General features: G+C 28.4%; 2 protein-coding genes and 1 long non-coding RNA gene across 16 annotated transcripts in view; 2 read left to right on the top strand and 1 right to left on the bottom strand.

The window, feature by feature from the left end:
* Window positions 1–12342, top strand: part of LOC130669160 (histone deacetylase 4) — a 135391-nt gene extending 123049 nt beyond the window's left edge. For 9 of the 11 annotated variants that reach the window (XM_057471910.1, XM_057471909.1, XM_057471912.1 and 6 more), the window contains 8 exons: window positions 851–994; window positions 1058–1334; window positions 1567–2013; window positions 2178–2447; window positions 2523–2869; window positions 2982–3536; window positions 6741–6880; window positions 11739–12342. In XM_057471910.1, the coding sequence (XP_057327893.1) occupies window positions 851–994; window positions 1058–1334; window positions 1567–2013; window positions 2178–2447; window positions 2523–2869; window positions 2982–3536; window positions 6741–6880; window positions 11739–11802 (2244 nt within the window). In that variant the 3' untranslated portion in view covers window positions 11803–12342. The remainder of the gene's footprint in view (window positions 1–850; window positions 995–1057; window positions 1335–1566; window positions 2014–2177; window positions 2448–2522; window positions 2870–2981; window positions 3537–6740; window positions 6881–11738) is intronic. The other 2 variants (XM_057471915.1, XM_057471906.1) reach the window with 1 other exon arrangement.
* An 11097-nt stretch (window positions 12343–23439) lies between these two features.
* Window positions 23440–66752, top strand: LOC130668320 (uncharacterized). Of its 4 annotated transcripts, none has more exons than XM_057470551.1 (5): window positions 23440–23652; window positions 43401–43502; window positions 44806–44940; window positions 46412–46602; window positions 61680–66752. In XM_057470551.1, the coding sequence occupies exons 3-5, from the start codon at window positions 44889–44891 to the stop codon at window positions 62532–62534; spliced, it is 1098 nt and encodes a 365-aa protein (XP_057326534.1). In that variant the 5' UTR covers window positions 23440–23652; window positions 43401–43502; window positions 44806–44888; the 3' UTR covers window positions 62535–66752. The 4 variants fall into 4 exon arrangements, with proteins under 4 accessions (XP_057326534.1, XP_057326537.1, XP_057326536.1 ...); XM_057470553.1 differs by lacking the exon at window positions 23440–23652 and adding an exon at window positions 33908–33986; XM_057470552.1 differs by lacking the exon at window positions 23440–23652 and adding an exon at window positions 39149–39326.
* LOC130668321 (uncharacterized) lies at window positions 31454–33954 on the bottom strand. The gene is made up of 4 exons (XR_008989982.1): window positions 33794–33954; window positions 32548–32700; window positions 32390–32471; window positions 31454–31729 (listed from the first exon to the last, which is right to left on the bottom strand). It is a non-coding gene; the product is annotated as an uncharacterized LOC130668321 (long non-coding RNA).
* Window positions 66753–72089: the final 5337 nt, after the last annotated feature.

Below are 72089 nucleotides of genomic sequence, written 5' to 3'. Positions count from 1 at the left end.
TAATTTTATTAATTATTATCGATATATACCCACATGAAAAAAAAAGATAATACAAATATATCATAGAAAATATATTGAATTACATGTAATATTATATCGTGGTAAAATTTTTGATGGCACTATATATATTTTTGACATATTCAAATATATGTTCATTGATTTATATATGTAATTTTATATTATTTCATACACAACTGATGTATTGATAGTTTAATTTTTTAAACTTTTCTTACAATCTCAAATATTTTCTCAAGTCCAATAAAGTTTTGAAGTATGAAATATATAAATTATTTTTAATATAATTAAAAAAATAGTATATTACACACCAAGGGAGGAAAATAGAGCATTCCAACCCGCGTAATTGCCTACCTGAGCCGAAGGCAGTAGTGACTAATACGCCGATTAGGATGCCCTACTTTCCTTCATGGTGTGCATAAGATTTTTCATCAGATCTGCAACTGAAAGTTTAAATTCCTGTCCTGTTTAGAGGGAAGAAAGTCGTTAATTTCTTTTATGATAAAAATTAGCGCATGCGCCATTCTTCTCACAAACAGAGGCAGAAATTTAAACTTTCAGATACAAATCTGGTGAAAAATAGTATACACATTACGGAGGAAAGTAAGATGTCCCAATTCGCGTGTTTGTAAGATGTCCCAATTATACACGTGGGTTGAAATGTCGTATTTTCCTTCCTTGGTATGTAATATACTATATCAACGCGAGATATCTACTTTTTAATAGAGTTATTTTTTTTTCACCGTGTACTTAATAAATAATACTATTATAATTTTTATAATGATAGATAATAATATAAATAATTAATAATAATTACTTGTTGATATTAAACCAGGAAAATGAAAATATACAGTACGGAGGACCTCTAACAAGTAGTAGTCAACAAGGAAGTCTTTCAGATCTATCATTATTTAGTTCACCATCAATGCCGAATATATCATTAGGCAGACCTCATGTACCATCATCTAGTTCTTCTTCCGTAAGTACCAAATAAATAAACCTTAAAAATAGCAAATAAAAAATAAATAATTTAACACTTCAGAGTGGATCAAAACTAGCGCCAGTATCAGAAGCCGAAGTCCGTGCAGCATTTACAGCACGACTAGGTATGCCATTAACAGGAGAAATGTTACCTGGAACCCTGCCATTTTATCCATCACTAACTGTCATTGAGGGCGAGCCGTCATATATTCATAAACAAATGCAAAATTTGGAACAACAAGGAAGTCGACAGCATACAGTCTATCATAATTCCCCTATAACGGATACTCAAGTAGCTCACGCAAGACTTCATAAGGCTGGTCACCGGCCTTTAGGTAGTATGTTCACTCTTCATTATCACCTTCGTACGTGTCAACTCTTGGAAGACAGACAACTAAGACTGAGACAGCAACAACAACAACAACAACAACAACAACAACAATAATAATAATAAATTAGAAAAAATTTTTTTTAAAAACATTTACAAATCTTCCAAGACCCTACACCCGCGTTAATTAATATGCACATCAATTTATAACAATTAATTCAAATAATTTATTTGTCCAACAGGTAGAACACAGTCAGCACCTCTACCTCTAGGCCATCCGATGCTCCAAGGCGGTATAATAGCACCTCCGACGACTCACTACGAAGAGTATCTCGCTGAAAAGCAATTACACGATCAACAGCAGGCTCACAATTATTTGAAACAACAGATACGTCAAACAGTACTGACCCGAGTGGTATCACGCAGTGGCGGGCAAGCCAATCAGCTGGACGAGGCGCCAGAAACCGAGGAGTCTGAGGTGATAGATCTCACGGGGAAGAAGGAAATCCAGGAGGAGAGTGAAATATCTAAACAACAACGTGATCGCGAACAATTTCTTCAGCAGCAACGGGATCTTATGATGCGTCATACGCTACAAGTTAACGAAAGTCCGGCCTATGTTGGCACTAGAAATTCACAATCTGCTCGGCCACTGTCCAGGGCGCTGTCGAGTCCGCTTGTTCACTTAGGTATGCAATTTTTAATGTCATGAGGGTATTAAGTTTATTCATGTGTGTTGTAATGAAGGATGAAAATGGAAATATGTTGTAGCATATTTAAATTTTTTAGTATAAATATAAATTTTATTGATTAATGTTTGACAAGTTAATGAATAATTAATCGTGTGTAACAGGACCTCAGGGTACTGGCGGAGATGTGTTTGCTCGTGGTTCACCTCATCGACCTACCACGGGGCTGGCCTACGATCCATTGATGCTTAAACACGCGTGTGTGTGCGGCGAAACAGTCAGAGGTCATCCAGAACATGGAGGACGACTGCAGAGTGTATGGGCTAGACTATCTGAGACCGGATTACTGCAACGTTGCGATCGCATTCGTTCGCGTAAAGCCACATTAGAAGAAATTCAAACCTGCCATAGTGAAGCTCACACCCTTTTATTTGGTACGACAGTTAAATTTTTCACAAAAATATATTTTTAAATATCAATTATTAATTATTATCATTGACATAATACAGGTACAAATCCACTAAATCGACAAAAATTAGATCTATCAAAGTTATCACCGCTGCCAATTAAAAATTTTGTCCGATTACCGTGCGGTGGTGTGGGCGTTGACTCAGATACTACGTGGAATGACCTTCATACTGCACCCGCGGCTCGAATGGCTGTCGGTTGTGTTGTTGACTTGGCCTTCAAAGCGGCAATGGGTGACATAAAAAATGGGTTCGCAGTTGTCAGGCCGCCAGGTCATCATGCCGAGCCAAATCAGGCCATGGGCTTTTGTTTTTTTAATTCGGTTGCTATAGCCGCTAAACTTTTGCAACAAAAATTAAATACTAGGAAAATTCTTATTTTAGACTGGGTAAATATTTATTTATTGTTTCATTATTTATGTTACTTATAAACCTGACTGTTTTTACAATTTAAGGTGAAAATGGTTAAGTTTTATCAACAACATATATTTATATTTGTAGGACGTACATCATGGTAATGGAACGCAACAAATGTTTTACGATGACCCGCGCGTACTTTATTTGTCAATCCATCGTCATGACGATGGAAATTTCTTTCCCGGAACTGGTGGATCAACAGAGTGTGGTGTTGGTGATGGACTTGGTTACAATGTCAATATATCATGGTCTGGTGTACTAAATCCGCCAATGGGTGATGCTGAATATTTAGCGGCATTTCGTACAGTCGTTATGCCAATAGCCAAGGAATTTAATCCAGATGTTGTCATTGTATCTGCGGGTTTTGATGCTGCGACTGGACATCCACCGCCATTGGGTGGATACAACGTCAGTCCAGCGTGTTTTGGAAGAATGACACAGTATTTATTAGAGCTTGCTGATGGCAAAGTTATACTTGCATTAGAGGGTGGTTATGATCTTGCTGCTATTTGTGATTCTGCACAGGAATGTGTCAGGGCACTGTTAGGTGATGAACCAACGCCGATACGTGATGAAGAACTTACGAGGGTACCATGTCAAAATGCCATTGATACTTTACAAAAAACTATTGCTATTCAGGTAATTTTTAAAATAATTATTATATTGTTTTAGTAATATGAAAAAATAGGATTTGATAAGTTCAATAAAATATTTTATGAGAAATTTTTGATAAAAAAAAAATTTACGGAGAAAAAAATATAGCTCTCAGAAGTATACTGTATAGTTACAGTAACAATACGCATTACTTATCTACTAGATTGTTACTGCAACGATCTACTGTATCATTCTGACAACAATACAGCAAATAGCATATTTGATTACAAAAAACACTTGTCAATAAATGCATCAACATAATTATGGAGATTCCACTCTGTTAATTTATTAACTACCCGTGGGTCCATATTTCAACATCATAATTATTTTTCACACTTTTTTTTATTAAACATCTGCTAGCAACAATTACTCAATTCACAAAATAGTTGGCGCAAAAATGGATGTTTAAACAGATTAGACAGTAGCGTGTGAGGTGACGACTACGAAAAGTCGTATAGGGCTCACAGCTATCTAATAGATAATTACAAGAACGATACGTTACCATAAGTGTACGTATTGTTGGGGTAACGATCTATGAGTAGCTATACTTTAGATCGTTCGAGGAGCTATACTTTTTTTTTCCGTGTGCTGACTTCTTCAGGGCTCTACAATGAGAACCAAATTTACAAATTATTACAGATGTTAGTATAAAATTTAGTATATAAATTCCAATATAGTCACCTAGATAACAATTAGATATATACTAGTATTGATAATATGCAAGTATGTACAATCAAAAATACAAATCATCAAAATTAGACGTTTTAGATATTCGTCGAAGTCAAATATATGAAATTGAAAACTAACGGTCAAAATAATTGCTTTAGCCGCTTCCACATAATCATAATAATATTTTTGTCCATATTTCCCATAAAATCACGAATATTAAATATAATGAACTCAAACATGAATAAGTAAATTGAATTTTATAGATTTTAACTCCAAATTAAGTTATATTAATTCAAACAATATTTACAATAAAAAAGTTAACGGAGTAAACGCGGAATGGATGCGAAGTGAATGCAGAGCGGATGACTGTTCATTTATTTAATCCTAGTGAAATTTACTCCTAAAAAGAGTTCATTTTAATATTAGAACTCTGAATCGGAGTGAATGCGAACTTAAATAAAATCCAAATCACTTCGTTGAAAAAATAAACTTCCTATTTACTTCGTACGCGGAGTAATTTTTTTTGACTCCGGAACTCCGAGTCACGGAGTGTATTCGGATTTAAATGAAATCCTTAATCGCTCTGAATTCACTCCCGATTTTTTACAATATATGTTTTTTTAAATAATAAATTTTATAAGTTTATTGCTTGAATTATATTTTAACATCCAATTATACTAATTAAAAAAAAAATGTCCAGAGTATCTCATATCCAAGTTATCATTAAAGGTGAACTATAGATATTTAATAGGGATTTATTAATAAAAAAAATATGATAGTAAGAAAGTATTGAAATATTAATATATGAATGTAGATAAACCTTAATAATATATGATTACATCAATAATTGAAGAATAAACTATATAAAATATTAAGGATTGTATTATAATAAAAATAGAAATAAATCAATAGATTATTAATTTTAATTGAGTTCATGAGACATTAGCTGATTAAATAATTATCGTCGAAACTCGGGGTCGTTTTGTATGCAGTAATAGCAAGTGGTAGAATTCCATCATAAAATTAAAAAAAAAAAATGACATTTTATTTTTCAATAAAATCTATTTTTATTTTTTACTTATTTCACGATTCAAAATAACAAATCTGTCATAAACTTTTTTTTATTTTTTTTTACATTTATCTAAATTCTTCACAGAATAAAAGGACAATTATTATGAGATAAAAATTTAAAATATATAAAATAGCAAAAAAAAAAAAAAATATATAAATAGGGTAAACGCACCAATAGATGGACAGTTAAGCAGACTCTCATGTTTTTTAATCGAAATGAAGCAATAAAATATAAATAAGTTATAATAAAATGAATTATACTTAAGCAAAAATGTTTAATTAACTAGAAAAAAATAATTAAAACTTTGTATAACGTAGTGATTGATTACAAAAAAGGAAAATTTAAGAAAAAGTCCGAATTCCTAGTAGATGGACGAAATCTCCAATAGATGGACAGCCAATACCAGTAGATGGACGCTTCTTGCAAATGATATTTTCGTCTTCTTATACATATAAAAAATTATTAAATTTTTCATAATACCAGTATGTCTTTAATACAATTAATTAAAAAAACAAATGTTAGAAAATAATTTTCAAAATATATGTAGTATTTTTATTATCTTAAAAAATTTCTTACTCTTACATATTAGGTAAAGCAAAATATATGATAATATATTACGTAATATTAATTAACAATTTATAAATTATTAATTATTTTGCTTACATTTTATTTATATTAAAAAAATAATAAATAAATAAAAATGAGTTTATGTTAACAAACAATTTTATTCAAATGTTATGAAAAAAAAAAAAAAATAGAAAATTTACCCGATAAATCCAATTTCCATCTATTGGGTTAAGGTCAGAAATTTATCTCCAATAGATGGACGGCAAATTTTATTAATTTTTTTCAATTTTATTAGTTAATTATTAAATTAATAAATTTGTTAATGAACTACGAACACAATCACATGATACATATCTTAGTTTTTTATTTATTTATATTAGTTATCACAAATATAGTTTACCGGTTGTCTGTCACATGCTTAGTAATGGTGGCGCTTTTGAAGCAAAATGTCGTCACGTCAAAATAAAAATAATTTTTTTTATGATTATAACATATATTAAATTGAAAAAAAATTATTTTCTAACATCAGAAATATATATAATTTAAAATAAAAATTTTTATGTTACATTTTCATTCCTAAATTTTATTTAATCGGTTATTAAAATAATATTCGTCCATCTATTGGGGGGTGTCCATCTATTGGTGTATTTACCCTATAAAACTGTTTTAATTATTTATCTTAAAATTATTTTATTAATAAAATCTGTAAGGGGAACAATTAGACTCTGGTTAGAGGGGGGGGGGCTTTTAATCGGATTCTTTATCTAACTAAATATTTTATTTGCATACTCGCAATCAGTACTTTTATTTAATTAATTAAAAAAAAAATATTACTATCATTTATCGTAATTAAATAAATAAATTTATTTGTATTGTTACAGATGTTACATTGGCCATGTGTTAAACTTGCCGCACATACAGCAGCAATGAGTGCTGTACAAGCAAGTCAAAAAGAACATGATGAAACAGATACTGTATCTGCGATGGCTTCTTTGTCAATGCAACAGCCAACAAATTTAACGTAATTATTATAATTATAAATATATCCCGTTTCTAATTTCAAAAGGGTATATTTTTACACCCCCCTCTGATTTTAGAGAGCTTCCCAAAACTAAAGGAGTATATAATTATTTTATATAATACATGTTCAAAATAAACACCGTTAAATACCTAACCTCGGCGTCATAAACTTTTTCATTTAACACTCATCATTTCTGATTGGTCAAATGCAGTGTTTAAACTTTCTGAAAGCATTTGTGCATCCCTTCTACCGCAAAATTTGATGAAAATAGGCGTGATATATCCTTTCTCTATAATCTAAGTTATCAAAATGTTCAAGTTCAAGATAGGTTACCGGGATGAACTTTACCTAAAGCTGCATCACTCGCAAAAAAAAAATTCTCTAGATTAAACATCCGCATGAAATTGATCGGCTAACGATTGTGGATCGTCATTTACTAATAAATTTGTGTCACCTTAAATTTATAACCTGAACTGTAATTTTATCAAAAAGTGATTATAAGTAAAAATAAATACTTTATTTTAATAAAATAGAATCAAAGGAGGATATTAATTAACCTAAAATTTTAATACCTGTTGGTTTTATGTTTAGAAAAAAACTTGTTAAAGTTTTTATATTAAATAATACATGTATCAGACTGTTTATTAGGTTAGTTTTCATGTTTGTTGTTCAATAAAACAATAAAATAAACATTTTAGTGATTTCCCTATCCAAAAATTCCCATAGAATCCACTCAACTGCGACAAAAACTGCATAGAAACCAATACAGCCTATAGGATTCTATGCGGTTTTTGTCGCAGTTAAGTGGATTCTATAGGAATTTTTGAATAGGGTTTTTATAAATAAATAAACTGAACAAAAAAAAAAAAACATTGATTTCTATAAAGACAAATTATTAAAATGATCGCGACCGTATGACGCCAACGTTAAGCATTTAACGACGTTTTAATTTTGAGCATTTATGAAATAAAATATCGTAGACAACTAGTGACATCAAGTATAATACTCGATGGCACTAGTTATCTAATGTACTATTTTCATTGCCAATCGTTCTGTAGATTTTTCTTATACCCATAAAACAATTTTTTTCAATTCTTGAGCAAGTCTGCTCTCAAGAGCGATGGGTGCTAGTGTCTTTTTCTACGTATGTGTCTTGCTGCAGATACTTGTGACCAGATTTAAATTACAAGCCTAGTGCAAGCTTTACACAAGAACCCTATCCAAAAATTTCCATAGAATCCACTCAAATGCGACAAAAACCGCATAGAAACCAAAACAGTCTATAGGATTCTATGCGGTTTTTGTCGCATTTGAGTGAATTCTATGGGCATTTTTGGATAGGGAAATTCGTGCTAGATTATAACTCAATTCTGGAGGAAGATTATAGTTGAAAATAGTTGCGCATGGCTTGCTCAAGATCTGCTCAAGGCTAAAAATTGACCTTGATCCTTGGGCAGATCTTGTGCAAGCCACGGGTAAGTACTTACTGTAAGTTATACTGGTGCAAGAAATGCGTTTGACACTTTTTCATTGCACTGTGTTCAAGATATCTTAAATATTCTTGTGTACGATACCATGAGCAAGACATACACAAATCTTGACATAGGTTTCTTGATACACGATATTGCGAAGGACACATACGTAGAAAAAGACTCTAGCAGCTAGAGGTCTTGCTCAATATACTTACTCCAGAATCTTGCTCAAACATGTGTTACTAGGGTAGCTGGAAATTAAAAGAAAAATTTTGAAAGCCAAAAGGGCATATAGCTTGAATTATATATGGGGCATTCCATGCCAAATCACCGAGGTTTCGGCCCGACCCCCTTCGATTTCGCTGAAAATTTTTTATCATTTTCTACCCTACCAAAGACATTTTCCTGAATTTTTTCAGATTTTTTTACCCAACCCAAAAAAAGTTACGAATTTTTGAAAAAAAACGTTCTTTTTTTTCAAATTGCTGTAACTTTGACACAAATTGACCTTTTGGCACTTTTTTTTTTTGAAAAATTTTGTTTTTAATTGTAGTTTTCAGAAAAAAATACAAAAAATTTTTCGGAAGTCACGATATATAAAATATTTCAGTTTTTTCAATAAAACCGTAATTTTTTCGAAGTCGGAAACCTTCGATTCTCAATTTTTTGTCTCAAAAAACACTTCAACCAAGACAGTATTTAACCCCGCTATTCCCATTTTGTGCCGACTTTCCTTTATATTTTTTTTTTTTCGATTAAAAATAAAAAAATTTCTTAATTAGGCTTGTTTTTTATGACTTTGCGCTGAAATTTTTTTGGATTGTTTTTAAAAGCTCAGAAGTTGAATAAAATTGGACAAAAAGAACCGTAAAGTGTATTAGGGACAAGGATTGATTTTTTAGGAAGAAAATTCCCAATTTTTAAATATAGTGAAACCTAAACTTACAACTAACCTTCTCAATAAGACAATTTATAGATAAACTGAGAAAAATATCGATAGCCCTAACTGAGAATCAAACCTAGACCATGTCGGTATCGTGCCGAGTACTATACCAGTTGAGATATCGCGTGCTTAAAGGTAAAAGGGCTTATAGCTAAGGGTTAATAGGGATTTGTGGTGAAAGGGCGTATAAAAAATTTTTTTTTGCCATTCGGTTTGAAATTGTCTGAAACGTAAAAATTTGTGAAAAAAAAAAAATTGGTATCCTAAAGGTGAAAGGGCGTATCTCAAGACATACGCCCTTTCACCTTTAAGAAAAGTACTACTTAAAGGTAAAAGGGCGCGTAAAAAAAAATCGTATTTTTTATACCAAATGTTAAATAACGCGTTACTAAAACCAAAAGAGCGTATAAAAAAAAATTTTTTCGATCCAATCAATGTAAAAATGTAGAAAACATTAAAATCTATGGAAAAAACAAAAAAAAAATTTTTTTGTTATACGCCCTTTTGGTTTTAAGAAAAAATTTTTTTAAAGTCATAAGGGCGTATCCTGTTTTTTCAGTTGTTATCAATTATAGGTCAGAGTAAGAGAAAAAATTACAAGGGTAATAAAAATTATCACTCCATTACTTAATTGATCTGAACAAATATTTATTTAAGTAAAAAACCGAATTTCTTTATTTAATTTTGATCGAATCTTAAGTTTGTTATATTTTTTTTAATTCAACAATTGATGTAAAAAATATGTATAATTCGAGAATGAAAAAAATGCATTTAAAAAATTTTAAATTCTATGAGTGCAGTGAAAATTGATTTAACCAAATTAATAAAATGTACTTTTAGATTTTTTAATTTTTCAAAGGTGCATTTTTTCATTTTTCAATCAAGGTTTCATTTTCTATTTTCTGTTTTTTTTTTTTTTTTTTTTTTTCATCGGTATTATCAAAGTCCAATTTTCAGCGATGATAATAGTTTATAAATTTTTTTTATTATTATCAAGTTATGTTCTAAAAAAAAAAATAAAAAATCTTTTTTTTTATAATCTTATAGGTACAGATGATCCTGACGATGGCGATGGCATAGGACCAATACCCTGATGAATTTAATTTTCCTTCATTTTTCATTCGTTTTTCCACTTGAATAAATATTTGTTCTTATAAATTAAATTGTGGAGTGGTAATTTTGATTGGAGTGACATTTTTTTTTCTTACTCTGACCTATAACTGATACTAAATCGAAAAAACAGGATAGGCCCTTTTACCTTTAGATCACCAAAATTTCGAATTCTTAAAAGTAAAAGGGCGTATAATTAAAGACATACGCCCTTTTACCTTTCAATTTTTTTTTTTCAATTTTAAGCGTAGAATGTGTCTACTACTCGATTGGCAATAAAAAAAAAAGTATGCGCCCTTTTACCTTTGCAAAGGGCGCATAAATTGTTATAAGCCCTTTTACCTTTAAGCACGCGATATACGGTACTACACTATATTCCGTTCAATTTGATCTAAAATTGTCTATACGGCTATCGATATTTTTCTCAGTTTATCTATAAATTGTCTTATTGAGAAGGTTAGTTGTAAGTTTAGGTTTCACTATATTTAAAAATTGGGAATTTTCTTCCTAAAAAATCAATCCTTGTCCCTAATACACTTTACGGTTCTTTTTGTCCAATTTTATTCAACTTCTGAGCTTTTAAAAACAATCCAAAAAAATTTCAGCGCAAAGTCATAAAAAACAAGCCTAATTAAGAAATTTTTTTATTTTTAATCGAAAAAAAAAAAATATAAAGGAAAGTCGGCACAAAATGGGAATAGCGGGGTTAAATACTGTCTTGGTTGAAGTGTTTTTTGAGACAAAAAATTGAGAATCGAAGGTTTCCGACTTCGAAAAAATTACGGTTTTATTGAAAAAACTGAAATATTTTATATATCGTGACTTCCGAAAAATTTTTTGTATTTTTTTCTGAAAACTACAATTAAAAACAAAATTTTTCAAAAAAAAAAAGTGCCAAAAGGTCAATTTGTGTCAAAGTTACAGCAATTTGAAAAAAAAGAACGTTTTTTTTCAAAAATTCGTAACTTTTTTTGGGTTGGGTAAAAAAATCTGAAAAAATTCAGGAAAATGTCTTTGGTAGGGTAGAAAATGATAAAAAATTTTCAGCGAAATCGAAGGGGGTCGGGCCGAAACCTCGGTGATTTGGCATGGAATGCCCCATATACACCCTTTTGGCTTTCAAAATATTGTTTTTTCAATGTTCAGCTTAAGAATAAGTCTACAATATGACTAGCAATTAAAAAAAAAATTATGCACCCTTTTGGTTTTAAATTTAGTGACTAAAGCCAAAATGCGTATAAAAATATGTCCTTTTGGAATAATGACGCGGCATAGTTGTCATTTTATTATATTTATTAATTTATTTATAATTTATAAATTTATAAAATTGCAGAAAAACGCCAGAACATTCCCGTGAAGTTTCCGAAGAACCAATGGAACAGGATGAGACAAAATAAAATAATTTAATAATTAAACAAATAATTGCACTTATTGTCCGTAACTATAAATTTAAATTGTTGATAGCTAAATAAAAAATGGATCTTCGTATGAATTTAATTAGTGTTCTCTCCCTATTTTCGAGAACAATTAATAAAAAAAAAAAAATAAATAAATATATAGTTAAAAATACCTGCCGTATTTTAACGTCAAATTGACGGGATAATATTTACATAATTAAATAAATGAATTTTCTCATACCGAAGCCCTCCACATTTAAAATATGAACCTTATCAACGGAGATTGATAAGTAAATTTTAGTTGTCACGGCTGGGCCGTAATTTTTATTAAATTGTTTAAGATAAATAAAAATAATAGTAAATCTTATTTTTATCTTAAACAATATTTAAATAATTATATTGTCTAACAATAAATATAAAAATTATTTGTAAATATATATATATGTATAATATATATATATTTTATATTATATCTCAATGATATAAATTATAAATATGACAAGGTTCTGACAACCAAATATCATTAATATGTAAATAATTATATTTTTTCTTTCGTTTTATTTTAATTATTATTTAAGTGTTTTAATTATTAAAATAATATATAATTTAATTTCAAATAGTTTACAATTATATTTGTTTATTGTGAATATTATTTTAATTATATAAGTGTCTTAAGTAGACAACGAATGATTTATGTAAATTATATTATATATATTTTACTATTACACTAATAAATTATAAATAAATAAAAACAAATTAACAATTACATAAGTTACATACTTTATGTAAATGGTTCAACGAAAGTTTATAAATATCACGCCCATGATTTAATAAGTCACTGTAATTATTATTAAAAAAATGCTAATGCATGAAATTTATAGATAGTTAAATTCATGAACAAAACAATTAAATGTTACACTTATGTATACATATGTAACAATAATAATTATAATGAGATATAGATAAAGAAATAAAAAGACAATAGAATAGAAATATAAATAATGTATTCTCCATTTATGGTGAATTTTGTGAGTATGTGTAATTGCTGGTCAATAACACGTTTACTATTTCTTTATTTGTGGTAATGCGCATTGAAATTATTATACATATATAATCAAACATATTTACTTATTTATATTAAATAATTCATTATTGATGTTGATGATCGATATTTTTTGTTATTGGAAATTTTTTATTTTTATTTGCATTCTTATTATGATACTGAAATTTACATGATACTGAAGTTAGCAGACAATTGAAAATTTTCGAATTTGTTTTTTTAACAAATCGATAAAAAAAAAAAAAAACTAAAAAATGCACATGTAGAAAATTATAAAATCTATAAGTGCAATTTTTTTAAATATATATATTTTTTTTTATAATTTATCGTTTTGAAAAAAATGGAAAAATTAATAGACGGCGGCTAACTTCAGAATCATAAAATTGACAGGAAATCAAAAATTGAAAAAACTATAGGTGCAATTTTTTAAAATATGTTTTTTAAAAATACTTATCGTTTTGAAAAAGAAAGGAAAATTTTTAGGCGTCGGCTAATTTCAGTATCATATTTTTATTGTGATTATAAAGATATATTATTATTATTCCTATGGTCAATGGACATTAGATATTTGTTAGAATAAAAATTGTATATTGTAATTTGTAAAAAAAAAAATTAAATAAGAAAGTTGGCACTTTAATTTTAATAGAAAATTTTTCTTTACGAAACAAATAAATTTTGCTGTCAAAAATTTTATTTTTTATAAACTATTAATTATTTAGAGAATCTAATGAAAATTTTCATTTAATTATTTTAGTAAATTTTTATTTTTAAAACGTCAACTTTCTATTGATAAAAAATTGTTACTATATTGATTTTTAAAAAATATTTTAAATAAATATACTGTACAATTTATATATTTGATAACTAATGAAAAAGTAATTGCTATAAAAAATTCAAATATATTTTACACAAAAAAATATTGATTTAAAAATTGCCATTGAGAAAAATTCTAAACTGCAAATGTTGTTGCACAAAAAAAAAATTTACAACTGGAAAATATTTTGCTACAGCTAATTAAGCTTCCGGTTCTTATATATGAAATATACAAATAATAATATACATTTTTAAATACTCAATATTATCTTAACGAATATATTTGAAAAAAAAAATATATATATATATATATATATATATAAATATGTAATTGGAAAAAGATGTACAGGGTACTGTAAAAAAAGAAAAAAAAGCACTAAAAATACTTGGCGTTAAAAGTGTGCAATTAAATGAAATAATAAAAATTGCGCGTTTCCCATTAAAAGTAAAGATTATTGTAAGTGTTAATATGTAAATACAATTGATATTATTATTATAGTATAAATAATAATTATTTTGATCCCTATTAATATAGAAATTATCAGTTAACATAAAATCAATATTATTATTAAATTACAATCATAATTATTATAAAAAACAATTAATTATAATAAATAGATATTATTATTATTTCATTTGTTATTTTTCTGGTGAACAAAGGCTGGTGCGATTTTTGTGATACATTGTAAAAAGTCAAGAAAATATAATCGTTGTAGACGATCGTAAATGGGGGCGACAACTATATTTAACAAAAAGAAAAAAGTATATATATATATATATATATATATATATATATATATATATATATATATATATATATATATATATATATATATATATATATATATATATATATAATTATATTATCAAAATACAAGCATTTATTTTTGTGTCATGCATTTTAAAAAAAGCACAGATGATGTATATTAGAAAAAACAGAGTAAAATATAATAAAAAATTGAATTAAAATAATAAATATATATATGCATGAATAAAACATTATATATATATGTATATAAATTATTTGACACATTAAAATGCATATGTAATCTATTTAAAATAATGTCTATATATATATATATATATTTACTAGAGGTGTGTGTATAATTCTAACTTACGAATTATTCGCATCGAATTAAATCGAATTATTCGATTCGAACTTTGAACCGAATAATCTGAAATTACTGAATTATTCGTAAATTTTATTTTGAATGACTTAAAATTGTAAAATTTTTTCCAATAATTCAAATTATTTTTGGTTACTTTAAACACTACAAGGAGATAATGTTTTGATAAAATTTACCATACAATTGAGAGTAAATTCTGGCCAAAAACAAAATAAATACGGAAAGAATAAAAACTGATTCTGTTTATTTTACTTTTGACTCTTTTTTATTCAAAAGTTACTCAAAATTTAGATTTTATACCCCATAATTAAGTTGACGAATAATTAGAAAATTTTCGAATTAATCGATTCGACTTATTTCGAACCCGATACGCACACCCCTAATATATATATATATATGCGTACATGAATGTAATCTTTTCAGATATAATTTCAGACATAGCACGAGAATCTCAAATAATAAATAATTGTTGTATGTTGCCCTTATTATTAAATGTATCTAAAGAAAAAAAAAAATACGTAACATATAAAAGTAAACGAGAATGTTGGTTATATATAATTATAAATAAATGTAAGCCCAGTTATGCGAGTATATATATATATAATAAAGATAAATATTATAATTATTTACACAAGTAAGCGCATCTTCAAATGATGTAACATTATTAATTATTATTATCAAATATAAATTATTTTATCGCTATGTTGTTAAGGTACGATCGATAAATAAATTTTTTAATAAGTCTAATAAATTATTTATTATAATTATTATAAATACGATAAGTTAAAGTAATTTTTGGTATAAATTCGGATTATTTCAAGTCATGATTATAATGTTATTCAGTCACAAGTTTTGACGTAGATAAATTTTGAAATTTAATTATTCGAGGTAATAGATATTAGCTTGAAAAACAAAAAAATATATTCAATTAATACTATATATGACTGTGTGTTCTGAATAATATGTCCTAAATAGCTGGGCCTAAATTTTTTGCTGTTTATAATAATAATAGTCACGTATTTTTATTATTTTCATATGAATTTGTTGTTATGTTTTACATGTATTGTTATATTATTATAATTATTATCTTTAAATGATTAATATCCCTATGGAAATTTAGGGTTTGAGCGTCAGATACTTATGACATTCCGGTATCATTTATTGTTTAAGTAATATTACTATTATTATTATTATATTATAATTAATATTATTATTATTATTATTATTACTATTACCATAATTATTGTAATAAAAAAAAGAAATGAATAATATTGACACGTTTAAAAATATAATATATATTAATAAGTTATATTATTGTATTGATTAATGAAATTAATCGATTGATGCAAGTCCATGTTAAGACTTAAGCACGAAAATAATATAATGTCTATGTTTTATTGAGCATAGCTTTATTGTAATTGTAATAGTAAAAAAAACAACACATTTTTTATGTATATAAATATCTTTAAAATTAATTTTCAATAAAAATATAGTCATTGTGTTTAAATTAATATGTTGATATATTCATTTTACATTTTTAACTATTTGTTTGCAAAATCTCAAAGATTGTTTGAGTCTGTGACTATTGATCTTACGCCGGTTTATTAACAATGACAAGGGATAACGAGAAACATTTTTCTTCTAAACAAGAAAAAAATTTAAAGGTGTTAAAAGTCTGAGTCTGAAACTAATGATCTCGCGTTAGGTCCTTCTTAAAATTGAAAATAAAATCGGTGTTTTTATTTTCCATTGTAAGATAAAAGACCCCATTATTGACAGGGCCCCTACTATTGACTTATTTTTTAAATTTATTCATTCTTTAACTAACTGTATGAATAATCACAATGCTCAATACTTCTTATCAATTTTTTGATATTTTTACATTGAAAATTAGCTCAATTTTATTTCTGGGTATGAACTATTCGCTCCAAAAAAAATTTATTTTCCCCAGTAGACCACCATCGCTAGAATGTTTGAAATTTCTTAACAATTTCGTTTAGAGAGATCGTATTTTCAGAAATGGATTTCCTTCTACAGTTCTAATGTAAGTGTATTCAAAATTATTTCAGGTTATTTATAGTCTTATAACCTCAAAATCATTGATTTAGACTGATAAATCTTAATTATCATTTTAAAATAGCGGGTATTAATAGCCCTATCCAAAAATTTTCATAGAATCCACTCAAATGCGACAAAAGCCGCATAGAAACCAATACAGTCTATAGGATCCTATGCGGTTTTTGTCGCATTTGAGTGGATTCTATGGGAATTTTTAGATAGGGAGTCAGCACATAAAAATTTACGTGTGTCAACTAGCGACAGGCCACAAACTAAAGTTACTTAACCTCCTTAACATACATACCGATGATATCGATATATTTTTGTTAACATGCTGTCTAGTAATTTCATAATAAATAAAACATTAATCAAAAAATTGTTGAAGCAAGAATAGTGTCGTTGAGTATATAAAAAAATAAAACTGTGTCCTAGATGAATTTTTAATTGTAATTATCGTATTTTGTCGTTTTTAATTAAAATATATATGATTGATTTGAACCTAATTGACGGTGGTCTTTACTTACTTTATAAACTGGTCAGATGCGCATTAGACCTGTCAATAATGGGGTCTATGGTATGTCAATAGTTGGTTCTGATACTATTTTACCCTGTGAATAATACCTACACTCGACTTGTTGGTTTTAAATTAATATATTTTTTATTTGATTTATCGCTATTTAAGTAAATGAATTAAAATATACAAGTAGAGACATCAATTAAAGCGTCCAATACAAAAAAAGTTGATTACATTAATTTTAAATACGATAAAAAAATTAAAACACATATATTCTTACAGTGTCAATAATGGGGGCTTTTGCCTTACAGGTGAAGACTGAATATTTCTTCTTTAAACGATGAAAAAACTTGAAAAATGTAATACTTGCCATGCTTATGTTAAAATAAGTAAAGAACTATTTTTTTTACAATAAGTGATTTTGAATTCTTCGTCGGAGGAAAGAGTAATATACTATTTCACCATACTACCGGTACCGAAAGTTTAAATCCTACCCTATTTAGAGGGAAAAAAGTCGTTCTTTCCTTTTATGAAGAAACAAATGATAAAAAGCCTCCGGTTCGAGTAGGGAATTATACACGCGGGTTGGAATCCCCTCCTTTTCGCCCTTGGCGTGTAATAAACTAATTCTTTGAGATTATATAAATAAACAAAAAAAAAAACATAACCGACGTACCTCTAAAAAAACGATGAATTATAAAAATAGGAGTATCCCAAGTGATAGAAACAGTATATTATACACCTAGAGAGGAAACCAAGGAAACCTAGTAGGACTTCCAAGCCGTGTAAATAATTGCCTACCCGAGCCGAAGACGAGAGTGGCAAACACGCGGATTGACATCCTACCTTCCTCCGTGGCGTGGATACAATTTTTTACCATACCTGCACCGAAATTTTAAATTTTTGCCCTGTTTAAAGGAAAGAAAGATTAAATGGAACAAAAAAATATAACAACAACCGCTAGCCAATTGGTTGTATTTGTATATTTTATATTTTAAAATACAGTGATGTTACTTCGGTTGATTAAAAAGTTATCTTGACAAAAATTACCGTCATCCTATGAATAAGCCACGACTCATATGATAACGATAATTCTTGTCAAGGCAGTGCGACTTTTTTATTAACCGAAGTTACATGTCTTATGTATTAATTAATCCCTGATAGCCAAGCTGACGGCAAGCAAACGACAACCTACTGCTGAAACGTGACGCCAAGCTGAGTGCAAAAATTGGCATTTTCATAATAAGTTGACGATAACTAGACGTCAACTTGCGGAGAAAGTTGGTGGCAAAAGTCGAGATTCCATTACTTGACGGAAAGATGCCTTTAATTTTCCCAGAAAGTCGACGACAGGTTGCGGCAGTAGATTGTCGCCAAGTTTCTGGGAAAGTTGATAACAACTTGAGGTCAACAGTTACAAAGGCTGAAGTTGTCGTCAACTTGATCGAAACTAATTGACGCTGACTTTCTGACCAGAAAGTCTTGCTATCAGGGTAAATAGCAATACTTTTGCTATCTGCCCTGTTAGCCAACGGGGGTTCTGTTATTTATCATTTTGGCTAGTACACACAGAAATTTTTTTTTTTTTTAATCAAACGTAAGATACCTTAGGACTTTTCGTTAATTTACGGTCAGGAAATAATTTATTATCCCAACAACGGTTTTATTGTGACAAAAAAACATTCGATAAATTAAATAATACGATGTAAGAGTCACAAAACTATTTTATTACGGTAATACAATTAATCAATACAGTTCTCCTGAACTTAATTTGTCGCTTAGAAACACCATAGAACTAAATCTGTAGATTAAATTTGGTCATTTATATTTATAAGCTGCTCTTACCAACTTTTCAAAAGACCCAGCTGTGGCACTTCTCTAGCCATCATTTCACCAATAAGGCTTCCCAGTACTCAACTTTACACTTTTATCGGTATTAACATTTTTGAATCATGATTCATGTGACCGATATTTTAAATACGACAACATAATCAACTGTAATTTAACGCATTATTTTTTGCTTAAAAATTCAAACTTTTATAATTAAATACAACATTTAACATTAAAAGGGGTTCGCAAATAATTTTGTCCAAGTTTATCTCTCAAATGAAAGCTGTGATGACAAGATACATAATAAGGCTCGATGCACAGCTCCATAATCTAGCGATTTTTGGTCTAATTTATTCAAAGTTTCCAATTGGTGTAAGAAAAATTTGGACAAAGCCTCTATTTAATGTACAAATATATATTAAAAATAGTTCCGTTCATCTACTCGAGCGTGAAAGAGAAAAACTGCAAGTTCCCTTGAAATCAATAATGTTTGTTCTAATAGTAAATCTAATCGAAAAAATAATAGTTCCATATATAGTAATGTGGCGCTTCACAAAAAACTGGTGACATTTGACAAAATTCTGTAAAAATTACATTTTCAAATAATAACAATGTTATTGAATATATAATTTTCAGTAATGTTTTACAATTTAAGATGTCCTTTTAGTTAATTATTATAGTTGTAACTATAATTTATTCAGTTTTTCGTTATAAACACCGTGTTCATATGTGAAAATGTAATTTTTACTTTATATTTTTTCGTGCAATAATAACACAGCGCCATTTGTTATTATACCCAATAAACTCGTTGCTCCAAGTAAATATATTTTATTACGATAACGAAATTGTTCGTCGTCCCCTCATTCGTTATAATAACAAAGGTCTTCTTCTCCATGTGGGAGTTGTTTTTTGGGATTTTATCTAGTGGCGTTCAATAAAAGTAATACCATCATGTGAAAAAAAAGTTGATTAAAATAAAATAATAATTCACTAAAATATTTCCGGGGTATAATGACTTAACAGTTAAAATTTTTTAATTACCCCACAAAAAAATGTTAAAAATTGAATTGTAAATATTTCATTGTTTGTTTGTTGGAGAATTAAAATCGATATCAAAAAGCGATTTTCATGTTATTACATTTTTTTAGAAATATTTAATCAGAAGTAAAAAGATTTTGAAATCAAGTTACTACCTCACGTCGTTTGTCACTCAATTACACGGTCAAGAAGTGGAAAAAGTTTTTAGGCCGTAAATATTTTCTGACTTGCTCTCTAAAGAATCGAGCCAACGTTTCGAAGTGGCAATTTTTATTGTGCTCGGTTTTTCTACAAATATATTATCAGAACTAGAAGTCTTTTGAGATCAAGCCATTATTTAACAATTTTAGTTATTCTCTTCCACAAGGAAATTATTTTACTGTAGGGGAAGGGAGGAGGGCAAAATGGGCCCCTTAAGAAAAAATGGCTTATATCCTCAGCTGTTCTCACTTGTTTTACTTCTTTTTAGCCCCTTACTATGTTATTGGTCTTAATATGCCGCTTCTGTTGAAAATTAAAAATCTTTAAGTTTAGGGCAAAATGGGCCCTCTAAGAAATCTACTAATATTCGGGTATTATTTTATCTCATCTTAATAGTATGTTACACATCAAGGGAGGAAAGAAAGCCATTCCAAACCGAGTGTATTATAGCCTACCAGAGCCAATGGCAAGGGTGGCAAACACTCAGATTGGGATTTCTTACACTCAGAAAATTAAGTAATTGTGTTTATTATGCTAAATTTTTAATTCCAATCATCCAGAATGATTGAAACGTTTTTCAATCCAATGAGAGTTAGTGTTATAATTTTTTTAATAGAATTAATAATTATTGGATGATAACTTCTGCAATAAATTTCGTAACCGTTACTATCAGGATGGTAATATTTACTATCAGGGTGATAATATTTACTTCTGCAATAAATTTCGTAACAGTTACTATCAGGGTGGTAACAATTATAATTTCTGATGGTAAGTGTTACCATCTGGATTATAAATATAACTATTTAGAATAATAATAATAATTAACTATAGTTAACATACAGGATTTTAACAATTATTATAAATATGGTGAATATTACAATCTAGATAATTTATACAATCATCTAGATAATATTTACTACTATCGGATTGATGCTAGAAATTTTACCATAACTAGATAGTAATTCCTATTACTTAATTTTCTAAATGTACTTTCTTCCGTGGTTTGTATACGATTTTTCACTAGATCTGCACCTGAAAGTTTAAATTTCTGCCTCTGTTTTGTGGAAAGAATGGCGTAATCATAATTTTTTATCATTTATTTTCTCATAAAAGAAAAGAACGACTTTCTTCCCTTTAAACAGGGCAGGAATTTTAACTTTCGGTGTAGGTATGGTAAAATAGCTAATTAATAAACTTAATTACACTGATAGAAGGATTTCTTAGCATTTAAAAAAGATTTCTTAGTATTTAAGAAATCATTTCTTAAACATCATTTTTTTGTATTTAAAAAGCTCACGGACTGTGCTCACTGCCATTTAAAAACTACATTATCGATTTATTTCAAACTTGGTACACACTTTCTATTAGAAAATGAAAAAATGAAAAAAAAAATAATCAGGGAACGTTGGGGGAGGTTTGAATAATGCTTTGACTAAATTTCAATGGTTTTTTATTTCAGATAATTTCCAGCTGAGGTACACTGCTCACCGCAAATCATCTTTTTTTAAAGACGTTCTGGAAAAAGCTCCGTCACCGGCTTGTTTGCGGATACTTTTACATAAAAAAATTACCTAATGTTGTTGAATATGTACTTAATAATGTTCAAAAGGTTTTAATAAATTCGCTCAATCAATACGCCTAAAAAAAATTCATATAAAAAGCGTTTTTTTCACGATTTAGCCTGTACTTCCTCCCCTTAACAAATATTTTTTACTATTTAAGAAATGATTTCTTAACTATTAAAAAATAATTTCTTAAATAGTAAGAAATATTTGTTAAATACAAAAAAATGATGTTTAAGAAATGGTTTCTTAAATACTAAGAAATCATTCTATCAGTGTATTTTAATGTTTTGTATACAGATACATTGAACGGACTACGACATGATCTCAGTTCAACTTCCAGATTATTTTCAAGCTTTAAAAAAAAAAAAATTAATTTCAATCTTAAGTTCAGAAAATTTTTTTATTTAGACGCGTAGACGAGTTAAAAGTAAACCAGAACCCCGCACACTTTGCAAGGGTTCCTTATTCTTGAATCATTTAAATTGAACAAATATTTTAGGGGGCCCATTTTGCCCCCTGTCCCCTAAATATTTTTCAATTTGTTTCTTGTAAAAAATTAGAAATCAATTCGGAGTGAATATGGATTTTATTTCATTCCAAATGTATACAGTCACTCAGAATTCCGAAGTTTAAAAACAAATCACTCCGCACACGGAGTAAATAGGGAGTTTTCATTTTAAGCAGAGTGATTTTGAAGTAATGTGGATTTTATTGCAATCCACATTCACTCCAATCCAGAATTTAAATGTCAAAGTAAACTCCCTTTTGCAGTAAATTTCACTCTGAGGGGATTAAAATGTGATTAAAAATAATTATATCATCGTATAGTATTACGCGCTGTTGTGATAAGTGAAGGATATACTTGTTGAATAAGTCCAAACACTAAGTTTTCTTAATTAACCAATTAGTCATCAAAGAATTAGTACGAAAACATAATAATAAAAAACAAATTTAGTTTCCGTTTAAATTAATGAATACAAAATAATCTTATTCCGCTTTAATAAGTAAATTATCATACCTTTATTCTCTACACTTCTGATGGTTATAAGTCCTCAACAAAATCACCTCTGGAAGTGGCAGTGTGACATACTATGTTCATGTTTTTGATAGTTGAGAATTCTCAGCTCTTGTTTCTCATTTTAAACAGACACTACTTAAATACTCAAGAGGAATTTCAATCGACTCTTGATATTTCTATTCAAGTTTTACCATCCCTCACATTATTCATCATTTATAATATAACTTAACCAACTAATATATGAAAATAAAAAATAAAAAATAATAATAAATATAAATACTACCCGGTAGTTACCCTCACCTTATTTCTTCATCAACCAACCGCTCAACAATACGACCTGCGCAATGTTACCAATTCACTTACCCATAGTTCTTCTGATGGATACGCGTATATCCTCAGTCACGTGGAGAAACTTTCCGCGTACGGATCATTGTCAAATACCATATACCCTCGTGTTATTATTATTTTATTTTATTATTTCATTTTTTTTTATTTAAAAGTTTATAAATATCGTGAAAATGTATTTATCTGAAAAATAATTTTTTTTTTTTGCTTTTACTTTCTTTGCTGCTAAGTATAAAAAACGGGTTTATCATACTAAGCTGATAAGGAGTTTTTTTAAATTGGTAAGTCGTTTATTTTCCATTATCATTTTTTTACCACTGCCTATAAATCATGATTTTATTTAATAAATCACTAACGTCTTTAGATATTTTTAAACTCGTAAAAATAAATGAACTAATAGTCGCTCCGAAACGAAATTTATTCAAATGTTAATAATCTTTTTATTAATTCAGATACTTATTGTTGAAAGTATTTGATTAATTGTTCACCATTTATTATTATTTATTGTCATTTAATTATTCTGTTACTGACATTTCGTAATGACAAGCTTATTATATCTACTAATCGTCATAGTATTGATTATCAATCAGTTCAATTAGATTATTCTCTTTTCATTTTATTGTTATATTTTTTTTTCTTTCAATATTTCAATATCAATTATATGACATTTCTACAAAAGTATTAAAATGACAATATTTCAATAATGTAATTGACATTGAAGACTTGAGATAATAGTGTAAATTTTCTCTTATATCCTTATTATATATATATATAACCATTTGTGACATAAATTATTAATGACACTACGTTCATTTAATCTTATTAAAAAAGCTTTTCACGTTATTTCTTCGTCGGTCTGAATAAAATTTCACTGAAAAATTATAAAAAAATTTAAGTCTTTTTTTTAAATTTTTTATTGCCATTGTCTCAAGCCCGTTTTACCTAGTTTAATGGTCTTCCTCACAACTTGACGGGTTTTTTTTTTAACCTTTTTTTTTTTCTTAGCTTCCTACTTTACTAATGTACGCTCGCATAATACCGGATTGCGGTCATCTTTAATGCTTAATGTTTTTATTCGCGGTATAAAATAATAAATAACGCGTTATATATTTTAGAATATTGTTTTTACGTTAAATAACAAAAACTTAAATATTATTAAAAATTGTTTTTTGCTATTTCTATACAGAAGAAACAATTGAAATAAAAAATATAACTGTGGCATACAGATAAAAATAAATACAGAGATAAGATAAAAAATATTGGATGGTTTATTCCTTGATCTATAGAAAAAACTTTGTTCCGGTCTATGTTCTTTTATCTTTTTTTCTTTTTATGTTTTTTTTTATTTATTTTTTTTTTTTTTTTGACAACCTGGCAAAGCTTCTTACTTGGCTGAACTTCACTTCAGTTCCGGACCATCGTTATTCATACCTACTATTTGTCTTTCACTGCAGTGCTTTCAATACCACACATGTTCATAGATTTTATGTTCGTTCATACATTATAATCCATAAAGAAAAAATATTTTTCAATAAGTCAATAATTTTATTATGAAAATAGAAACTAAGAAATTTTATCAAATTTATATCTTACCTTTGTTATTTGAACTTTTTATATAATATCCATATATGTAATAAAATATTGTACAAAGTTAACTGAAAAAAAAGAAAAAATTAAAGTAATGTTTAATTTATTTTATTTAATATAAAATAATTTACAAATTAATTGATTCAAAATTATTGGCGTTTTTAAAAAATAATTCAACCCTTAGCTCATTTAAAATCATGTTCTTTAAAACAAACTTATTATTGATTCTAAAATAATTGAATTTTATTTGAATGCTTATAATTATTAGTAAAATATCGTATTCAAAAACATAATAAATCTATTTAATTAGTAAAAAAATAAATAACCATGTTTTAAAATTATGTTTTATTAAAATATATAAAATAATTCAATACCCGAGTCAAAAAACAAATTCGGATTTGTCTAAAAGTTCTCAATGAGGTTTTTGAGGATAAATTTAGAATGTGAAGATTGACAGCAGTATAGAAATTCATCCTAGTTTAGTCCTTAAGGTAGTAGTTACAATCCATTTTACCACTTTGAGGACTAAACTGGAATAACATAATCTGGATTAGAGCCTCAAAATACTCATAACGTACAAGAATAATTTTATCCACATTTGAACCTCAAAAGTCTCATTCGACGTATTCTCTCCCCTTCCTTTTCAATCTAAATTTTTCAAAGTCCGAAGTATAACTTTTCAGTCGTTGAGGATTTTGAGGTCTTATAATTTAAAACCGATAAATTATTCGCATTTAGACCGCATAGTTCTCATTGAGGATTTTGAGTACTAAAGTAGAGTTACTTTCTGGACACCAAATAAAACACATCAAAGGAATCGAGGCTTTTGAAGACTAAACTAAAATTTATGTTTTGACTCGGATACTGATACACAGAGAAAAAAATTTAGTAATTTTTTCTTTCTTGATATGATAATTTTTCCTAATTCCCGGGTTAAAAATAAAACTTGATTCAGGCTCGCTTCACCTTATTTTCTTTTGAAGTTGTCGATTTGCTGATGATTTTCCGATATGATCTCGACTTTTTCGAATTAAATTAAAATTTTGTCAACTTTTAGAACTTTTTCCGTCTTAGTTTGAACTTATTCGTCTTCACTTCGAGCACGACAATCATTCACCTCACTTTTGACTTACTCAACCAAGTCAAAAGTAAGCAGTATTTTTTAGAGTAAAATTTTTTATCATGTTTGACCTTAGTTTTGACTTTTTCACCTTATAATATAAGTGGAATAAGTCTAAACTAAGTCAATTTCGACTTTTTCGACTTAAATCGTGACTAGTAAGCCAGTTAAGTCTAAACCAAGGTGAAAACTCAATGTATTTCATATTTCCGTAGAAAAAGTCGAGTTTGTCTTTTGGAAAACGGCTCTAAATTTCGACTTGGTAAACCATATCGAAATCAAGTTTCATTTCTGACCCGGGTTAACATAGTGACTTTTACAAGCATGTTCACGGTAAAAAATTTGTGGAGTACACGCGAATTAAATTTGGGGTAATTTTAGAGTAAATGTGGAGTGGATAATTTTTTCATTGACTCAATCTCTTACGGAATGAAATTTACTCCGGAGCAGGTTTATTTTAATCTTAAATCTCAAAATCGAAGTGGATGTGGATTTAAATAAAAACCATCTCACTCTGAAATCGTTCCACTGAAAAAATAACTATTTACACAGAGTGATTTTTTTTTAAGCTGTGGAACTCCGAGTGACAGAATAAATTCGGATTAAAATAAAATTGATATTCACTCCAGATTGTGTTCCGATTTGTTTACAGTTTGAGAAAAGTTCCTTTCCCAATACAATCAATTCGCCTAAGTCGCATGTTAACATAGAAATAATTACTATACAATATTGGCTGTATGCACGAAAATACTAATACTATTAAATCATCAGTGTGAAACGTATTCTGAGAAATTATTCTTGTTTAAAATAATAAAGTGTCATAGTAAAGCAGGATTATGTTGGCCATGTACCGAAACTTGAAATAGGTCTGTATTAAAAATTACTATGGCCATATTAAAATTCACAATGGTTACAGTAATAGTTTGTAATACAATCATTGTCTATTTTTCTATGGCCACAGTAATTCTTGGTAGAAGCTTATTTAACTTTTCAGTAAGTAGCCAACATAGTCCGGCTTTGCAATATCACCATAGCATTTCAAATGGAACTATTTCCCCACCTAGTCATGCATAACAACAGCGCCACAATACCCATTTATTATTTTTAAAGTAGTATAGGTATGCGCACACAGAGCCAATAGGGGAAAATTCTATTTTTTTTTCTTAATGCAGGGGACTAATAGTCGGAAACTTTACTCTTTGATAAATAAAGTAAACTTTGACAGTCGTACATAAAGTATGTAAAATATATTCAAATACATATTTATAGATAAAGATATATATTATACAGAACAGAGCGATATGAAGGATAACCCATTATACGATGTAAGCATTAGAAGTATAGTGTATGTATGGCTGTCCGATGCACGATTCTTCAACGTATGTGGGATATAGATAGATATTCCCAGACATACATTTACTCTCTACTCGTCCTCTCGTAGCTTGAAAGCTCCTCTACTCGACACTCTCATACTGTACTCATCAAGATGATAGACGACTCCCGTACACCGGATGTATGGCAGAGTGCACTTCCTTCTACCCTCAAAGTTCAAGTTTTACGCTTCAATATTTCTTGCTATTCAAAGTAACTCATTTTATACCCGTTGGTCAACTAATAATTGTTAGACAAAATATCTAATTATTAATGATAAATTTAATTTCATTAAAATAATGCAGCCATTTAAATTAATATAGTAGTGGTGACATATAATCATCGTCAAAGGTTAACAAAAGGTTAAACAATGTTAATTTATAAATAATCATCATAAATATTAATTTGAGATAGTCTATAAGCCAAACCTCATAAACTTTATATTGTAATTTTGTATGAATTTAAAAATTTATAGTTTTTGGGTATGAAAAAAATTGGAATTTTTTTAGTTTGTTATTCGAAGAGATATTAGAGTTTAGTTATGCAACAAATACATAATGTCTTATGGAGGTAGTTTTACAGTTTTACCAGAAATTGGTAATTTGTAAAATCTTTGCATACTTTTCATTAACAAAAAGTTGCGAGTACACAATATAATATCTGAGGAATGAGTCGGTAAATTTTCTAAGATGATTTAACACACGGTTTTTTAAAGTTATATATATTGTAAGTTATCTGGCATCTGTTTTTGCCTTTAGGGAGACGTTTTTCGTTTACATTAAATATTATAACGTAGTTTTAGTCAAAAATATGTTTCATAAGTATAATTTATAACTTTTTTATACTAGTAGCTTTACTTATACACAGAAAAAAATAAACTTTGAAAATTGGTGTTTGAAATTATAACCCGGAACCTGGTTGTCAATATAGGGAATTTTAACATTCCAAATAATAAATTTTATATTACGTGTCACAAATTTTTTAAGTTTAAGTTACAATTTTGAAAGTTTAACTATTAATTCTTCCTGCATAGATAATTAATTTTATTTTAATATTTATCCTATAATTATTTACGTTTTAATTATAAATGAACGAATAACTATTTAGTATGATAGTATATTTACTGATCGCTGTATCATTATATTACTTGTCGTTTCTCAATTTACATGGTTCACTTTTTTCCGGGTAGCTAAAAAATCGAGTTTACTATTTTTGAACTGACTAATGATATTTTAAGTATTGAAGAAAAAAAAAATTTTATAACTTTTTATGTCAGATAAATTCGGTTCAGCGGTTCATAAATTACCTTAAATATTATCATAGATACACTTGGATCAAGTATTAAAATTTTTCAAGAAATAATAAAATTGCAAACTCTAATTGCAGCCGACTCGCCAAAAACTATTATAAATAAAATAATAAATTTTTAAAACTCAAAAGAATTAGCCCGAAAACTCGATTAATTATACAAAAAATACACAATAAATTTATAAAATAAAAATAATAATAATTGTACATACGTTTGAGAAATGATAATTTTCATCTAAAATATTTCATTACCAATACTAAACTAAATTCAAATGATATATAAATTTGAATAAATCAATAATGTGTATGATGTAGTATAAAGATATCGAATTGTAAGTAAACTTTTATTGAATCGATATTATAAAAATAAACTATACGTTTAAATAGAGATCTTTATTAAATGTCGATGCTGTTTGTATAGTAGAACTTATTACGAGTATTTTTTTTTTTAATGAAAAATTTCATGATTAAAACAATTATGTTATAGCCTTTATATGCTCAATAGTCTATTACCTTAATTATTTATATTAATTAATACTTATAGTAATAATAATTTGTGTCTAGACTAGGGAGCTTCAGGATTATGATCTCTTGACATTTACCTCAGTACCTAATATGAAAAAACAATTTATGATGATAAAAGATAAATGATAGGTAGTATAGGTATGGGTATGAAATAATCGTTAATTTAATATGATTAACTCCGCACAAGTTTTGGATAATACGAAAAAACGTCAATCGTATCCATTGATTGAGTTAATATAATAAATATCGTATCAAGGACAGCCTTGAGGTATAAACAAACTATCAAGTTAACTTTTAGAAGTAAACATTGTTTTAATATATTGGCTTTGTCGTCAACTTTGCGTAAACTTTTTTAAGTAGATTAATAAAGTAATTATTAACAAAGTAATTATGTTTGACAATATTGTAAAGAGATTATTAAGTTTTGAAAACTATAGTTTTGTGGGCAATGCACTGAGAAATAGATTCATTAGATGTTAATAAAATATACATATATTTAATTAATACGTCAATGTATATTTAATAATTTATAATTTGGTTAATGGAAAAAAAGTTTTTTTGAAAAATAATCGTGAGACATTCAAAATTATGCGAAAATTATGATAAATTCAAGAGCCGTAAGTTACGATTTAAACCGGTTTTTTGTTTCAAATTTTTGGGTCGGGCCCACCCGGGTCAAAAATAAAACTTAATTTAAGCTCACTTCACCTTATTTTTTTTGTAAGTTATCGAGTTGCCAACGATTTTCTGAAAAGATCTCGACTTTTTCGAATTAAATTAAATTTTTGTCAACTTTTAGAACTTTTTCCATCGTAGTTTCAACTTATTCGTATTTTTTTATCTTAGTTTGAACTCACTCGTCTTCACTTCGAGCACGACAATCATCCACTTTAGATTTATATTTATTATCGATCATAGAGTATAACTCCTTTTGATCACAATGTTTTACAATATTACATAAAATTACATTTAAATACTTTTCATGATATCAGCGTCGAAACTTGAAGTTCCAGTGTCTCTACAGCCAGTCGAAACAAGCTAATTTCAAGCCGATGCTGCGAACAACTGCTAGGGAATTCGTAATTCAAAAATACCTTCACACAACGGGCAGAAACATGCGTGTTTTTTCCCTTGGGAAGAAACACAATTGTTTCTGCCCAGTGTCAGTTATATTTGATGTTCATTTGCAACCTTATTACTCGCATTTGTTTACTTTTCACTTCAGTTTACTCATTTTATTTTTTAAGTGACAGCTTTAATTAACCAAATAAAATATCTAAAAAATGAGTGAAAATAATATTTTTGTCTTATTTAATATTTAATAAGTGACTGTAAATCACATATTTTTCATTCTCTAATAGTTCTCCGCATCATCGGCTTGAAATTAACTTGTTTCTTACTGGCTGTTGACACTGAATCTTGAAGTTCCGATGCAGGTAATCATGAAAAATATAGTGTGTAACTCAGGATAAAACACGATTTCAGACTGTGGGTGATTTCAGCCCTCGCCTGCGGCTCGGGCAGCCAACCTCACCCTAGTCTGAAATCGTCTTGTTTCATCCCTTGTCACACAATATACTATAGTATAAATAACAAATGTAAATATCAATATGATTCTCAACTTACAGAATTATTGAGATGAGAAGGAAAATGTCCATCAAGTTTTAGTTAATTAGCTTATAATCGGCCTCACAATGTTCAATATAATGTAAATTACGAATTAATTAATTACTTTTGACTTGTTGAACCAAATCGAAAAAAAGTTATTTATTTGCCTTCCTTTAGATTTAATTAAGCAAATCAAAAGTAAGCAGTATTTTTGTTAGTGTAAAATTTGTTTTTCACGTTTCATTTAATGCGACTTTTTCGCATTATAGTTGAAGTCGAATAAGTCGAAAACAAGTCAATTTTGACTAGATTTTAACTTTTTCGTCTTAAAACTTAAGTTGAATAAGTCTAAACCAAGTCAACTTCGACTTTTTCGTCGTAACACGGAGAAATTATTCTCGTTTGAAATCCGATGGTGTCATAGTGAAGTCAGACCATGTTGGCCAGCTGCAGAAATTTAAACAATGCTCAATTATATTTACCAAAAGGATTTTGAAATGTTTGAACAGCATTTAAAAAAACATTTTTTTTTATTATACTTGAACCGAAAGTTTAAGTCCTTGTCCTGCTTAAAGAAAAGGAAGTTGCACTTTTTTCTTATGAAAAGACAGATGAAATAAATTTTCACTTCTGATAATCTTTCTGCAAATAATGGCAGAAATTCAAACTTGCAGTTGTCGATCTGGTAAAAAAAAAAGTATGTATACACACCACGAAGATAGGACATCCCAATCCACGTATTTACTTTTCGCTCGGATAGACAATTACACACGGGTAGTAATGTCCCACTTTTATCCCTTGGTGTGCAAGATTGTCGTTCTCAATAGCAAAACGCTTAACTACACATTTTTGAGAAAATTACTTTTTGCATTTTTTGTAAGCTTTCGTCGTAATGGATATTATCAATACTTAGTACACGTTTATTTCAAATTTTTAAATTATAAAATTTATCGCACAAAAATGTTCTATATAAAAAAAAATAGCTTTTCGAGCACAAAAAAAATCCTGTTTTGCCTTGCGTTATGTCAATAAAAAATAATTCAGAAAAACAAGTAACTCTTAAATTTTTGTTTACGATTATTGTTAATGAAACGCATAGATTCGGGCAGAAATAAATATAGTTGAAATGAAGAGTAAAAGGTGTTTTGAATTGGATCATAATGTCAAAATATGAAATATCCAAAGAAAATTCCGAAATTTTTTAAACTTTTTGGGAACGAAATTACCTAAAATATCAAGCCGATTATAATAAATCATGCGGTGATTACGAACGATTTTTTGATACAATCGATCAATTGTATTATTTGCTATCGAAGAAAAATGAGGTGAATTTTTGTTCATCAAATTCTCTCGTAAACGATATCTCTCTTAACGAATTAACCGATTAAGATGTTTCTTGCTATAATCATCGTGTTTTTATATGCTCTAGAGCTTATTCAATTTTGACATTGATCGATAAAGTCGTTTCAGAGATATTCGAAAAAAAAACCATTTTTTACCATCTCTTTCTCCTACGATACCTCTTGAACGGATGAACCAATTGAGATAGTTCTTGCAGAAATTGACGCGTTCTTTTGAGTCCTAGAATCAATGTAATTATAGAATTTATCGGCTGAGTCATTACGAAAATATTTTAGAAAAGAGCGTTTTTTACTACTTTGACCATTTCTTTCTCCAACGATCTCTTGAACAAATTAACAAATCGAGATGGTTCTTGCAGTAATCGACATGTGTTAACAATTGTTGAGTTCTAGCGTCGATTAGACTTGGAATCGATTCATAAAGCCGGTTCTGAGAACATCAAAGAAAACTGAAACAAAAAATTTTTTTTTCGTATTTTTTAATTTTCTTAGAGTTTATTTAATAAAATTAGATGATCTGAAATTCACAGAAAAGTTGATGGTCGACGACTCTGTCGATTGCTGCAAAAGCTATTTAAATCGATTAATTCATAAAAAAGTTATAGAAAGTTTACACGCATACATACACACAAACATACATAGAGGCACTCGGACATCATTCTGAAAATAGTCAGACATCTGATGAAAACTCGATTTCCGGAAATCAGGATGAAAAGATTAACTTCCCGAATTTTTTGAAAATCGTCAATTTTTATAACGGAAAGTTAAAAATCACAGGAAACCGATATCTTAAAAATTAAAGATAAAAAAATTTTTTTATATTAAAATTGAATTATGATTTTCGCGGACTGAAAAACTTTATTAAATATTTTGAAAATCCTTTAATTAATTAGAATAGTATTTCATTTTCATTTGAACCGACAAACAAATATCCAAGTGATTAAATAAATGTTCCGTTCCAAAAATACTTAAAATATTTTATTAATTTCAACTGGTTTATTTGTCACTAATAAATGCAAGCTAATTATATATTTTTTTAAATATTTTTAATCAGTTATATAACGGGTTAAATTGGATTATAATCGGATTATTCATTAACAAGTAAATCTAATTAGATAAAATCAAATTGAAAAATACGATTATTATTTTATTATTAAATACAAAATCATGTTACCATGAATATTTTTTTTTTTTTTTTTTTCAATATTTTATTATTTTCTTTTCCAACAAAATATAATAATACAACTATTTTCATACCCGTGTTATGAATTATTATTCCAAATAGTATTTTTTTTTTTTTTTTTTTGTTAAAAATGACTTAACGACGAATTCACAAATAATATTTTTAAAATGAATTTATATACAGATGAATAAAACTACGAACATGGGATTGTAAAATTTTTGGCAAGTCGCGCATAACAAAATATTTAATAATGGATTTATTAAAACTAGACCAAACAAAACAAAGCAAGTGCTTTGACAATATATGTTGACATGCTTAAAGTTAATATGTATAGTCGTTTGTTGGTCAAATTCACTCACCGCTTGTATATTGGACCTATACGCACACACACACATACATACATATATATGTATCTATAAATATACATATATATACTGTCTGTTTATTGTGTGCATGCTAAATATTCGCTTGATAACCTCCAAATATATACTCGGACATTATTCCTGTGATGTGGTTCATAATTAATCAGGCTAATTGCTATGTGAATACTTGGTAAATAAATTATTGAACATATCATAAACATAATTATAAATGTTATAATTATAAATAATTAAATGTTCTTGCAAGTGTCTTTTACAATAATACAAACAATTACTTTAGAAAAATAAATTATTAAAATCTATCTACACAAATCAATAAAAAGAAGTTTGGTACATTTGTATTAGCTGCGAAATCAATCGATCATATTTATATGAAACTTGTAACTATTGGCTATGTGCGCACACGTATAGAGTCATGTGGGGTAAGTGTGCGCTGTGGGTAAGTGTGTGCAAACCCATTCATTTCGGACTAAATGGCATGGGTTTGCGCACACTTACTCGCTGCGTACACTTGCCCCGCATGACTCTACTACTATAGAAATAAGTGTGTATTATGCAAACATCTATCCACAAGAAGTTGCGGTCCTCTTTTTTGGTAGCGCTGTTATTATGCATGTATAGTCTCACACTGATAGTTTAATAGTATTAGTATTCTCGTGCACCCGTCCAATAAGATTTTTCATATTTTGAAGATGGTTTTAGAATATATAATTCGTGTAAGCTACAAAAGTCGTTCTTTCTGGAGCAAGAAGCAGCCAGAAAGTCCGTACTTTCGGGTCGGGGATCAAGAAAAATATTTTTTTTTTTATTTAAATTTATTTAAAGTTGCTTCGACAACTAGGTCATTAATGACCTCGGTATAGTGTACAATAAGTTACAGATTACATAGAATTAAATATTATTAATCAGTTTCGTGTCTTTTATTAATTTAATTTTCTGTATATTCTCTAGTTTATTTAAGTATTCTCTGAGGTTATCTGGTATAGATTTCTTCTTTTATATGAAATGTTGTTGCATTCTATGTTATAAGTATACATTGCAGTGTGAGCATTCATTGATGGGCGGCTTGGTAAATAAATGGCCGTGCGTTATTTTTGTATGCCTTATTGGTATAGTCTGGTCAAAGTACCCTGGAATTTCTGTCAGTGAAGTTTGGAGCTACTTATATTCCCAGATGTTTTTCCTGGTTCGATGAAGTGTTCACAGTGATTCGTTCTATCGTATATTTCATTTTACTTCAATGTAATGTTCGATCATTTTTTTGTAGTCTTCTTTGCTTGATGGGTCTTGTGAGTGTGATCCTCACCTTCAGTGACGGGCTTTTTTGCTGCTTTGTCTGTCTTTTCATTACCAGCGATATCTTGGTGTGCTGATACCAACGCTAGTACTATCTCTGTACCACTTTTTAATGCGTTTTGCAGTTTCAGCTGGATCTTCTGTATTCTGGTGTTTTTATTATTTTTATTGGCCACGGCGTCAAGTGTAGCTTTGGAGTCTGTGAAGATGATTGTCTTGGGTTGTCCCCGTTCAAATTCAATATCTACAGTTTTACCGATAGCAAGAGCCTTGCATGAGAAGATGGTGAATCGCGTCTAGTAATTTGTATAATATTTATTTGTGACCATGAACTACAGCACACCTTTTCTGGTTGCTATGTACTTAGCCGTCAGTATATAGGTGTAGACTGTCTTTATATTTGTTAAATAGCTCATTAAAAAGGTTGATGTACATTAGGGTGGGTTGAAAAAAAACTTTTTTTTTGTTTTTCTTAGCATGGGAGTAGAATTTGTACCTTATAAAAAAAAAAAATTTTTAAGAAAAAAAAAATTTTTTTACTCAACATTTTGAGGTGGCCCAATCGTTTTTAAAATAAATAATTGATCAAACGGGGTAGTCCCAACGAAAAAAATTACATGGTGTTCTAGAATCTGTAGGGTGTCCGCTTGAAAGCTAATTGAAAGTCAGGAGTTGAAAAATTTTTTTTCCTATTGTTTTTGTAATTTAAGTAAAAAATTCAAAAATGAAAAGCATTTTCTTTTGAATTAAAATGAAAGTGAAGTAAAAACAAATCACATTCGACAATTATTAGATGTTTTCCACGATTTTAGACAAAAAAAAATGTTTTTCGTTGGAACTACCCCGTTTAATCAATTATTTATTTAAAAAACGAGTGGGTCACCTCAAAATGTTGAGTAAAAAAATTTTTTTTTTCTTGAAAAATTTTTTTTTTTTATAAGGTACAAATTTTAACCCCATGCTAAGAAAAACAAAAAAAAAGTTTTTTTTCAACCCACCCTAATGTACATAATGCTAGGAGTATTGTCCTTACCGTATGTTTCATTGTGTATAAAGTAGTTGATAGTGAATTTGAGTTTTTCCTCTGGAGGTATTGGGTGTATTTGACGCAATAGGATTACACTTTCGTTGAGCAACTGGTCCTATCGGATATATTTAATTCTGTAGTATATAAGTTTTGATATCTGTGGGTGTTAAAAATCTGTGGCTGAAAAAACAGAATCAGAAAATTGATTTTTATTCTAAATTATGAGATTTTTTTATATTTTCCGGCAAACTGAGAACTCGATTGCAGCAATAAAATTCAGCAGCTTATTTTTCAGAGAATTTCATATAAAATTGCAAGATAATATTATTCGAATAAGAATGTCAAAAAATTTATTTTCTCACCTCCGGGCGGAAAGCGTCAACTTTCGTCCCGCTGTGCAAAACGAAGTTGCCGCTTTCCGCCTCCGTCGAGGAGAAAAATAGTATACACTCCTCGGGAAGTAAATAAGAAAGCCTCAGATCACATGTTTGTTGACCTCGGCTTCGCCTCGGCCAACAATTACATGTGATCTGAGACATTTCTTACTTTACTTCCCTGGGTGTGTAATATACTATTAAACATGAGAAGCTTTTTTAGTAGATTTCATAGAAATATGACTATTGCATTTCTCCTCAGTATGGTAAATTTTTCAAAGAATTGTGTCATCAATCACTTACCATAATTAGTCAAGTGGTTCGGAAAATAGCATTGGTTTAAAAGCTTATATATGTATCTATGTGCTCTCTAAATCTGAAACAGTGAAAACCACTGAAAAGTAGTGTATATACTGTTTCACAGTTATAAGTATACCACTTGGTATACCTATAACTGTGAAACAGTGAAAAGTCACTGTTTCAGATTTACAGAGTGTATTTATGTATATATTAGGGTGCATCACTTCAGAGCAATATTTTTTTTCAATGCTTGAGGAAAAAAACATAGTTGACCAGAAGAGAAAAATTTTCGCGCAAGAAAAAAAATTCTCTCTCGATTACAGACCTAGCTCATTGAAAAATTCGATTTCCCATTTAAATAACACAGAAAAATTTTGGATTAAGCTCTGAGTTTTTCTAACTCGTTAACAGATCGATAGATCTAAAAGACTAATAGACATTTTTGTAGGAAATATCGAAATTTAGTCAAATATTTCTGAGCGAAATTGTCTCTATATACATATATGGGATACAACGCACCTTGTGGCGACAAAAGCGTTTTCAAATCTTGAAGGATTCGATCGCATCTTGGCACACTCATTTTTTTGTCGAAAATTAAAGCCAAGTTTGGAGGTGAGCCCAATCGGTCGATAGATTTAAAAGATTTATTTGGGTTTTTTAAAAATATAAATTGTTAACTTTACCTTCAAGTAAAAGAAGTTGTCGCGTTAAAAATTGCATTATCCACTAATGATGCAAATGAGGATATTACTAGTACATAATAAAATTAAAAACATAGACAACGATCTACATATATAATTGATTAGATAGAAATATTTGGCTTCCATAGAATTTATTCAAAGGATTGTCATGATTATAATTTAAATGATTCAGCTGAGTTTAGTCTAGTGTTTGTATACAATTTGTTTTAAAATGCATGGAATTTAACTAGATATTCACAACGTAATTATACTCCGGAAATTGTGATTCCTGTGGGTGTAATCATTTGGATTTATTTCTCTTCATTATACATGTTTATACCAGTATACCAGTATACAGAGAATTAATATATGATTATTAAAACTCTTTTTTTTTTATACGTTAAAAATTTTTTTGGCCTAATATGCACATACATCGTACCCTATACTTTTTATTTAATTAACAACTCAGAGTCATTATGACTGCCTAAGTGTAATGACTACAACTTTTTACTAAATTTTGAATTGAAATTTTCAAATTAAAAAATTCTCTATTTAACGATGAAAATTTTTTAAATGACTAAAAGTCGATTATTTTAATACCTTGATCGGTAATAGTAACAAATTAATATTTTCCGGAGGAAATGGGTAGATTGTGAAAATTATATTTTATTTGAAAAATCTACTTTAATTCTTTTCAAGTCATCGGATAGTGTATTTATTTATTATCATGAACGTTTAATGATTTGATTCGACAAAGATTCTCATCTGACATAAATCTTATTGATTAAAATTACAAAATTTACTTTATAATCAGGTAGTTTTTTTTTTTTTAAATAAATCTCAATAATAGGTTGAGATACTGCACGCAGAGAAATTTTTAGTAAAAATTACCCAAAAAATATGATACTGTGAGGACTTGTGGAAAATATCTAAATTTTTTCCATGCAAATAGTAAAATATACTACTCGATAGCATGTAAATGGAATGCAATTTGTACTAACAATATAGTAAAAATTTAGTTACTGGCTACATATCCTTACAGCACCAAACTTTATGGGTAATTTTTACTCAAAAATTCTCTGCGTGTGAAAAATAAAATTTTCAGTGTCCTCGAAAGAATGAATTCCGACTAAAAAAAAAGTAATTCAGCATTTATTTAAAAAATATTAGAAAAATTTGAATTTCAGCAATTTAAAAATATTACAACCAAGAAATAATTCAGTACGAAAATCATAAATGTTTAAACTGGAGTAAATGAATGTCCTAAAAATAAAAAAGAAATACAAGAAACGATAACATCACGCGAAATTCAAATTTATTCAGAACTGTAAATAAAAGTAAATGCTAGGTTTCTTGTTATCAAAATAGTTAAAAAAGAGCTGAAGCTATGCGAAGACATAAATTCAAATCAAGTCTTTCCAAACAATATCAAATTTAAATCATAGTTAATCTCAGTTTACCGTACAGATATGAACGACACGGTGTTTTAAAAATTTTCCGTGTTTTTTTAATAACATAGATTAGTAATGAAAATTATTATGCGTTACTTTAAAAGTAGAATAAAATTTGTAGAGAGGATATTTTATTTAAATTAAACATCGTAAGTTTTAGTTTAAATGGAAAGATAATAACATTATATTTTATTGTTTTAATTTAGACGTTTAATTGCAAAGGAAAATTTCGTCTACGTAGAAATCTATTCACTTAATCCTTTATCATATAATACCCTCGAGCTTTCTCTTGTTTAAACACTCACCTGTACGATAACCCATCGCTGTGCTACTACACTACTCTCACTTTTGCTTAGCTCAACTGCTTGCAGAGCGATAAGACAGGTTTGTATTTCGATTTAATCTCATGCTACTAGACTTAATTAACTAAAAAGTTACAATTTCTATATTTTTTTAACTTCTCGCTATGAAAATTGAAAATTTTCTGATTTTGTAAAATCGAGTTTTCATCAGATCTCGATTGACGTTTTGAGGTACTACAAAGCTATTCTGACTATTTCCGGGTGAACACGTCCGTCCGTGTGAGTGTAAACTTTTTTTATCCGATGATATCTTTGGAACGAATCAACCGATTTGAACGTATTTAGCGGCAATCGAAAGAGCTCACCAAGACTCAGAACTGATTAGATGTCGGAGTCGGTCGGTCGCGTAGTTTACAAGTTATACGAAAAATAAAAATCAAAAAAGTTTTTGGTGCATAACTTGTAAATCGTTCAACCGGTTTTTTGCTAAGTTTGATCGAATCTAAGTCTCAACAAGCTCTTTCGAAGCACGTACAAGTCGGTTGATTCGTTCCGAAGATATCGTCGGACAAAAATCTTTTTTTTTCAGCGAAATGTATATATTTTTGGCCCAGCCTTTTTTTGATCTCGAAGAGCACAAAAGTTTACCAATATAACATTTTTGAGATCTTCGAGCTTAAAAACAGAGAGAAGTTTTTGGTTTGGTCCATAGGGCCAACTGGTTTTCAAATTTTTTTTTTAACACAAATAATTTTTTACTCAAAAAGCTAACTTTAGTAAAAGTTTACGATGTGAAATGTAAATAAACATTTTATTGATTGATTGACGTTATTTACGAGTCTATGTTTATACAGTTACGTCTCTTTCTTTGTTTAGTTAACTTTTTTAAAAAATAAAGTAAAACAGTACAAGAAAAAAAAAAAATAAAAAAATTTGTTTCAGAGCAAACTTTTATCTAGTAGTCTTACGAGTTTATGTTTCGATAACAGATGGTCTTGACTGTCTTGATAATACTGTCGAAAAGTTTAGTTTTCGCGTTTCATTTCATTCTGATGCTTCTGATGTACTGGGGGTACTATTTCTCTTCGTTGTGCCAATCTTAAATTTTCAATTCTCTCTGGGATTTAACGGTTCTTATTCGATATTAACATTCCAAACAACACATTTCACGTACTGTTCTTTATCGTATATCAATTTATGTTGTCTCTCAAAGATAAAATTTGATGTGGATACGAAATTGAAAGTTTAGATTTATATTTGTATATATAAAATATATATTGTTGGTAGATTATAAAGGATTTGTTTTTGGAATTTATATAGAATCACATTTTTTTTTGTTGCAAATTATAAAAGTTATATTTTCAAAAAGATAAACATCAATTTAGATGAAACACGTTTTCTCATTTTAAAAATAATCCGAAAATAAAATAAAACTAAGGGGCTAAATAAAATATGTCTTATGTACAATTGTATTTATTACGAGATTTTAAATTTTTCATTCAACATTTTTTCAAAATTAAACTTTTTTTATAAAATATTCTGTTATAAATTTATAACTATTTATAGATTTAAAATAAATTTTTCGTTATTTCAAATTAATTTTAAGAAAAATAGTTTTTTTCGAACACACAATAGAATGACATCAATAATTACCATAAAAATTTTTCCATAATTTTTGAAATGTTCCCGCTTATTGTGTCATGGCCCAATTTCCTTTATAATGATTGGGTTAAAATAATAACAATTATTAACTTTTCAACGATAAAATAATTTCGTGAGATACAATATATATCAAATGATTCTAATTTCAACTTCAAGCTCATATATTATTATTCTATAAATAATAAATATGCACAATAATATTTACAGTTGACTAACTACTTCAATAGATTTACTGTCACCCAAAGTTACTCCGATAAATCTTTATTATATGCATGCTTAGCAATAAAGTATTGATCGCTAAAGTGTGTAATGATGTTATGAAGTAACGTTTGTTTAAACACGCGAGTAAATCGTTAACTTTTCTTTATTATATATTGTTTTTATTTTTACCCATATACTCATATGCCCATAGATTTTTATTGCAACAAGGACGAGCATAAATGTATAACACCAAAGTAAAGTGAGATAGAAAAAACAAATAAAATAAAATAAAATAAAATAAATTGTGAGGAAGAAATTCAACAACGCCTTTAGGATAAATTGTACAGATATAACGTTTTTGTTTTTATTATCATTTTTTGTGCAATGAAAAAAAAACATCATCATTCCAAATACTTTTTTTGTTTGCTGAATTTATATATATATATATATATATATATATTACATTATACAAGTACGTTTACCAATTCTTGTGACATGATACAAAAAGCCTGAAGCAATCATTTGAGTTATCTAAGCAATAAATTTAATAGTTTTTTGTCTTTACTAAATAAGGATTTCATTCTCAGTACTCAATGATATTATTGACGGGAAGACAAATGTTTTATAAGAACATATAATTTTTTTTATACTTTTTTTTTTTCTAACATAAATACTCATTTCATATAAAAAAATGATCTGCATCATATATATTCCCCTGTTTCTCATTTATTTTCACACGGAGTGCTACTCGAATGTGTAACGTCGAATTATGTAAATCCACATATAACTTTTGCAGTTTTATCTTGCTAGAAAATCCACGGGGTTAAACGCTTTTATTTGAACGTATTGCGAGAAAACCTTCAACTCAGATAATTTAAAAAAAAACTATTCGAAAAATTAATTATCAGTTATATAGAGCAAATGCTTTAGCCTTCACTATTTATCTGTTTTTATTTTTCGTCTTTCTGAAATATTATCCCCTTACATGAACTTTTTTCATGAGTTATAAGTGTTGAAAAGATCCAATAAGGGCTTATGTTAAAGTACTTGATATAAATAATTGTACTGTAATATACCCTCAATCATCAGAAATACTTGCTTAGCAATATTCCACTTATCTTTTACCCATAATACTGTTTTGATCCAGTCTTCTCGTAACGATGTCGTCAAATAATTCTACAAATAAAAAAACTTCAATCAATCATTTTTTTTTATAGACCATTTACAGTTTCTTTTTATAGCATCACATAAATATGTATGCTTGTTATTTTAATAGAATCAGTCAATATTGTGTTTATGATATGGACTGATATTTTTTTTTTTTAATAATTTTGATTGCTGGATATTGCACATGATTGCCAGCTCTCTATCACCCCCCCCCCCACTCTGTTAAATATTTTATTTACCGCATCAAGTATTAGCAATAAAATTATTTGAATTTCATTGAATTATTATTTTAATAGAAAATCAAAAGAGAACGTTAAATATTGGTATTTAACGAAAAATTTATGAATATTTTAGCACAGTACATTTTATTAATAATTATAAACACCCGAGTAAACAAAATTTGTTCCAAAAAGGTTCATAACAGTGTACTTACAAATTTGAAACGATTCTGAACTTTAAGCTGATCATTTTTGAAACATTGAAAAAATTTAAGATCCCTGAAAAATGAATCATGTATTGCCATATATAAAAATTAGCCTATATGCTCCATATATTCCCATGTATAGTCAATTTTCATATGCGCCCTATACATGGGCATACACGATTCATTTTTTCCCGGTGAGTCAACAAATTTTTCACTTAGTACCTCTAAGGCATGTTTTAAAAATTTTTGTTAACAAAAATCATTTGATTTGAGAATGTCGGTGGTTTAAAGAACTTTGAAAAAACAATTTTAGAACCAACTATAAATGGTTTTTAACTTTTATCAGCACTTTTCAAGAACGAGGTCAGAAGATTGAAAATTATTTTCACTTAACTTTTTTTAAGTTTCAAAAATGATCAACTCAAAGTTCAGAACTGTTTCAGATTTGGAAGTTTATTATAATAAACCATTATGAAAGGAATTTTTTCTTACACAATTAGTTTTAATAATTTAAAAATTAATAAAAAAAACTTTTAAACTTTTTTGTGGCATATCAATCTGTAAAAATTGTCTTTCTTGTGAAAATTTTTGTAAGGTAGCTAGGTACTAAGTAGTTTACATTAATAAATATATTAAAATACTTGTTTATTTTAAATAAGTGATATTGGTTAATTAAGAAATGAATTTTTATGTGAATTGTAGGATAAGATTTGTAAAAATTACCCATTGTGGAGGGTGACGTAAGGCATACGAGGCATCGGCATGTTACAATCACACCGATTAGGGTTCAGCTGTCCGGAAATGGTAAGAGTAGTAGTCGAATTATTATTTTTTGTTTTCCTCCTATAAATCTTTATATTGAATAATAGTTCAATTTTTATTATCAACCTAACAAATGAAGAATTGGTTCAGATTGAGATTTTAATTTTCACGTCAATCAAAACTACTCGAGTTTTAAATTAAAATTTTATTTACAAATATCGATTGATTCGTTTTTTTAATTAATTTCATTTAATTTCTACCATTGCAAGCTCTTGTTTAATTTTTTTTTTTAATACAATTTTTACAATTTAGCTTTACAATTTTCCATCTGAGTTAACTCGAGCTAATTCAGTTCCATTATAGAATGTGTCGTTGTTTTAATTTTTTTTCTATACGAAATATGGAATTAAGAAATGATATTAAGTCGGATTGGATGAAATTAATAGTGGGATTCGATGTCGTTTGTTGAAATGGATGGCAATTATTTGTCATGAGCGTTTTTGATTCATAATTTGAATATAGATGAATATTGCATTTGGCTTTAATCGAGTTATCAAAAGTAACTACTCCGATAATTGTGTATCAATTTTTTAAAAAATTAATTCGTTTTTAATTTTCAATAGATCATAAAATAATTAATTAATTAATATTTATTTTCAAAGAATGGCCAACGATATGCATTGTTAAAATTGATTAAATCCAAGAAGATGAAAAACAATCTTAATAAGTCAGAAAATCTCTATTTATTTTTATGAATTGTGTTGAAAAAAAATAAATTGATTCGATTCATTTCGTTTTTAACTTGTATATATAATCATTTGAAGTGCCAATGTATTAAAAAAATTACTTTCAAGATTAATAGATATTTCAATGGCTTGTTCTTGGGAGAATGTTTTTATATTTAGTTGCCGTTTATTTATATTATATATATATATAATGTTCTATTATTAGAAGTACAAATTTCTCAAATTTATTTATTGATAACATACGTCTATCATCGATTCATTAACTTGAGGAATAATTTGTTTGCTCGCAATAACGAAAATGATTTGTTATTTTTTAACTTAATCTGTAGTCGAATGAAATTTATTTTAAAATGAAAATAATTCAAGACCTACAAATCAAACTACGCAGTGATTTGTAAATGAAAACTTACAAAATTTCATAACTTTTTTTGCAATGCAACAGGTGGTATTAAAATTTTTCATTTTGGAAATTTAATTTGATTAGAAAAAAAGAAAAAAAATTTAGGGTTTTTTTATTTAGAATTTTCACTCACGTAATTACATTATCTTAACACACAATTTTTACTTATATTGTATCCTCTTAATTTATTTTGTTTTAGGAAACGTGACAAAGATTGAATTGGAGCTAGAAGAAGCTCCGGATGGAAAGGAGGACAGGCAGCCCGCCATCCTCGTTGGCTCAATGTCGTCGGAATTGGATTCTACAGCCGAAATAAATTCCACTTATCCAGGACGTGAGTGTCTAACTTTATACTTTTAATACATTCAGCAATATACCTTTACCAACTTTATTTATTGTGTCTGACTCACTAGGTTTTAGTTGATACTTTATATAATAGAAAAAAAAACAACAAAAAAAACTATTAATATTATTTCAATGTATACTTACAAATTTTGAGCGCAATTTTAATCTTAAATAGTTTTCTTAACATAAAATTAAAATTAATCAAAATTTTAAAAGTACACTGTAAAAAATCGGGAGTGAATTCGGAGTGATTATGAATTTTATTTAAATCCGAATTCACTTCGTAAATCGGAGTTACGAAGTTTCAGGAAAAATCACTCCACTTACGGAGTAAATAGGGATTTTGTCTTTTCAGTGGAGTGATTTCGCAGTGGTCTAGATTTTATTTAAATCCGCATTGACTCCGATTTGGAGTCTTAAGGCAGTACTCCACTTTGAACGCTTAAAAAAAAGACTATTTTTTTTACTAATTTTTTAATGAGATTATGAATAAAGATCTACATGTAGGGTTCGTTACGCTTCATAAATACACTATTGAAATACATTAAAAAAAAATTTCTTATACATTTTATATACTTTTAACATACAAAAATTTCATTCGAATACAACGCCTTGATTAGTAGGAGGGTCTGCGCTTGGCGCTAAAGTTTCGAAAATGGACAATCTGAAACAGTAAATTTTTGAATTTTTTTTATTCAATATATCACTATTAACCGGCTGAACTTGGATTTTTAATGTACATGGAAAAATAACCAAATGGCAACGAAAATTTAGAAAAACTGCTTTTTTTTCGAACCCTTAAAGTAGAATACTGCTTCAATATTAAAATAAACTCCCCTTCGGAGTGATTTTCACTCCGAGGGGATTAAATAAATAAATAGTCATCCACTCCCTATTCACTCCGAATTCTCTCCGGGTTTAATTCGCGCTCACCCCGCAAATTTTTTACAGTGTAATTAATGTTTTATAATAACATTATTATTATCACAAACTTTAATAATGTTGAAGTATTATCCTGTAACTACATTCCATTATTCCGCGATCATTAAGCAGAGCTTTTATGATTTTCAAGTTTATATCAGATTTAATGACGTGAACTTTATAACTGCGTTCATTCACGTGTAATACTCAATTTTTTGTTTCTCACCGTCGTAATACTAAATATATATGTATAAAAGCGTAATATAATAATAATAATATAAATTTAATCTGTATAATTTTTTATAAAATTAAAATTTTATATTGATAATTTTTTCATAAACAATTACCGTAAAATATGGTCGTAAATCTTTAGCTTGAAATTTAAACTTTCCAAGTGTGAACAATCTGTTTTATACAATACAGCTCTAGTGTAGAAAGTTACTACCGCATTCAATCTAATCTCTCTTTTGTTAAATAAAAAAAATTGAATTTCATGTCTTTTGTATTATATATATTTATTTTTTATTTTTTTTAATCAGGTTATCCACGACCTGGTGGAGCTGTAGTAGTACGAGCAGAAGAAGCACTCATTGTAGTCTTTGTTCTGTTACTTTGGATAGGTGCCATCGCTTTATTCTTTAACCGTTGGGGAAAAATACGGATGTTAGAACCTTACCAGCCAAAATTTCAACAACATCGTAATAGTTGTAGCTCCGTTGATCCAGTACCTGTAAGTGACACATTATATTACTGTAATGTAAATAATTACTAATATTATTGTGTTATACAACACAATACAAACAATGAAACAAAATTACAATAAAAACAATACAATAAAATTATTTTTCAATGTGACTAAGACAAATGAAATAGTTTCTTTTAAATTTAATTGATTAAAAAAAATTCAAATGACCAAATCGGATTAATTTCTTAGACTGAAAAAATAAGTCACGAATTAAAGTGAATGCAATTATTTGATAGATGATTAATTTATCTAAGTAACTCATATATCAAGAACAATTGTTATTTATTTGATTTAAGAAACGATTTTACTACTGCCTCTAACTGAAAATTTTTTTTCTTAATAGATCAACTTGATAATTCAGTAATTTTTTAATATTTCCGGTAATAGTTAAAAAAATTTCGTTATACAAAATGTTATGAAAAAAGTCAGAAATTTTTTTTGAGGAGTAATAATAATTAAAATTTTTTCTTTCACTTAAAAAAAATCAGTTAGATTTATGTATAAGTATACACTACTGTAAAAAATTTACGGAGTGAACGCGGATTCAATCCGGAATGAATGCGGAGCGGATGACTGTTTATTTATTTAATCCTCTCGGCGTGATCCCCAGGTAGGAATCGCCAAGGCTGACCATAGGCCGAGCCTTGGCCCTGTTGTCACTTGCCAAGCTTCGGCAGCTGACCATTGGGCCAAGCCTCGGCCAGGGCTTGGCCCAATGGTTTGATTACGTTAAGCCAAGTCTTGGCAGCTAACCATTGGCCCAAGTCTAGGCCGAGGCTTGGTCCAATGGTTTCATTTAATTAAGCCGAGCCTTGGGTAGTGACTATTGGCCCGAGCCTCGGCCAGGGCCAGGCCCTATGTTTTGATTTTTGTTGAATCGAGCCTTGGGTATTGACCATTGGCCCGAGCCTCGGCCAGAGCCAGGCCCGATAGTTTAATTTTTGTCAAGCCAAGCCTTGGCAGCTGCCCATTGGCCAATGCCTCAGCATGAGTTAAATTTTTATTTAATATTAAAATTATCAACTTTACATGTATCTATATATATGTATATAGAGAAGACCAGGGCATAACGGTCTACCGAGTATACGATTAATATCAAGAGTTGAAATTTTCTAAAAAGTAAAATTATTTCATATACAATAATTTTCATTTAATTAGTTATTGCTATGTACAAAACTTTAGTTAACATGAAATTTTTATTTTTGGCGGGCAAAATGGGGTATCCTTTAAAAAAGTTGAAAAAAAAATTTCTGAAAGTTGATCAAATTTCATTAAATTCAAATTTTTTATATGTAATATACATAAAGAAAAATTACAGTTCACATCATTGGTGGATACGAAGGCAAAAAAAATTTTTTTAGGTGTAATAAATCGTTTCCCCTCGATTAGCTTAATTACTAATTGTTATTTAATAAAAAAATACAAATCTATATTTTTTATTTGTCATTATTGTGAACCCGAAAAACGTGTTTTTTGATTTTTTAGACTACAGATTATTTTGCATTATTTCAAAAATTTTATCAATTAAAAAATAAAATATCATTTTCGAATATTTTTAGTGGCCGAATTTGCCCCAGCTATAGAGAATCAGCCGAAAAATGAATTAATATATCAAATTTTTTTAAATTTAACGATAAAAATATGAAAGAATCATTTATTCAGAATTTTCGGATGGTCCATTCTGCCCCAGGTGTCATGCGTAGTGCTAAAAATGCGCGAATATATCGGATTTATAGCAATTAGACAAAAAAAAAATTTTTTTTTTTTTTTAAATATTTTAAGGGTACTCCGTTTTGCCTACCCTACCCCCTTTGCCTCCCCCCCCTTCACTAATAAAAATACGTCATTACTCATCAGAGAATTTCGTTCATTAAATAAAACTACAGTTCACCTCATCTTTACGGTTTAATATTTTTGAATTAAATTGTATTTAAATAATTAACAAGCAAAAAAATCAAAATTATCTGGACATCAGATTTAGCACAGTGGATAGCGTCCCGGCCTAGTAATCAGAAGGATCTCAGTTCGAACCCCGATAGCCCCCAAATAATTTTATTCGTTATTTCCCATTAATTCAGTAATTAGTTAATTACACTCCAATGTAATGTCGATAAAAGAGTGATCAAACTTTTTTTTAATTATATTTATTAATTTAAATAATAACATTTTAGATCGAGCATTGGGTGAGCCTTAAATTTTTTGCTTTCCGAGGTTTGGCCGAGGCTTGATATTTTGTTCCCCAAGGCTGGGGACATGGCTATCATCCAAGGCTTGGACCAATCCTTGGCCCAATACTCAGCCAAGGCACGTGCCAAGCCTTGCATAATCCTAGTGACGCTTGGCCAAGGCTTGGTCCAAACCTTGCCCAGTTGTTCTTTCCTACCTGGGGACGTTCACTTCGAAGGGAAGTTGATTTTAATATTAAAACTCCAAATCGGAGTGAATGCGAATTGAAATAAAATGTAGACCACTCCGAAATGACTCCGCTGAAAAGACAAACTCACTACATATTTACTTTGTATGTGGAGTGTTTTTTTTTAAACTCCAAAACTCCGAGTGACGAAATAAATTCAGGTTTGAATAAAATTCGCAATCACTCTGAATTCACTCCCGATTTTTTCTGAATAATAAATTTATGTTAATCAGATCAATGTTTTGGTTTAATTCAAACAACTTAAATCGCTAAATTTTAAATGTATGTAGATCTAAATTGGTAGATGTAGATTTAATTGAATTTCCGAATATAATCATAGATGTGACGTTAAATTTGCCAAGGTCTCACTAGACTCGAATAGATATAGATATTTAGAGATAAAATTTTTAATTATCAAAATGCTCTTCTGCATATCTCTTTATAAATATTATATAACGTCTCTAATGATATATTAAGATTTTACATATTTACTATTTTATAATAATGAAACTTACGATCCGTACTTGTCCATATTCTTATATATCAATTTTTATAATAGTATATTTTACACCTCGGGCAGTAAAATAAGAAATGTCTCAGATCTCATGTAATGTGATCTGAGGCTTTCTTATTTACTGCCCAAGGTGTAAATACTATTTTTCTCCTCGACGGAGGCGGAAAGCGGTAACTTCGTTTCGAACAGCGGGAGAAAAGTTGACGCTTTTCGCCCGGAGGGGAGAAAAATATATTTTGTCCAATAAATAGTTCATATTCATCACAATGAAATTACTGCTTTTAATTAATATATTAGTCTAATAGTTTAACGTCTAATCAGAACAAATTGAACTAATTCTGTCAAAAGAATCTTAAAATTTACGGATTTTTTAATTTTGAAAAAATCAGAGCTCACCCTGTTAAATTTTTTAATTACGAATCGAATTTTAATTGTTTTTTATCGATTATACAAGTCAGTAGGTAATAAAATTCCATATTATGGATTTAAAAGTGCATAAAGGTCATTTAAATAAATATATACTTTACAGTTAATGGTAATGTTATGTATGTAATTAAAATGTACAAATACCAGCCATTTAGCTGTTATCATTTAATCTCCATAATATATAATGATTTGTTGATCATTCATTACCTATCACTATCACATACTTTTAACATTTATGTCGATTGCAATTACACTCCATGCTTTGAAATTGCTAATGAAATTTTCCAATTAACTGATATCCACTTTGATAGCATACCTTTCTGTTGCTTTCTATTATTTTAAATTAACCAGTAATACTTTTTCATTACTTTAACATCATTTATCATCAGTCATATTAAATTTATATAAAATTCCAGTTGATAATAAAAATTATATTGGGCGTCAAAAAGATAAATTGAGATTGAGATAAAGATAATGATACTATAATGTAAAAATAAAAATACTATAAATTCTCTCGGCTGAACATCGCATTAGATGCTTGAATGAGAGTATTATTCTATATAGTTATCTAATTTTATCGATTTCCAATTGTCATGCATACTTTGAAATACAAGTGAATAGTAAATTTCATAGAACTTTATGGGTTTAGCTTTGTCTTTGTAGTTATACTAGTCCAGCTGCAGCTTCATCCATCCAAATGTTAATCCAATTTTCCTATGCAAATTCACATGGTATCCATACATCAAAATATGCAATTTCTGCCAATGCACAAAATCTAAAAGCAAACAAGAAAATATTAAACTATAATATGTGATTTTTAGGGGTGTGTGAATAGTTCGAACTTATGAATTATTCATATTGAATCGAACTATTTGAAAATTTTCGAAAAATTGACGAATAATTCTAAAATTTTTTTCTTGCTCCACCCGTACGAATGTACGGTTTTTCGGGCCGCATTTAACGCCAGAAAGAGCGACTTTTTATGGTCTGCTCAAATTGCAGCGCGCTCTGTCGGGCTACGTGATTTTCAGGCCGGTAGTACAGCAATCTCTATACTAGCATAGCAGTATTCAGTGTCGTACCGGAGTTTGTGTACAAAAACACAACCTCAAAATATAATTACTCTCATAATAAATAATATAACAGCATAATAATGAGTAAAATATATATAAAATATAAAATGTACATAAAATATAACAATATGTCTATAAAATATATACTCCAAGAATTTATCACTAAAATTTAACTTGAATAAAAGAAAGTAACCACACCAAAAATGAATGACTCTTCGTCTCAAGGTTCTACCGACGAGCAATGCCAAAAAATTATTTTTCGTAATTTTAAAAACTAAGCGTTCTATTAAATAAAAATTGAATTTTTGAAAACTGACTAAAATTTTCTCGATTCGAATCGAGTAATTTAAAAAGTTACACATAATTCAAAATCTTTCGGATCATTCTAAAATTGACGAATAATTTGAAAAGTCATGAATAATTCGAAATGGTTGGAATAATACGAGAAAATTCGAATTATTCGATTCGATTGTGTCTATCGTAGAAAAAAAAAGGTTATAATTAAGTTTTTTTAATTTTATCTTTTCTATTATACGATATCTTACGTGAAAATATTTTTACATTTAATTACACTAGTTTACATTGCACAGGTGCCGTCTTTTGTACATTTATTTCAATGCATATTATAATTATGTAAATTATCTATATTTAAATGCTAACTAAAACCAATCAGGTAACTTTTTTCCATCATAAGATTTTTTAAAGAATATCAAATTTATCTTTTATTAATATTTAATGCATGTTATGAGATATTGTATTATATGTATGTAAGTCTGCAAAGCCTGATTATGAAAGTTGATATATTACATTTATATTTTTTTTCTTTTATATATAATTATATTCGAACATGTATGAGTTCTTTAAAAGCTCGCAAAAGCCAATGTACGGATAACAACTTGTATACACATACATCAGGATTTTTAAGTGGGATTTATTGATGTACTATAACATACATGTCTACTTGCTGTTTTCATTTTTGTTTTTTTCTTGTTTCATTTCTTGTACGATCTATTTCGAGTCCGTGTAAGTCTTAAATAAAAAACATGACGCAGTATAAATTTATATATGTTTATATATAAGCTTCCTTTACTACACACACACACACACACACACACACACACACACACACACGCGCGCGCGCGCGTGCGGTACATGCATTATATTTTCTTAGCAAAAAGTCTCTTATCCTCACTTGATCTGCCAGGATAATGTAAACATGAGTTTATCTGAAGAAAAAAGTGAAAAATAATATCTTAAGAATAAAATCATAATATTTTATTAAATAATTGAACGGCTTAAAATTATATTTACTCTGCCGCACAAAATTAAAATAGAAATTTATGTAGGAAAATAAAGAAAAAAAGAAAAAAGGAAAGATATAACAAGAAACTTAGAGAATAAAGGCAAGTTTTCGATTGCTTATTCATTGACTTTAAAATTATATGAGGTTTATACAATATTTTAAAATTTTCTTTACTTTTAAAAGAATATTAAATTAGTTACGTTTAGCAAAGTTATTTTTAACCACATTATATTGATAACTATGAAAGTAATTGTGCAAGGCAAAGGCACACTAATAGTCTACATGCTGAAAAAAAAATGCTAACTATTACCATCTTGCAGTAGGGAATGACTTCTATATTGTATGTGATAATCATTACACAGTTAGAAATTTTGTGTATTTGTGTTAAAAAATTATTTGGTTAAATTTCTTGTGTTGATTTTTAACAAAGAAATCTGTTAATTCAACATAAACCGTTTGTGTTATTTTACTTTAACAGATTTTTTATGTGAAATGATTAGAAAATCTGGAATGTAACACATTTCTTGTGTTATTCAAAAATTAACCCAAAATTTGTGGTGTTCAGCTAAACACTCCCACGCGTTTATTTATTACTATAGCCAAGTAAAGCAGTGTATCGCAGCATTGTCTGCCAGGAAACTTAGATTATAATTGATTAACAACTAAATATAAACATAGATAATTTTCATATTTTTATGATCAGGTTCAATAATTTTTTTATTCTCTTTTTACCGGAGGATAATTCATAGCTCCATTTTTTAGAAAAATCACAGAAACTCGAGCTAATTAATTAACAATTGTTTGCTAAATTGGCATAAGTTATCTTAATCTTTAAATTTAAAGAAGTGAATGATTATTATTTAATAAGGGGATCAAATAAAAAAAAAAAAACGCTGACCATTAATAATGTAATTCTTGGAAAAATTGAAGACAATTATTGAAATGAAATGTCAATACTCATTAAAATTTATTTCATCACTTTTGTTCCTTTTATCTGGATATATTTTTTATGCATTTATAAAGGAGCATTTTATTATTTGAATTAAAAAGGAAAAAAAAAAACGTCGTTTGTTTCAAAAGCCTTTTAATCAATTAGAGTGGGAACAGCGAAGTTGGAAATGTAATCACAGTGGAATTTTAATAAATTATATTATTTATTTTATATTCAACATAATAGAATAACTAAGCACATAATGTTCATTTTGAAACCCAAAGTTCTATTATATATATTTTCTAGATTACTTATGCTCATATATGTCTGAATTAGTTGTAAATTTACCAAGCCTGTTTTAACTTTAATTCAACAAACAGAAAGTACGACCTTAATTGAATTAAACAAACAAAAAGAGCTTTTGTTTCAATAAATTTTCCTAGAAAATAAAAGAAGAGTAATAATATATATGATACAGCAAAGATTTTAATTAAATTGAAATTCGTTTTTGTTTAATAAAAATGACAGTATACGACTTTGTCATTAATGAATAATTCAGTTAATTAACTTTTGAATTTTTGTGTTAAATATAATATAATTAAATTTGAAAACAAATTTCTGATGTTAAAGGGAGATTATCAGTGATTATGAGATCAAATAAATGTTGGCTCAGTAAATTAATTTAAATAATTAAATAATGCTGTAAAGCAGGAAAGTATCAAATACATGCAGAATGTCATAAAACGGAATTGGGAAGAATAAGAAAGGGATCTTCTCAGTGAATAGCTTATATATATATTGAGAAAAATAATCGGATAGTCTGAACTGGGAATCGAATCCAGACTAGTTAGGCAACGCGTCGGTGCTCAGTAAATTTAGACTTCATCATTCTCTGCCTGTATCTATACAGAACCGTAAGAATCGATTCTTTACGCCTGAAATCGCAATCTTAGACATAGAGGGCACTAATTGAACCGGGATTTTTTTCGGATATCTTTCAATCATCTCTACAATTTTTGAAGTATATCAAAATAGGTTGAAACGTATATCATCATATCGAGAATTCATTAAGTAATAATTATAATACAACATAGGGTTAATTCCTTAATGTGTTGCTTTCAAAATGAATAATTTAGTTATGGGGAGCCCTGATGTCAATAAATTAAATGATTTCTTGTGATCACGATAACTCTTGAATAAAACAGCTTACAGACCTGATTTTCTCTTATTTAGCGTTAGTTAGTGACTACAAGAACCCTATCGTAAATCACTATCCAACTCTTCTTGGTTTAATTGCAATTAGTAAAAACTTAAAAACTTAAAACTCACGAAAAATTTAACTGCCATTTTTATTTTTACTGTTGTTATTATTTTTTTCATTTTCTGTCTCCAACGACTACTGGCAGCAGCACTGGCTCAACAGAAGGATTGAAAAAAAAAGCGACATATCTCAGACAAAACGGCGGGATATTTAAAAAAAATTTGAATATAAGAAATTAAAATGAGAATAAGAAATAAAAAAATCAAATTAATAATTTAAAAGTTGAATAATAATTCATAATTTGAAAAAATTGAACTAATATTATAAAATAAAAGGAATGATTTAAAATAAAGTCAGTTACTATTAGTCAGTTACTTATTTTAAATAAACATCACATACTTGATTTATTACAAAAATAAAATAAATTAATATTTCGATAATCTTATATTGAAAAGATATCATAGTCGTTAGCCGAAGGATGAACCGGACTACGTGTGATTGCAGCTTTTGCTTTTGGCTCAAGCAGTCAACTTTAACCTCGTCTGAATTGTGTTTGATTCCATGTCACACACTACATTTAGCATAACTATCTGCATTGAAATTTAAATGTCTAAAGCTAACAGAAATGAGACAATTTAAACCAATAAGACATGTGCAAACTAAACTGTTAATTTGGTTGGTTAGAACGACATATAGTTATTTAAAGTTTTCAATTAACAGATTTGATTTTAGCAGGACTGTAATGAAGTCAAAAACTAATTTAGTGCACAGAAACTATTAGAAGTTTTCTGCCCTAGGGTCTTCCTTAAGAAGCCAATGATTTTAAACCCGCTAAATCGCGTTGCTCTGAAATTGGCTTGTATTGACTTTCTAAATGGACATTGAGACTCGTAGTTTCAAGCAGGTGATTGGAAAAAAAAAAAAAATTTGGTTGAAAATTATAGCTCTTACAAAACTAGGGGCTATAAATGATACTGTTTATTATTTTTGTAAAAAAAGTATTTTTATTTATAGAGCTCGAGAAAGTCTGATTTATAGACGAAATGTTGTGATCAATGATTTACTGAGTCAACATTTATTTATTTGTCTCTTTATTTTCTGGTAATTCTGACTTTGGAATTTGAATTTTTTTTTTATTAATTACTTTTCCAGTAATTTATTTGTTTTGCAATTTGCTGAATGTAAAAATATAATATTTATAATAATATCTCAACTAAAATCATACTATAAATTTACTTTTTACATTACAGTTTTTTTTTTTTTTATACGTGCTGGAGTAGTAAAATTTTTGTTATCAACCGTTTGCAATAAATATTATTAAAACTTCTGCATAGTAAAAAACCGGATGACCGCCCAAAGATTATTAACAACGAAACAAAAAGTTTTAAATAGCAAGTGAGAATTTTGCGGTATTAGTCAGAACTACACGACGGATTAACTTTAACCAAAAGGACTCTAGTGGTTTCTGCATTGAACATACTGCATACGTATTCATTGCTCTTGAGTTTACGGAGAAACTGTGTACATACTGCATAGCAGGTGTTCTGTGTCTACAATAATTAACTACTCTTCAAACATTCGGTAAATCAAATTCATATTCCACTGCTATAGTTTCGTAAGTTATTAATTTTGCAAAGTATAACTTAATAAATAGTCATAGCAATAATTTAGATATTTTTTTTTTTTAATACATAAATTAAAATATTTATGTATTTAATTACCCAAGTATAGTAATCACCTATAAACTACGAATTCGGGATTGTATTTCAAACAACAATTGTTTAAATTTAGACAATAATACACTGTAAAAAGAGCGGTGTTAAAGTGAAATAACATCGGTGTAGGCGGTGTAATTTGTTTGTGTCAAAATACCGGTGTTATATAGGTGTAAAAACAAAATTCCACGTATAGAAATTGGAATAAAAATGTATTACATACAAAGAAATATAAATATTTAATGAATATTATCTGGAGGTAATTTAAATTTTGCTATGTACTTATTGATATAATTATTTATGTCATACATAATTTATTTAAAAATTACACAATTTTATGACCACCATTTCAATCAAAAATAATTTAATTAATTAATAAAAACACCTATTTAACTGTAGTGATCGAGTAAGTAAAAATATTCACAAAGTTAAATATTTTCAACACCGAAAAATATTTTAACACCGCTAAAGAATATTTACACCGGTGGCGATGTTTTTTAACACCGCCTTCAGTGTTAAAATTTAACACCTATAGGTGTATACACCGCCTAGACTTACCCTGATTTTTTTTTTTACAGTGTAATTATAAATCAAATAGTAATTTTTTACAATACTTTTTACTATTTGGAATAAAAAAAAATGATCTTAAATTATAAATTACTGAAATGGTTGTATAAAATATAAAAAAATTGTCCCCTATAATTAAGTACTGTTTAGCGAAGAAACATATAAAATTTATTTCGTGTTAATGATCTTTTTAGATTATTCAAAAATTATTTTTCAATTTCACTAAGTTATTCATCGATATATTACATTATTGCGTGAGGAGTTCCTGCTATGATTGAGGTAATTTATTTATAAAATACTCTATTATATAGCCACAGCATTATAATATATGACGCAATATCATTTTTAAAAATGACATAATAAAAATAGTTTTATTATAAAAATAATTGTCTTTCGAGTTTTTTTTATTAATATTTTAAAAATTAAATTCAATAAAAAAATGTCGATATTCAATTTACATATAGTCTCTTTGTTCTGTTTTGGGTGTTCCATTATACCACGTAATGACTTAAATTTAGCAGAATCGAAAATCAATACCGCAGCGTGATTGTAATTAACAATAATTTGAACAAATGAAATATTTTATTGTCAGTAAAAGCGTTGTTATAACAATGATGACAGTATAGTATACTAAACGTGTTCGTTCTTGTGAATCGAGAAAGTGCATTGCAGCAGTTGCTGGTTAACCGTAGTATCGTACGATCCATATTCACTTGAAACTCATTTATCTTCTGTTCCTGCCCTCTCGTTCCTCCTTTATACTGTATTCGAAATGTAATTTAAACACCTACTATGACAATTTTTCGTTTATATATGTAATAATATATACCCAACGCTATGTCAAGGCACTTCCGCTATATATTATATCATTTTGATTTACAATAAAATAAATTAGGCTTGCTAAATTAAAGTTTTATTTTTTTATAATTTACAATTCATTTTTAACTCTATATATCCACAGCATCTATCCATTGTAAATTTGCACCAATCCCACGTTCGTTCGTTCGTTCGTTCATAAAACATGTTCCATAAATTTATCGACGCATGAATGTCACAATTTATGATTCCCCAACGTGTTGGAGTAAATGCGAGAAAATGTGACTTGGGAATAAAAGAGATGAAGAAGAGAGAACGGATTGACGTTTATCATGTTTTTTTTCTTAATGCTTTTCTTGGCATTTATATACATGTTCATAAACGTACATGTATTGACACCAAGATATTTATACATGGAAAAATTTTTCATTTAGAATTGCTCTGAATATTTTCTGGGAAACATTATTCATCTTGAAATTTATAAATATATATGTTTTTTTTTTAAACGATTATTAATTTAAATTATAAAAGTTTAAAATTTGAGATAATTAATATTTGTATGAAAAAACTTATTTACATTTCGATTAGCATGAAAAATATTGAGATGAAAGTAAAATTTAAATAAAATAATTTATTCCGAAAATTCATTAAAAAAATTTTGATGACTACTAATATTTTTTATACTTCAGGCAAATGTAATTAGTACTTTGTAGTAGAGTATATTTAATTAAGCATGAGCTTTTATGAATGTCGATGTTGAATAATAGAAGCTGTTAAAAAAATAGCATATCCAAAAATTTTAACTAAAATAATTTATTTTTCTAAAATTTTTATTTTTATGAATTTTTTTTTTTTTTTATACTTCAACTCTCAAGTTTTATATCAAAACATTTATTATTTAAATATACACATGAGTCATCGCACTTGTTGAAAATATAACAAATATAATTGATTTTTATTTTTTCGAAGCCACTAAATTTTATCTAAAAATGAAAAAATAGTATATTACACACCGAGGGAAGTAAAGTAAGAAATGTCTCAGATCACATGTAATTGTTGGCCGAGGCGAAGCCGAGGTCAACAAACATGTGATCTGAGGCTTTCTTATTTACTTCCCGAGGAGTGTATACTATTTTTCTCCTCGACGGAGGCGGAAAGTGGCAACTTCGTTTTGCACAGCGGGACGAAAGTTGACGCTTTCCGCCCGGAGGTGAGAAATAAAAAATTCTTCGAGCGGCATTAGAAAATTTGATTTCAATTTCTTTGAATTCAAACAATCAGTAAATAATTTCACGTATTCAGGATGAAAAAAGTGAAGCATTCCTTTATTCAATATTTTCTTATCATTACACTGTAAAAAATCGGGAGTGAATTCGGAGTGATTACGGATTTTATTCCAATCCGAATTCACTCCGTCACTTGGAGTTTTAAGAAAAAATCACTCCACATACGGAATAAATAGAAAGTTTGTCTTTTTGGCGGAGTGAATTTGGATTTAACTTCAATCCGTATTCACTCCTATTCGGAGATTTGATATTAAGATAAACTCCTTTTAGTCGTAATTTAGAACTAATTTCACTACGAGGAGATTAAATAAATAAATAGTCATCCGCTCCGCATCCACTCCGGATTTACTCCGCGTTCACTCCGCAAATCTTTTACAGCGTACTTAAGATAAAATTTATAAAAATATCCCAAATTAATCATTTTTTATTTAATTCTAAGGCTTTTTTTTTGTTCGTATAAAGCAATGAAATGTTTTTATGTCTTATAAAGATCTAGACAACATAATACTAAAGTAAAGAGTAAACGCTATAGGTATTCTTTATCGGGAAACGTGATGTTCGAAAATAGGAGTAGACGTAGGTATATTTTATAGATAATGACATGACTAGTGACTAGCCATACATACATACAGGTACATTTTGCACGAATACCTAAAGTAATAAATATCCATCAAGTAACTGTGGTCAAACTAAATACCTTTGGGACGATCGAAACCTCACTGTATTTTCTACGATTTTGACACCCATGTTAACTTGTCTCTTCGTAAATATATATACATCCCTGCGTTACGGTAATTTCTGTGATACCTGTTTACCCAATGAGCTTACCTCATGAGAATTCGAACTAACACTACAATATTGTCAGATGGTTGGAGATAGCCAACGAGTTTATTGTCCCTCAGTGATAGTTAGTCACCCACAAGGTGAAAACTTTGTCCATGTCTCGGTTCAATCAACTCCCATTGGATCTCCTCTTACGTTTGACAGGTACTCGATTTTCACGTTGTCTGGTAATAAAAGCAACGAAAAAAAAAAAAAACACATTTCAACACATTCAAGACTTATTTGAATGTCTAGCAAAAAAAAAATAAGTTAAATATTAACGCTGTAAAAACCAATAAACTTATAATTTTCAATACAAAATTCATAAAAAAAACTTTTAACTAATAATGTTTTTAATAATGAACAGTAATTGTCTGACATATTAAACTAATTTTTTTTTCCTTTTAATATAAAAAAAAAAAAGTATAGAGTTCAAGTTAAGGACATTTCAGGTTACGTTATATTGATTATCTTATGCTTTTAAAGATATTAAATATTTATAAAGTAAAAGTCAAATGTTCAATATTTTAATATAGAGTATAAGTTAATAATTAATTTAAATGATTTAACGAAAAAACTTGTTAATAGTTGAGTTTCGAATTATATTAAATGAACATCTATTTTATTAAACAAATTTTTTTCAACACATTAGAAATTTCATATCGTAATCATTTTTTGCCGTGGGTTCAAATGAAATAAAGCCTACTAGGCCCTAAATATATACAACCAAGTCTGTCAAGAAATTTGAGAATGATTGACGTTTAGGGGAGACTAGAGTAAACTGACTCTCGATCAAAGTGAGATATCGAAAAATTTTTACCTTATTTTCAAAAATTTTTTTATGGAACTTGTATATGATTCAAACTTAATGTTAATAAAATTAAAATATTTTCACAAAAAAATAATAAATGATTTTAATTATTTTTAATTTGAATAGTAAATTACCTACCTAGGCCAGTAAAATAAGAAAAATCTCAGATCACATGTAATTGTTGGCCGAGGCTGACAAACATGTGGTCTGAGGTTTTCTTTTTTACTAGCCAAGGTGAGCATACTATTTTTCTGCTCGACGAAGCCGGAACGTTGCAACTTCGCTCAGGGCAGCGGCCCGAAAGTTGCCACTTTTCGGCCGGAGGGCAGAAAAATTGATTTCTAACAGATCGCATTCATTTCAAAGTATGAGGGAATTTTTTGAACATTTTTGAAAGGATATCTCCAATGTGTGTAACGATTTTTTTTAAATGCTTTCATAATTTAAAATTATTAAATTAATTGAATTGATTCTTTAATATAGTATACTACACACCTAGGGTAGTAAAGTAAGAAATGTCTCAGATCACATGTAATTGTTCGGCCGAGGCGAAGTCGAGGTCAACAAACATGTGATCTGAGGCTTTCTTATTTACTGCCCAAGGAGTGTATACTATTTTTTTCCTCGACGGAGGCGGAAAGCGGCAACTTCGTTTTGCACAGCGGGACGAAAGTTGACGCTTTCCGCCTGGAGGCGAGAAAAAAAAATTAGTTCACATTTGAAATTTTTGATAATTACAGTCGAATTTATTTTTATCAAATTTACTTGAAAATAATGTGAAACTTTATTATGGATTCCCCGTGAAAAAAAGAATGAATTTGGCAAGATATGGTTAGATCTGGTCAGATAAAATTATATCTGGTCAAATTTAGAATTTGGACATTACCATATCTAGAAAAATCTCGTTAGTGATAACAATGCTCGTTAATGTTTTTTCCTGATTTGGTCAGATCTGGATGTAGAAATTCAATATTTGACTAAATGTAATTTTATTCTACCAGATTTGGCTGTATCTCATTAGATCAAATCTTCTTCTTTTCACGAGAAATTTAAATATATGAGAATTGAAAAATGTATTAAGTTGATGTGTTTAAATATAAAAAGAGAAATTGTTGGTGTTACAGTTGCGTTCGTGTTCAAAATTTAATATTCACTGTGTGGATCATTCGCAATGTCAAGCAGTAATTCGTCCAAGACAAAACAGCGTATTTGTGGATTCAAGTGCTTCAATGTTAGGTGAAAATGGTAATTTTTCTCGACGTACTCGAAGTGCTTTTAATCTTCAGTCATTGGTACAAACAGAAATAAGTGGAGGTGAAGAACAAGGTCAAATTGAAGAAATTATTGAAGCAGAGGAAGAGATTATTCCAGTGATGAATCTAAAGTCTTTCAACGAGCATCCAAAACCCTTAAGATCATTTCAACGTGAAAGAGGAATGAGTATTTGTCAGTTTGATAGAACAGATGTACTTGTTAGGCCATTGCAACGTGAAAGAGGAATGAGTATTTGCCAGTTTGATCGGATGGATGTTCTTGCTAGGCCTTTACTTAGAGACAAAGGCATGAGCATTTGTCATTTTGACAGAATGGACGTTCTTGCACGTCCACTTTATCGCGGTAGCCGTCCTAATATTTTAACTAATGCTGAAAAACTTGAAACCTTAGGAAAGTCATCACAGTGTTATCGTGATAGTAGAGCGAGTATTGGGAATGCTGAAAGCTTTACAAAGGTTCTTCATCAACGATCAAAAGATTTTAGACCACCAAATCTTGTTAGTACTGATAGGGCGGAATCACTTGGCCGAAATACTTCGACGACACTGCGAGAAAAAACAGCCGCCACTACCACCACAATCACCATGGCCACCACCACTACTACAAATACTTTTACTGGGTCTACTACTATATCACCGAACGATCGACCCTCGTGCAGTAAAACACCCGACATAATTCTTGGATATAAAGCGACTTGTGTGTAATTTGTCAGGTGATTTTTCTTGCGTATCACTACAGTCTAGTCTCTTCCTCTGTTGTAATTTTTTTATGCAGCACGGATGCATTTAACGACTGAGTATTGGCCAAAATTTTTTTATTACGAGTAAATAAAAAAAACTTTATTGTTTGTATGTTTATTTGTTTTCTTCTTATTTTGATATTTTCATTTACGTTAAATATATATTCATTTACTTTTTATTTATATGTGTGTACTGCTTGGTATAATTTATTATTATTATTAATTATTTGTGCTTAGAGATACTAAGAGTTATTGGTTGTGTTAATTAAGTTATAAATAATGAAATGAGAACAGGGAGAAAGTAAAATAAAAAGAAAAAAAAGTAAATTAATGAAATTGATGATTTATGAAATTTTAGTGTTATTAATATATGTTATGAAAATTGAAATATTATTGGTAAAAAAAGTATGGTGAGTGATGATGAGATTTGAAAAATTTCAATTTAAAAAATAAATACTTATTATATATAAAATAAATAGTATAGGGAAGACCGGGGCAAGACGGCCCACCTGGGGCAAGAAGGCCCACCTCAAAAATTAACCAAATTTTTTTTTTTCTTGTTTTCTTTTGATTATCACAAATTTATATTATTTACTCATTTTTAGCCCGATACGTGAAACTTGGGGCAAAATGAACCACTCAAAAATTCTAAAAGAAAATGTATTTTATAGTATTATAACCTAGTCATGATTAATTTAATAGAAATATCATTTTTTGGTTAATTATATGGATTTGGATTAAAATAGAGCATTTGAAAAAGTTAAAAAAACCAATAATCAATTTTAATTAAATAATTTCAATAACTTCTTAATTTAATAATCAATTTAAATTAAAATTCAGTTGTACAGTATTTGGTAATATGCTTGGAAAAAAATTAAAACACTCAATTTTTTTCTACAGAAGTGAAAAAATGACTCGTATTATATCAAAAAAGGTTATTTCGAGTAATATTAAAGTAAATACAGTTGTTAAAGAGAAAAATATAAACATTTGTTACGCGGGAAATTTTTTTACAATTAAAAAAAATTAATTTTTTTTTTCATTTTTTTTCGGAGGGGGCCGTCCTGCCCCCAAAAAAAAATTTTTTTTCAGGAGCTTCACCAAAATTTTGGTGAATTGAGTTCAAGTTGGACAAGAGTAAATCGACTTGATGGTTAAAAGCCACAAATAATAATAACCGGCTTAGGTGGGTCGTCTTGCCCCGGTCTCCCCTATACTAAAATAAGTTTTAATTATTTTTTAAGATTAAAATTTTTAATCTTAATTTTTTATGGTACATAATGTAATAATTTTTGTAGTAATAACATTAAATTTTTTTAAAGAAAAGTTTATAACATAATTGTATAATGATAAATATATCAAAAATTATTTCAGCTCTCACTAAAAATTCACACTATTTAATTTATCATACTTATTATGAATATTCTTAGTCCGTTTCTTCATATTGATTTGATCGAAATACTTGTGTCTATATAATTTAAAAAAAAAATAATAATAAATAAATAACTCAGAATATATTTTTGTACGATATTTGAAAAATACTTCTGCGACCGGTTATGATTAATAATATAAAAAAGCAAATGAAAAACGATAATAAAAAAGTCGTTTTAATTTTATGGGGAAATATTAAACGTTGAAATAACACGTTTTTTTATAAACCACATTAAAGTACGAGTAAAAGTGATTACAGTATTCTAAATGATTGTAAGGCGATATATTTAGCTTTTTGAAAATAAATTCGTTTAAATTTAATCAGCAATTTATTTAAAAGTATGAAAATAAATCCGGATATAAAAAGTAATTTTTTTTTTCTATAAAAAGTTTATAAAAGTCTAGTTTATTAATTTTAGTAAATTTTAATTACATTTCTTACATACTTAAAAATGGTGCCGCGCTAAAAAATCTATGGACAAAATATCTACGACAAAATATCCGCGTGAAAGTATTGACGGACAAAATATCTACGTTCCAAAATATCTACGGGACACAATATCCGTGGATAAAACATCCACTGACAAAATATCTGTAGTCAAAATATCTGTGGACAAAATATCCATATTTAATAGATGAATTAAAGAAAAAATATTCATATTTTTATTTAATTTCGTCAATTACTGGATTGTTTTGAGCGTACTTGAGTAGGTGTGTTATGAAGTAGCGGTAAAAGGCTACTAAAACCTTTGATTGAAATATAACATATATATTTTTTAATAGATAAGTGATCCCTACTTTACACACAGAATATTATTTCGGTCGGTAACTTCGTCTGCAGACATTTCATAGTGTTTAAATTTTGTCCACGGATATTTTGTCCGAAGATATTTTTTCCTTTGGATATTTTGTCCACAGATATTTTGTTACGGAACCCTTAAAAATATAAATTTTCCCGAGTCAAAATATTAAACTTACATTTAACATATGTTAACTTATAGAACTTTCATAAGCTTAGTGAACTTACATCAAACTTAAATAACTTAATGGGATTGATTATAACTTGAATCGACTTAAATAAAAATATTGACTTAATTATAATAATAAATTTTTTTTCTGTTCACTCCAAAATTGAGTGAGTTTTGATGATTCTGGAGCAGCTTTCTCGTAGATAAGTTCCTCGAAAAATTTTTTTCCTTTCAGCGCGTTCCCCAATGTCACCTGGAGTAGCTGGTGGTTCTGGTCTGTGAGGAAGTTGCTTTGGAATCATCCAAGCTCACTCAAGTTTGGAGTAAACAGAAAAAAAAAATGTTTCTGTCCCCTCAACAAGTTCCTTAACGACAACTGATGCAGCATCACTGCTCGTCTTCAGGAACTATTAAATAGATACAATAGATTATGTAGCCTTTTACTGTGGCTTCTTTTTAGTTTTGTACTGATCAATCTCATTAGTACATTCAAGTTCACTTTGGGTTATTTATATTCCAGGTAAGTTATAATTAAGTCAATATTTTTATTTAAGTCCATTTAAGTTGTAATCAAGCCCATTAAGTTATTTTAGTTCGATGTAAGTTCACTAAGCTTATGTAAGTTCTATAAGTTAATGTAAGTTAAATGTAAGTTCGATATTTCGATTCGAGTGACTGCTCATCAGTAGTTTAAATCGTGTACTCGGATAAATCTTATAAACTTTAATATTTAAATCCTTTTTGCATATCTTCTTCTTATTATTATTATTAAATTGTAATATAATAATAATAGACTTGAATATTTTAAAAGTATATATTATAGTACTGTAATTATTATCTAGATGTATTTCAACGAATCTAATGACTGGATACTTAAAATTAATGTTAGGAAAATTATATAAATTAATATATATATATATATTAACTATAAGTGTATGAGTTATATAAATTATATATGTATATCGAATGTAATAATAATATATAAATGAAAATGATAAGATTTTAATTACGTATATCGATAATGAAAGTAATGTCCGATATTTTCGAAAGCACTAAATATTTTTTTACATAAAACAGAAAAATATAATTATTTATTAAAACTATGTGTGTAAATATCAAAAGATATATAAAATAAAAAAAAAAGTTACTGAACAGTGTACAGACCCTATCCAAATAATGATGAATAAGATAATAATAATAATAATAATAAATGATAAAATCTTTCGAAATGTCATATATTACTTTCTAAATTGATAAAAATATAGATATAGTCAATAATTGTTTATTAAAATAAAAAAAAATAATAATAGTGTATGCTTCGTTGATCGAAGTTGGGATAAAACTTTCAGACCAAGAGATTAAAAAAATGTTTAGTATTTTAAAATTACAATTTTATCTTAAACATTTATGGAACGATCATTAAATGAATTGATCGATATTGGAATATGGGACCTTCTGTTAATATACTTGATATATATGGAATACATAGTAATAAATAATATTCGACATTTCAAATGTTTAATTATTCATTATTATACATATATATGTATTGTACTTATATTCAATGGCTATGTCTACTCATCAATATAAAAAAAAAATTATTAGACTGCTAGTATAACATATTTAATAGGTTATTACATGTGACGGTTAAAAAGTAATAATGTAATTGAAATTCATTAATTAATTAATAAAATAATTTTTTTTCTTCAACTTTATGACAATGGTTCAATTTTGTAAATAAATTATGTAGGACCTCAGTCATGATGTGTGATGATTATTCCAATTGCCAATGTATTTTTGTCATTAATATTTAAATAAAAATAAATTACAATATCATTTGTGTAATATATAAAATTTTTCCATATAAATTAATTCATTTCATTTATTTTTGTAAAACGTGCACACGGAATACTGCAATGCATTAACACGTTTAAAACAGTATTTTATTACATGGAAAAATTGAAACCTGACTGGTTCCTGTGCAGCACGACTGAGTCGTGTGCAAGAAAAAATAAGGGCAAGCACACGACTGGTTCTGGTGCGCACACTAACCAGTCGTGTCTAGCACCGTACTCAGTCTGGTGCAGCACCTGAACAGCAGCACCGTAATCAGTCGTGTGCCGAACAATACTGATTCGGGTGTGCACACGACTCAGTATTGTTCTGCACACAACTGATTACTGTGCTGCCGTTGTTACTGTTCGGGTTGCGCACCAGACTGAGTACGATGCTAGACACGACTGGTTAGTGTGCTGCACAGGAACCAGTCGGGTTTCAATTTTTCCGTGTATTATTAACTTCGTAGAATTCATGATCATTAACGTTTAAACTATCTAAGAGAGGTAAGTGATGTAAAAAAAACTCGGTGAAATGTCTGTTGGGCTCTGGGCATGAACTACCGTCCTTCTGGTTGCTGGGTCCAAACGGTAGCTACTGGACGAACCTACTAATGTTGAACTGATACATTTATATGATCTATTTATTACACCATAGGTATAGCCAAACTTGGGTAATCCTACCTTGACCCAATTCTGAGTTGCCATTGGACGGCCAAGGCAGGGGCATCCAGTTTTGGCCCAAGCTCGGGTAATCATTGTAACGGCCAGGACTAAATACCCAATCTTGAGCCAAGCATGGGCCAATATAGGTGTGCCAAAGCTAGGTTCCCCAGTGCTGGGCCAAGTAGGACCCCGTCGTTCAACTCTGGCAGCTTCTGCATGGGCAGCTTTTAGTTTCACACGATTTATAATTTTTTAATTGTACAACTTTTTTACTCTTACGCTACCCAAAGGTACATATAATTCCTTTACGTACTTAAACCTTGATTTATTTACTTCAGCCATTATATTTACAACGAATTGATAATAACAGTAAATATTTATAAGAATTTTAAAAAATTATAATAAAAAACTTTTATTTTCTGAGTGGAGGCGCTTCGCTCTCACCCCCTAGCGGGGCTTCGCTTTTGGCCCTTATATCACCTAATATTGTACAACTCACTTATCTACTCCATCGTCTTGTCATCGTATTCGTAAAAAAAAATTAGTATCTGCAACTCATGCTCACATCTCGGATCTAATGCTTGTTTGTACTAAATATATAAAATGTTATTTTTTTATAAAAAATATGTGAATTATGGTAGGGTACTACATTATTAATGAACAAATTTATTTCAAGTGTGCTATTAATTTTTTCTATTTATATATATGGGGCAATGGTCTATAAATGTAACATAGATATTTATAAGAAATCGTTTTACATTAATATGCATGCGTTTAAGATTGTTTTTTTAAATAAATTTTTTTATGTTTATCGAGAAATATTATCCAAAGTAATTTTCCGTGACAGTGTTACGTGATACTCTAAAACAAAGTCTAATAAGAGTGATGTATGAGATATAGGTGAAGGGTTTGTAAGAAAAATCCATTTGCTACGCATCACTTTCGACCCCTTTTATCTCATCGCTAAAAGCATAATTCCGTTAAAAATATATAAATTTTATCTTACATAAATTGATTTTCAGAATATTTTTATTAAGACCTAAAAAAAAAAAAAATTTATTTTATCAAGCGAATTAGAATTTCCCTTTTTTAAGCAAAACAAGATAAAATAAAAAGAAAGAAAAATGTTTTAAACATTTGAATTGACACTGGGTGACAAAAATAGTTTTAAAACTTTCATTATCACTTTAAATTGGATTTTGTATTCTTGTATCTTGAACATAGCGCGCATGGGAATTCTTATCTAACAAAATTCAACGTAAAAGTTGAGCTAGACTTGTAAAATATAATACAACAGTATAGAAATCGTGATAATATTTTACTAGAGTTAAAAAAGTAAGATTTTAGTTTTATTTAGTTTTACATAATTAAATTTTATTAAATTAAATATGCATTAGATAACTAGTCTAAACAATGTTGTCTTTTTATCATGTATATTTTTTTTATTTCATTATTCTACTATCCATTTATCAGATAAATTTCCATAGAATTTTTATTTCACATCTTGAATGGTTTTTCACTTGACTGCATATTTAGATTCACGATTTGAAAGTTATCGTCCGTATTCTCAAAAATGATTCTCACGCAACGAAGGAGAATGTGTCGATAGCATATGATATATACTTCCAAGAAATCACCAAAAATTTTCAAACAATATTTATGAGTATATGTGATTTTGATTTTATATTTTTATTTTATAAAAATATATTTTATTCTTCTGTTCTGAACACTCGTAAGGCCATCTATTAATATCGATTGCTTGACCATAAAAAAATTTTTCTTATTGTTATTGGCCATAAATCCCGTAATTCAATTGGGACAAACGAGAAAAAAGCTTAGAATCTTTATGACGTTTTTAAAATAATTCTTTGAAAAAATTTATATAGCAATAAAGTTTCTCTTAATTTCAACCTATATATACTGTAATATTTAATAATTTATAAATTAATATCACTTATATTACAATAATAACAGACTTAAATTAGCAATGATAACACCACAATTACAGCGGTAAAAAAAAGGCAAGGAAAAGAATATTTATTTACTCGGAAAAAAAATAGATAGGAATAGTTACTGTGCTATATAAAAATAGTCGTAAAGTATGTAGAAACACTCTAAAACCAAGTGTGTTACAAGTGTATTATTTTAACACATATTAAATGTGTTCTATGTTTAAGGCCATAAGCGAAACTATAGTTTTTTGTAGTCATTTAAAACACGTTTCACGGTGTATTAAATATCTATAGATTGCTTATGGCGTTTCAATGATATTTGGGAAGTGTGTTAATTTTGACTACACACTTGGTTTTAGAGTGAACTGATCTTCTTTTTTTTTATAGAAAGTACTCAGTACTATCCCAGAGAGTTTCCACTACTATATTGTTTTTCCCGTGTAGTTCTCGTTATAATAGGGGTGGGTAGTTTTTACATACGACTGAGTACGATTTAACATAGTAATCATTACTGTGTTAAACATTGTGTCGAAAACACGACTGGTTATTGTGTTCACAGTCACCTTTCGCTTACCAGATGATACAGGTTCTTTTCAGCAGTAGATGTGTTATTACATAAAATATGTAAAGGCGCTGTGTAAAGATGCGAAAGACTCCCCGGACAAATGCGTTCGATTGTCGTTCAATATAGTAACCATTCCTGTGCTGGGTAGGAACTGTTGTTTTCAGTCACATGTCTAACTACTGTTGACAAAATTTGTTCCGCTAAACAGTATAGTCAGACATGTAACTAAAAACACCAGTTCTTGTCCAGCACAAAAACGGTTACTATGTCGAATCGTACTCAGTCGTATGTAAAAACTATCCACCCCTATTATAACGAGAACTAATAATACGCTAAGATCAGTTTCTACATATTTTACAATCATTTTTATGTAGCACAGTAACCATTCCTATCTATTTTTTTTTGGGTCGATACAAGATGTTCGCTGTTTAGTTGTCAATATCTGACTGACTAAATCTCTATTCAAAAAGAATAGGGTACTTGTTTTCTAGATATTTAAAGGTTCAAGAATTAGTTTCACTTTCGTTACAATGTATGCAAAAAAATCTATACGAAATATATGTGACATTCATTTTTTTTTTCTGCACATAAACCAAATTTCATATATTTTTTAAATATGCTAATAATCAATATCGACATTTACAGAAAATTTGTTTAACGTATGTTTATTTTTGTACATTTATTTTAATACCTATTAAAAAGTAAGGATCCACTTATTGTAAGATGTAAACAATCACAAAAGCGATATTTAAAATTTTTTTATTTTCTATCTCAACGGATTAATAAAAAAAAATAAATATTTTCAATAATTTTATCAGTTTATAGATCGTGAAAATATTTATATTTCATGTTTTTGATTTCAATTATTATGATCATATTTTGTACTACGCTTGGAGTGATTATTTTTTATAAAGCTGACAAAAAGTAAAGTGGATTGAAAAAAAAAACTGTAACATCTCTACTAAAATTATTTTATAACCAAAAATACAAAAATATTCTGCTACTTAATAGACTGAAGTAGTCGCAGCGTCTGTCTGAATGTCACCAGAGCTCTGCAGGAAGATTTCATCAGTAAACTGCCAGCATAGTGTTTTTCAGTTTTCAAACAAATAATAATATAGGATTCAAATACTAAAATTCCTTCTTCTTTTTCATTACGCCGTTGAATAATACAAATGACGACTAAAAAATTAACAAAAAACTATTTGTTCAGGTATAAATAAATAAAGCTATACTTCTGCATATATATTTATTTTCAAAAAAATTGAGGTAAATACATCGCGTTACTAACTCCAAAAGGACTTACATTTTTATACGCCCTTTTGGCTTTAGAAAACTTTCTGAAGCCATAAGGGCGTATAATTTTTTTTCCATTGTCGATCGTTTTGCCGACTTATTTTATCGCTAGAAATTGAAAAAAAAAAAATTTCAACTTTAGAATAAGTCTTTAATCTGATGAGTAATTAAAAAAAAAATTATACGCCCTTGTGGTTTTAAACTTAGTGACTAAAGCCAAAAGCGCGTATAAAAATATAAGTCCTTTTGGAATTAGTGACGCGACATTATAAACCATATTGTAATTAAATAAAATAATTCTTATCTTAAATAATATATTTAAAGTTATTTTGTCACAAAATAAAGTTTATTCAATCAATACAGTCTTAAACTTACTAACTTATCACTTTCTTTCTCATTATCCTTTTCTATTGGTTCACGTCAAATGCCAGGGGCACAAACTTTTCTTCATTTCAATCGAGTAGTATAGCGCAAGTTGAGTATTTGTAACTTTAGGAGAAAAAAAACTAGAGAAGATTAATTTTTAACAATGAGTTTTTTTATATCTATTATACAAATGGCATATAATAAAAAATCTAGATATCTGTTATCTTATTATCCTTTTTTTTTTTTTTTTTTTAACGAAAAAAACTACTTTGCTGCTTTTCATATTTAATAATCTACTGGAAACAACGCAAAAGCCATAAAAAAAATTTTATATCACATTTTTTTCATTTCAATAAAAGCTCCAACACATATTCGTGTAAATTACTTTATTAAAGCGGACAATTGTTCGCAGAATTTAAGAAGACAAATGAATAATACACC

The sequence above is a fragment of the Microplitis mediator genome, chromosome 5 (genome assembly GCF_029852145.1).
Source record: "Microplitis mediator isolate UGA2020A chromosome 5, iyMicMedi2.1, whole genome shotgun sequence".
In the NCBI taxonomy this organism is placed as follows: domain Eukaryota; kingdom Metazoa; phylum Arthropoda; class Insecta; order Hymenoptera; family Braconidae; genus Microplitis; species Microplitis mediator.
Note: the sequence above shows the minus strand (reverse complement) of the source record. Positions and strands in the feature narration are given on the sequence as shown.

Bases quoted from the DNA above. Each gene is read 5' to 3' on its own strand.
- LOC130668320 (XM_057470554.1), top strand. From the start codon at position 44,889: ATGTCGTCGGAATTGGATTCTACAGCCGAAATAAATTCCACTTATCCA. The intron at 44,941-46,411 runs GTGAGTGTCTAA...TTTTTTAATCAG, and splicing joins AAATTCCACTTATCCAGGAC to GTTATCCACGACCTGGTGGA. The intron at 46,603-61,679 runs GTAAGTGACACA...TTGGTGTTACAG, and splicing joins GCTCCGTTGATCCAGTACCT to TTGCGTTCGTGTTCAAAATT.